The sequence below is a fragment of the Cannabis sativa genome, chromosome 9 (genome assembly GCF_029168945.1).
Source record: "Cannabis sativa cultivar Pink pepper isolate KNU-18-1 chromosome 9, ASM2916894v1, whole genome shotgun sequence".
NCBI lineage: Eukaryota > Viridiplantae > Streptophyta > Magnoliopsida > Rosales > Cannabaceae > Cannabis > Cannabis sativa.
Window position 1 is genome coordinate 31,965,834 of NC_083609.1, and position 72,089 is coordinate 32,037,922.

The 72,089-nt window shown below is 33.1% G+C and overlaps 1 protein-coding gene and 1 non-coding gene across 4 annotated transcripts; both read right to left on the bottom strand.

Moving 5' to 3' along the window:
• Nucleotides 1-2,252: 2,252 nt before the first annotated feature.
• On the bottom strand, nt 2,253-12,406 carry LOC115723161 (protein tesmin/TSO1-like CXC 2). 3 transcript variants are annotated; one of them, XM_061103701.1, is made up of 12 exons: nt 11,980-12,406; nt 10,999-11,875; nt 7,541-7,622; nt 6,483-6,548; nt 4,790-4,866; nt 3,495-3,791; nt 3,365-3,421; nt 3,108-3,216; nt 2,935-3,018; nt 2,784-2,853; nt 2,632-2,683; nt 2,253-2,541 (listed from the first exon to the last, which is right to left on the bottom strand). In XM_061103701.1, exons 2-12 carry the CDS (start codon nt 11,025-11,027, stop codon nt 2,481-2,483), a joined length of 984 nt encoding a protein of 327 aa, XP_060959684.1. In that variant the 5' UTR covers nt 11,028-11,875; nt 11,980-12,406; the 3' UTR covers nt 2,253-2,480. The 3 variants fall into 3 exon arrangements, with proteins under 3 accessions (XP_060959684.1, XP_060959682.1, XP_060959683.1); XM_061103699.1 differs by having other exon boundaries at nt 10,999-11,880; XM_061103700.1 differs by having other exon boundaries at nt 10,999-12,406.
• A 24,958-nt stretch (nt 12,407-37,364) lies between these two features.
• Nucleotides 37,365-37,471, bottom strand: LOC115724315 (small nucleolar RNA R71). The gene has a single exon (XR_004013112.1). It is a non-coding gene; the product is annotated as a small nucleolar RNA R71 (small nucleolar RNA).
• Between the last annotated feature and the right edge of the window lie 34,618 nt (nt 37,472-72,089).

The window sequence follows — 72,089 nt, forward strand, 5'->3', positions numbered from 1 at the left end:
GAGAAATATTGAAGAAATGGGGCTAAAATACAATTTCAAAAAGAAAATCTGATGAGCCTTTATGCAAATCCCACTCTCGGTCAAAGTCAACAGCCCATCTGGACCGTCCGTTTACCAATCGTGCGGCTGAGGATGGCGAGTGTGACTCACCCCAGACAGGCGCAAGTGAAGCCTGCAGAGTGGTCCCCAGCATTAGCTCCCTCTTCTCCTTCCTTCCACGTGGGTCCCAGCCATCAGCTCCCCTCCAACCGCGGCCTGCCACGCGTCTCTCTGGCCCCAGCCCGTCAGCGCCCCACCAACAGCAACACGCCATGTGGCACCTGCAGAAGAAAAAAAAGGAAAAAAAAACTGAGTTGTTAATTGGTTTTTCTCTCAGCCAAATTCCCCATTAAAAAAGCCAAAATTCTTATTTTCTCTCCCACATTTTACACACAAATGCCTATTTTATCTTCCCAAGTTATTACATATAAATAAACATTCCTAATTTATTTTTACCCTATCTTTTCACTATTTTTCCATCCAAACAAACATTTATTTTTTCCAATACTCTTACACATACTCTATTTATCCCTTCTCTTCCCAACACTAATTAAATTAATCAATTTATTTATTTTATTTTGATTAATTTAATTCTCCAATTTTGCCTATAAATATGGTGTTGGAAGACCATTTCAAAACACATCTCTTCACCCCCTAAACACCTCTTCAACCCAAAACACTTCTCCATTCCACACTCTTCATTTTTACCATTTTCTTTCTACCATTTTTACACTTTGAAGAGCATGTCAAGTATGTTTATCTTTTGTAATTTTATCTAGTTATGAGCTTCTAATCTTTTTTTCAAGATTATTAAGATGATGATGAAGCAAAATGTAACTAGATAGTGTTTATGTTTGTATGTTGATTTCCCATTTGTGCTATAAAGTTCATGGATTTTTCTATCAAAAATATGTCTTCATCTTCAATATCATGTATTTTTGATTGTTAAAGCATATTTCCACTTAGTTCTTCATTATGCAAAAATATAATACTCTTTGATTAAATGTCTTTCATTAAATTGTTTACATCTAATTCTTAGAATATAAGTGTTATATTTTGCTTAAACATAGTTTCTTTGATTTTGTGTAGTTTCATTAAATTGTAACACATTTAATGCTTAGAAATTATACATTTTATAAGTGAAGAAAAATCCTACCTTTTTGAAAATAACTTGTACTTAAATGAAAAATATATTTTGGAAAATATGGTGAGATTTATTTCAACTATATCTAAAACTTGGGAATCAATATACTTATAAATATTATTGAACTTGCATTTTGTGGATTCTAATATCTTAATAATCTTATTTTACACATCTTATTTGAAAATTATTTTCATACTCACTCATCTTTAATCTTAAGTATTTTAGTTACTTGTCTTTTATTTTATGTTGCAAAACCAAAATCCTATCAAATATTTGGAGCTAGGTTAGAATATTCTTATTTTGTTTGAAATAGTTTCTTTTGATGTTAGTCAACTCCCATGGGTTCGACCTTGCACTTACATGAATACTATATTCCGAAACGATTCGTGCACTTGCGAGTATAAATATTAAAACACTCACTTTTGAGGACAACAGTAAGAAAGAGCTAATCAAGGAAGGAGATCTTGAGGGCTAAAGACCATACTTTCATGGTCAATTGAAAGTGTTGAGTGTTGAAGAGCCTATTGTCTAGAATGATTCTTGTTGTTTTGTACAATTAATTGGTGTTAGTAACACATTGATTCATATTGGAGAAGTTTCTTGAGAGAGAACTAGAGTAAAACTCAATTCAAAAGGATAATTGCCTTGAATTTATCTGTTTAATTTTTTGGTTTGCATTTATTTTGATTTCGGTCCAAAACTCATTCTGTTTCTATGTGTTTGATCATTTAACTAGTTTGAGTATGTATACTAAAAAAATTGCTAAGAGTATGTGCTTTAATTTAAAGTATAACATTTTAATTTATGCTCACTTTTTCTATTACTTTCTTTTTGCATATTTTAATACATGTAAAAATTTGTTATGGTAATAACTAATAAGATGTATAGGGTGCTGGTGTAAACATTGATTTGTGTAACACAATTTTTTGATTTATCAAAAAAAAAATAACTAATAAGATAAAATAAATAAAAAATTATATCCATTTAAAAATATATATATGTACTTTAAAAAATTATAAAAAATAAAAAATATCTAAAATAAAACCCACTCCCACACAAAAGTAAATTAAAGAAAGTAAAAAAAAAAAGGGCAAAAATACCATCACTAACCGTGAGGACTTAAAATTATTAAAAAATTCAAAATTCAAAAACTAATTTACTAAAAATAAAGTTTAGGAACTAAAACATAGTTTAGGAACCGCACAACAAATAAATCTAAACTAACAATCGATTACTTTATAAATAATCACTTGCAGCTGTTTAGAGTTGAGCCTATAGTGGATCAAGAGTTCCATCTTCAAGAATCGTTTATTGATGATGAAGATATAATGTTATCAAGTGGTTGTTGGATTGGAAATCTGTGAAATAGAAGAGCTTGAATTAGAAAGCATTCAAATTATATATTACACAAAATAATTCATAATTACAAAAGTGTTGATATATTGTACCTAAAGTGCATATTTGGTTCTGACCCTTGTAATTCTCCTTCTTTTGTTGCTCCTAATTAATCATGATAAATTATAGATCTTGAGACTGGACTAATAATAAAAATATCCAAAATGATAAAATAAAAAAAAGAATAAAATATGTCAAGGCATACCTTTTCTTTGACCAAATATGTTTTGGCAGGCGATGCATTTGCATGTCTCAACAGAACATCCAATCTTGTTCTTCATTAGTAAGTAATACATAAGCTAATTAGATTTTATCATATAATTAATAATTGATTGTAATGCACATATAATAGCTACCTTCAAACATATACAATATTCTTTAGAGCAGCCTGTTTTACAATTACAGCCTCCTCTACGTTTAGTTGATGCTTTTAGTAGGCTCTGCACAAAGAATATACTTTAAGTTTTATAGAAACTTATTACATGATTTCATAAGCTCAGTAATAGTTGTCTTAAAGAAAATTTCTAACCATCTTTCGTGCCACCTCAACCTTCTCTGAAAAAGCAACTTTATTAAAACAATTCTCACAATTGCAAGGGTCCAAACAGTACTGACCAGTAGCAAAACAAACACAGTACCTGCATAAAAAGAAATTAAAATTAATTGTGTATTAAAAAGTTGTTATTAGCAGTAAATATACAAAATAGAAATTTTATCATTATTTAAAATTCAAGAGATATATTTATATCATATGAATTCTAAATAATACTTAACAAATTAACTTACTGATTCAAACATTCAGTTTTCTTGCAGTTACAACGTTTGCATGAGTTGAATTTTTGCCTGAAAATATCCAAAACTTTAGGTAAGAAAAGTTACGCTAATCATAATTAATTTATAGAACATATATACATGCCTTTTAAGTCGAGGTTCGAAATTCATTTCTTTTCGTGTAGATTCAACCTCATATGTCTGTTGTGAAATAGGTAGGCCATAACTCTCCTTCTCTGAGTGGTGATATTGATTTTGTGATGATAGAATATTTTGTTCATCTATCTTTGTAATGCCATCACCAAAAGAGTAATTATAACTAATTTCTCCCCAAACATTTAAACTATTGTTATTGAAATCTAGCCCATTTAGAGAAGTACTTGACTCTCCAAAATTCAAAATTTCAGACCATTCAGCATTTGATTGATCTAACAATCCTTTCCTGATGAAAAACAAAATTTACATTAAAGCAAAATTATATGTTAATCAATATATAATACAAATCAAAAGAATCCATCTATAAAAAAAAAACTGAAAGAATAGAAAATTATAATTAATACACACTAAACTATTTTAGAATAGTATAAAGTGTTATAAAGTGTTTAAAAGATGTGTTATAAAGTGTTTAAAAGATGTTGATGTTATTTGGGGTGGGATAACATATATGGAATGAAATGGAAATAAGTTCCATTCATATAACAATGTGGTAGCTTTAACTATTTTATATGTATAAAGATTTATATTTTATGTACGCAGTACTAATTAAATATCATTGAAAGCTTATTATTAGCAATAAAGTATTTAGTATAGTATTAATTAATTGGAAACAAAGAGTATGAGAGAGAAGAAAATGTGCTTTCTTCTAACACGACAATAAAGATTAGGGAATTGTTAAAGTTTAAAGGTACTATTACGTTATTATTACAAATAAATATAATCTAATAATTATTAACTTATTATTTTGAGAAATACTAAAACACACTATGTATCTAACAACAATTATTAATATTGGGTCTCACTTATATTTTAAATTGATTATAAAAAACCATTAATCATTTATAAGACGACACTTTATGGTGCTGCTGCTAGGTAGCATAGCACTTGATATCAGCACTCTATTATTTATTATAAACCTTTTGAAAATACTTCTCTTTCCATAAATATATTTATTAATTTTTTATTGAAAATTTTTTAAAACAAAATTAACTCTTTTTAATACATACGTTGAAGAAAAAAAAATATTCATGCTTAGTTGATACTATGTATACAACATATTTTAATATAAAAAAAAAACATCACTCGTGTGTAGATTTTTGTTTAGTTATTTTTTTTTTAATGTTGTTTAGTTAATTTAATATAAGTATTATTAATTAAAGTCAACTAACAATATACAACACATAGATCAAACATATTAAGTAAGAAAGTTAGTACATGCAAAACCTTTCAAGGGAAAAGTCACTTCCAGGGCCGATTGATTTACTTGTTGTAGGGAGTCCAAAATTTTGCAACGCTAGATCCTGAAACTCGTAATTAGCAGTATGATCCTATCAATCATTGGAGTTTATTTACGTTATCATGTATATACATATGTCCATATTTTATGGTGAGAAAATAGAAATTAATGTAATTATCATAACAAATTTATCAAACTCCTGCTTTAATATATAATAAAATATATTATGAATAAGTTTTATGAACAAATATTTCTACACAATAGTAAAAGATGAAATAAAAATTAAAGTTTAATAATAATAATAAAAAAAATACATATAGCGAAATATATATTATAAAAGGAAAAAAAAAAAAACAGAACAATACATAAATATAAATATTGACAAAAATTTATGTCTCTGTTAAAAACTTAATCTTATTATTTATATTTTAGAGAATTTATTAAACTAACAATCTAAAATAATAAAATTTACAAAATAATTTCCTCAATGTGACTATGATAGTTGTGTAATGTAAATTTATGATCGTTTTCTGGTCGTAAAGTGTAATTTTTTGTTATTTTACTAATAATATTTTTTTTTTATATAAAATTATTTTGCTAATAAAAATTTTCACAAAGACTATTTTTACAAGAACAGTCTTATATATTTATTCTTATACTATGGTATTGTGGATTTGTGTTAACAAATTTATTTATTTTTATTAATTAAGTATATAAAATAAGGTTAGCCATACAATAATCTAATAAATTAGTTATTAGGTTTAACCATTAATAATGATACAATTTAATTTTTTAATCACATAATACTTGTGTATTTTTTTTCTTCTCCAAATATAAAAGAACCAGTGTAAAATATAATTAAAAAGAATATAAGAACAAATTTTATTGTTTAAAATAACATATAAAAAAATAATACATAATTTTATTTCAGCTTAAAAAAGAAGTCAGCCATAATATAAATTCATATTTTTCTTTCTCATATAAAATATATATATTATATACATATATATAGATATGTGGAGGAGGTTCCAATGGTTACATTTTTATTGTAACCATCATGGTTATATTTTTTTTAGCCATTGGATCAGTATTAAATGGTTGTAATTAATTTGAAAATTAAATAAAAATAAATAAAAAATGACATGTATCATGATATTAATCTGTTAATTTATTTCCTTTTCAAACTTTAATTAAAATTAATTATATTTTAAAATTAAATTAAGTATAATTATTAATTAATTTTTTGTAATTTATTATTAAATAAAGATCTTTTAGCAATTTATTTTCTTTACACTTAAATTATTTTAATTTTTATAAGAAAACTCTTGATAATTTAAAATTATACACATATAATTTCATAATTAAAATTTTATTATACTTATAATTTTAATTTAAAATTATTACACTTAATTATTTAATTTTCTTATTTAAATATTTAAAAAGTGAAAAATAAAAGGGAAATCATTTTTTTTTAATGGTTAAAAAAAGTCTTTTTAAATATTAATTTAATTACTTAAAATATAGTTAATTATAATTAATTAATTCTAAAAATAAAATTTTTACCTATTGGTAACTAAAAAAATGTAACCATATGATTACAATAAAAATGTAACTATTGAATAGTCACCATATATATATATATATATATATATCACAATAAGATAAAAATTAAAAATTGACCTGAGAGGAGAAATAGTGGATAGAAGAAGATGGAGTGTCCACAGTAATTTCTCGTGCCTTATACGCCTGCATTATAAAATTATTTTGCTAATAAAAAATTTGATAAAAGTTATTTTTTACAAACCACTTTTACATTTATTTTTATTTAATAAGTATATAAAATAAGATTAGTCATACAATATTCTAATAAATTAGTTATTAGTTTTAACCATTATACAATTTAATTTTTTTTATCACATAGTCATATACAAATTTTATTGTTTAAAATAATATATATAAAAAAAAATCATATTTTTCTTTCTAATATAAAATATATAGTACAATAAGATAAAAATAAAAATTAAAAATTGACCTGAGAGGAGAAATAGTGAATAGAAGAAGATGGAGTGTCCACAGTAATTTCTCGTGCCTTATACGCCTGCATTATAAAATTATTTTGCTAATAAAAAATTTGATAAAAGTTATTTTCTTACTAAACACTTTTACATTTATTTTTATTTAATAAGTATATAAAATAAGATTAGTCATACAATATTCTAATAAATTAGTTATTAGTTTTAACCATTATACAATTTAATTTTTTTTATCACATAGTCATATACAAATTTTATTGTTTAAAATAATATATATAAAAAAAAATCATATTTTTCTTTCTAATATAAAATATATAGTACAATAAGATAAAAATAAAAATTAAAAATTGACCTGAGAGGAGAAATAGTGAATAGAAGAAGATGGAGTGTCCACAGTAATTTCTCGTGCCTTATACGCCTGCATTATAAAATTATTTTGCTAATAAAAAATTTGATAAAAGTTATTTTCTTACTAAACACTTTTACATTTATTTTTATTTAATAAGTATATAAAATAAGATTAGTCATACAATATTCTAATAAATTAGTTATTAGTTTTAACCATTATACAATTTAATTTTTTTTTATCACATAGTCATATACAAATTTTATTGTTTAAAATAATATATATAAAAAAAATCATATTTTTCTTTCTAATATAAAATATATAGTACAATAAGATAAAAATAAAAATTAAAAATTGACCTGAGAGGGGAAAGGATGGATGGAAGAAGATGGAGTATTCATAGTAATTTCCGGTGCCTCATGCGCCTGCATTACTCCGTATCTATTTTTAGAATTAGATTAATTAATAGTTATAGATATGTTTTGTTAAATAAAATTTATTTACTCATATAAGACATGGTGCTGAATTGTAAGTGCAACTTAAAGGAATTTAATATTAGTTATTATTATCTTAAAATATATGTAAAGAACGAGATGTATACATACATATTATTTGAAATGGAAAAGTATGAAATAATTATGTCTAATGTAACTAGTAACAACTCGTGCTTCGTGATAGATATTTAAAAAAAATTAAATTATACAAATAAAATAAAATATAATAAATTAAATTGTATCAAATTTTACTAATTTTTTATATAATTTATTTTTTTATAATTTGCGAAGTTAGGTGTAAAAACAAGTTGACTAACTCGTATTTACAAAATCCTATTTTATTATGAAAACTTGACATAATCCGTAGTATAGCCTATATTTTGAGAGGAGAAGTTCAAGAATACTCATTTTTTTTTTATACTTTAATTAAATTTACCTCTAAATAAAATTTAATTCAAATATACCTCTTTTTATGAGTATTGTACCCAAAATATCCTCACACACCTATATAATTAAGACATAATTTCAAACATAATAGATTTTTATATTTGTAGATATACGTGTAAGTTTGTAGAAAAGTCGAGCAAAATTTTAATTAGATAAGAATGAAAACTTTCGTGAAATAATAAGAGTAAAATTAGTAAAATGATTTAAAAAATGTAAATATAAGATATTTTAAAAGAGAGTAAAACTTAAAGGCATAAAATTAGAAGAAGTATATAATGTAATTTTCTCTATTTTGAAAGTGAAGCTTAACAGAGCCCATAAATACCAATTATTTGTGTGGCTCCATGCCCAACTCAATTTATATATATGAGAAGTTAAAATTTGTACTTTGTTCTTATTTTTTTAAATTTTCGAAGTGTAAATAGCAATATGGCTGTAATTTTATTTAAATAATTTGAAATTTTAGAAAAACAATTATATATTTTTAGAATAAATTTTTAAAAATAGAATATACATAATAAACTACTAATTAAAAAAGATATATTTAATTTGTGTTTTGTTTCTAATTATATTTGAGAAATATATATATGTTTATACTAATGACAGATCTATATGAATATCATTTAACCAATATATTATTATATATTCATATGCTGATTTGTGAGGTTATTAATGCTCAAATATTGGTAGATCATATAAGAAAATAGATTCTCTATTAGTTAAACATAAAAAATCACTAACTAAAAATAAGTTACCAAATAAATCTGTAACAATTTTATTAAAAAAAAATGAACAATCTAAAAAAGTAAAAGATAATATAATATAATGTGATATTAAAAACCAGGTATTCTTAAAAATTATATATTAAACAAAAATGATTTAATAATTTAAAAATTCATTTAATGATTGTTTATTCAAAATTTCAAAAATAACATTAATTAACAAAATGGTTTAAAAGGTGAGTACTTGTTATTATTGATATATAATAATAGTTATTAGATTTAATAGGATTTAGATAGTAGACTGAGATAAAGACATTATGTGAAGATATCATACTAAAAGCAGAAAATAAATAAATGTGTTTGAAAAAAGAAAAAAAAAAAACTAAAAATGTTCCAATCAATATGTGATTATTAGACCATAGTTAATATTATGTGATGGCATTCAAAATTTCTGTTATCTTGAAAAGAGTAAGGTGGGAAGAGTTGTATTATATTTTAGACATATTTGTGGCAAAACTTCCAAAACATTTTAATTAACATTTTAAATTGTTACCCATCTTAAAAGATCCTCTTGTTTCTAGTTTATTCCAGCTGTCTGTTAAATGCCAATAAGGATTTAAGTGACGTCATATAATATTTGTCCACATATTTGCTGACATGTTAAAAAAATAGCATGACATGTGTTTAAAAAATAAAAAATATATTTGAAGTGATAAATAATAATGTTATAATTAATTAGTAAAAAAAATTTCAAATAAATCAAAGTAAAATAAAATTAACAACTCTCATAAAAATTACTTAAAAAATTATTTTAAAAACTCAAACAATAAATTTAAAAAAAAAAATAATATACGAGTAAATTTCCTTGTTTTTATTATTCTTCCCCTAAAAAAATCAAAAATAAAAATAAGTGAGACTTGATAAAATATTTTCTTTTTTTAAAATAAAAAGTTAAAATATGAATCTAGAACTGAGGTTGAGAGAGTTTACCATGGAGAATGATAGTTTGAGAGAGATCTGAGGAGAAAAAAAAATGAGAGAGACAGAGTGTGAAACAGATCTGAGGCAGAGTGAGAAACTGGTTGAGAAAATATATATCTGAGACAAGTTTTTTTTTCTGGGTTTCGTTTCTGGGCCAGAGAGGCCAGAGAGATTGGTGGGTATTATTGGAAGGAGATATTGTTTCATTTTAAAGTTTTGATTGGATATTAATCTGCATGCTGAGCTAATTTTTTGGGTTTTTCTTTTTTCTAGTTTGAATGTGATATATTAAGTTGATGATGGAAGTGTTTCAAAAAAAAAAAAAAAGTTGATGATGGAAGGATTTTGCTGAGACATATATTGAGATCTGAGTTTTTGTTTGTAAATTGTAATTTTATGAGATCTAATTTCTTTGTTTGATTGTGAGTTTGACAATTTTGTTTATGAGTATGTGAGTGCTGTGAAAGAGTTTGGAATAGATTTTAATTCAAAACTGAAGAAGAATGGATTGTTTAGGTTTCTTAATTATGGATGGAGAAAGACGAAGGGAGAATTACCAATTGTGGGTGGTTTAATTATGATTTTTTATTTAATTAATTATTTAAATTTAATTAAATATCTAGGTTGTTATTAAATATCTGAATAAATTTGGATAAATTTTCATAGATATAGAGATAGATATTATAATTTCTTATTTTAATTGAACAATCATATATATACACAAAAAAAAGAAAGCAAATAATGATTACATTTAATTAAAAGTGAAGCTGATAATTAATGTATATGCCAACTTCTTATAAAGTATTTAACCACATGATATCTTTCAAATAAATTGTAACAATATTAAATGAACTACGATGAACTACAATATTATAATCTTCAAAGAGAAAGAGAGAGAGTCAAATAATTAAATACATAAAACAACATATGTATTTTCTATAACACTGAATACTACACTTACTTTTTTCGGAAGCAATTGAAAAGAGTGGAAAACAAATTTTTACAGAAAACTTTCTCCCTATTAACATCAAAAGATCTTGATAATTATCATTTAGGACTAAAGTAATGGCTAAATATATAGAATAATATATGGGTGAGATTTATGCTTATATGTTATATCTAGTGTTAAATTTAGTAAACAATAAAAAAAAAATAAAAAACAAATAGCTTTACCTGTATTTGTTGTTGTTGTTGTACTCCATATGTGGGCATGCGCAGTGAAGTAACTCCAACTCTATATGATTTCTTGAAGGTGATAATCGAGTTATCGGGTATTATATTAAGTTAATAATATATAAAGAATGGGTGGATTGATTATGTTGTTTGAGATAGAATTAGGTATTTAAGTTTTTTTATTAATGAAAATTAGAATAAAAAAGAAAGAAAATTGGAGAAAATAAATAAGTTTTAAGGGATATATAATATAGTATAGATATATAGATTTAATTAAGACTGATAGATATTTTCCTAATTATATTTAAATTTAAATAATAATAAACTATTTAATTAGAGCCAATATCAAATAGATTAAAAAAATTTAAAATTAATTAATTAGTTAAAAAAATAAAAGTATTTACTATTTAATTAGAGCCAATATCAAATAACCCAATTAGCGGAATAATAAGCTGGTGCAGGCCCTATGTTTCGCCTTCCCCGCATTATTTTCAGATTGATTATGAGAAGCAGATTTTGTTGCTGCTTGTTTTATCATAGTGGAGGTTGAAAAAGGTTGGAGAATGTTGGAGTAAACCTCCATTATAGAGCTGACAAGTGGAACAAATCAATCAAATGTGAACAAAATTTCATTACCCAACAAAAAACAAACTAAACCCAAAATAGAAAAATTAAACGAACAAATAGGAGAAACAATAGGAGAAGGATACGGAGCTTGTAAGCGCGCTTGGTAGTCATGACTACCAAAACAATGGAAAACCCCACTTCAGATAATCGTGTGAATAAAACCCTAATGGGATCGGCAAAAATCTCAAAGGCAGCACCAAAGTATTTCCCAAATTTTCAAATCCAATCCGGCAATGACTGCCTCATTCTCCTTCCCTCCATGAAAACAGACATGGATGAATAAAGATTTCTTTCTAGTGTCAGATTAGATCAGAGAGAAAGTGGGAAGATCAAATAAAGAGTTGGAAAGCGAACCTTAAAGCTACATTTGTTGGAATGAAAGTAGTTTTAAGAGATGGGTAAGTTTGGTTCAAATTCAACCTGCTTTGCTTTAGATTTCTCTCTCTCTCTCTCCGAACTTCCGAAGGCCTTGTTCTTGTTCTTCTTCTTCCTCCATTATTTATTTTTTTATTTTGTTTTTGTTTAAATTCAAATGTTGTAGAGACTACAGAGAAGAGAGACAAACGACGTGCAGAAGCAAGTATCTCTATACTACTATACCAAATAGCAATCCAAACAATGAACTGGAAGATTTTTTTTACCATGGAAAAATGTATACAAATAAAGAAAAATATTTTCCTTTATTTTCTTTTTTATTTTAAGGGTAAATGGCGTCAAAATCCTTAAAATTTTCAATTTAGTTTCACTTAATCCCAAAACTTAAATTTGGGCTGTAAAATCTCCAATAGTAATTTACCCTTTCCGTCTATTTTGTGTTGGACTGAACACAGTGTACACGTGGCATAATTTTATTGGTTCACGTAAAAAATTATTTTAAAAAAATTAAAAAATAATTATAAATAAAAAAAATAATTTTTTTCACCAAGACTTCATTCTCGACCGGGACTTCTTCGAGGCAGAAAATTCCATCTTTTTTGCGGTTCTGGAGATCGGGGATTTTTTTTTCTTTCTTTTTTTCCTTTCTTTAATTTTCTTTTTCTTTCTTTTTCTTTCTTTTCTTTCTTTTTCTTCTTCAGTGCGACTCTCTCTCTCTCTCTCTCTCTCTCTCTCTCTCTCTCTCTCTCTCTCTCTCTCTCTCTCTCTCTAATATGCAAAAGCAACATCTGCCCAGACTACCGCCCACTTCCTCCGCCCAGACCACCACATCTACCCACCACCACCAAAGCCACATCTACACACCACAACCATCATTGAAACCTCTTTTTTCAGATTCAAACAAAACCCCACATCTCATATCCAAACACATCAAAGAGACCTAAATACCTACCGAAATTCGGGTCCTGATTCCATAAAAACAAACAAACACAAATTAAATCCACAAGAAAAAAAACTTCAGATTAAAGAGAAAAAAAATCGCAAGGGTGTGAGAGAGAGAGCTTACTGAACACGAGGCTCGTGAGATCTGAGATGTGGGGTTTTGTCGATCTCTTCCTTGGTGTCAGGCGGGGCTCGTGAGGGTGGAGAACTGCCGGGGTGGCTGCCCAAGGGTTTTGAAAACCCTAGATTGAAAATCCAAGAGAGACAGAGAGAGGAGATCGAGAGAGAGAGTGATAGAGCGAGAGAGATAAAGCGAGAGAAGTTTTAGACGAAAAGAAAAAGAAAGAAAAAGAAAAAAAAAAAAGAAAGAAAAAGAAAAAGAAAGGAAAAAAAAGAAAGAAAAAAAGAAGGAGAAAAAAAAGAAAAATTATTTTTTTATTTATAATATTTTTTAATTTTAAATTAATTTTATTTTAATTTTTAAATTTTTTTAAATAAATTTTTACGTGAACCAATAAAATTGTGCCACGTGTACACTGTGTCTAGTCCAACATGGCACTTAACACCTAAAATGGACGGAAAGGGTAAATTGCTAACAGAATACGAGTATTGGGGATTTTACCACTCAAATTTGAGTTTTTGGAGTTAGGTGAAACCAAAATGAAAATTTTGGGGGTTTTACCGCCATTTACCCTATATTATATATATGATATAATATATGCTTAGTCACAGGTGCATTGCATCTAATTATATTAGAATATAATATAGCTTAATTTTGTTACCACACAGTGATTTTGCTTTAATCTTCAATGTTTGATTTTTATTTTAATAAAAATAATAATTTTATTCTAAAATATTTTGTTATAATATAATTTATGTTTATTCTTATAGTTACAGTTAATTTAGATTTATATGCTAATTTTAAGTGTGTTGGGTCTCACAATTAATATATTTATATAATATAATTGCACATGTGTGATTCGAAGATATTTTTATAAATATATATAAATTTATATATATATATACGTAATATTTTCGCATAAAAGAATAATGAATTTTATCTTAAAAATATAAAAGTAATATTAAAAATTAATTTTACAGAAACATCACTTGTTTCTTCAAAAAAATTACGTGAAAATTATCAGCCAAAAAATATAGAATCTAGTTGTATGCAGATTCAAAACGAACAATGAGTCCAAAGTACAACCAATTCACCATTCAAAGTACTGAACCAATGGAAGATTAAGATAAAGTTCCACTATGTTTTATTTTTGTTAGGTTAATTCCCCATATAAGTCAACCTGTAACAGATAATAAGGTCAAAACAGTTAGTTAAAATCTTAACTAACCTATCCATATGCAATCCAACATCAAGACAGCTGTTCGTTATTCCTAACTAACTTCTTCAACTATTACAACACCTATAAATAGAAGGACTAAAATCAGAGAACACTTACAGCTTCATATTTTTTCTTCAGAAATCTAGAGAAACAAGATGAAAGGTCCAGATCTAGAAAGATAGAGTTCCTCTTGTGTGTAGACAGAAAGAAACCAGAAAGAAAATTAGAGAGAAAGAGAGAAAGTGAGAGGATCGGTTCGATCCTGAGAGAAGAAAAGAAAGAGAAAGTTTGAGAGAGAGAGATTGTACATACCTGGTTTGCAGAATTGTGAGTTACCAGACAACCCATGTGTCTTGGAGCTCAGAAACAGATGTAATTACTAATCTTGATAGTGGATTGTGACTGTTCTTCTCTGAAGCAGCTCACCAAGGACGTAGCCCCAATTCTGGTGGTGAACCTTGTAAAATCTCCTTGTGTTTGCTCTCTCTTACCTTAATCTCTTTACTTATTTATTGTTTCGTTTGTTGTTGTTCATATTCTCTCTGAAACCAGTTGAAGATCATAACTGGTTTTCTTCTCTCTGTTTCTTCCTTCAATCACTCTTGTATTGAATTTTTGCCCTAATTTGTTTGTCCTTCGAAGCCCTGTTCAGACAAACAAACAATTGGTAAAGTAAAATCAATTATAAGAGAAATAAAGTAAATAGAATACGTGTCATTTTGTATGCTCGTTTTTCAGTAAAAGAAAAGGTCAAAAGTGACCTTGAATATTAATGTGTGTGTGTGAGTTTCTGTAGGATAAATCAGTAAATTTTCTACAGTGGTATCAGAGCTGGTTTCAACAGCAAGAAAGACTCACAAGAAGGGAGAAGAAGGTGATCAAGATTGCAGGAAGTTGGTCCTTGAAGGAGAATCTTGATCAAGAAGGAGTTTGAATGTTCAAACTGTGCTTTTTTTTCCCTTAACAAAAAGTTGTTATCTTTTTCTGAAATTAACTAACATGAGCAATATTAAAGTTGACATTGACAAGTTTGATGGATCTGGAGACTATAGGATTTGGAGAAGAAAGATCAGGTCATTACTAGCACAACAGAAGCTGCTTAGAGTGCTAAATGATCCCATTGAACGGCCTGATGGAACTACTAAAGTTCAGCAAGAAAAGTTGCTTGAGATAGCAACTGGAATCATCATTTTCAATCTATCTGATGCAATTATCAGACAGGTTGACAATGAAGAAACCCCTGCTAAAATCTGGAAAAAGTTAGAGGAACAATTTCAGAAGAAATCCCTAACCAATAAGATCTATTTGAAGGAGAGGATCTTTCAATTCAAGATGTCACACTCGAAGACTCTTGAAGAGAACCTAGATGAATTCTTGAGACTACACATTGAACTAGCCAACTGTGGTGAAATGAAGCCCTTAGTGATGAAAACCAGGCAATTATAATTCTTAATTCTCTACCAGAATCCTATAGAGAAGTTAAGAATGCAATAAAATATGGAAGGACAGAGATTACTTTGGAGGAAGTCATATCTGCCTTGAAGTCTAAGGATCTTGAAATGAAAACAGAGAAGCACAATGGTTCTCATGGTGAATTAAACCTAAGTAGGGGAAGATCTGTACACAAGAAACCATGGCACAAAAAGGGGAGGAGTTCAAGTAGGGATTCCAACAGAGATCATCACTCTGGAAAACCCAAGTTCCAACCAAGAAGTCCTAAGGATCCCAATGGATGCTATCATTGTGGAAAACCTGGCCATCTTAGGAGAGATTGCTATTTTTGGAAGAAAAGCAACAAGTACAAATCTGATGGAAATGACAATAACTCACGAAAATCAGACAGTTACAAGCATAGGGAACATCAAGAAGCTAATTACAGTGATGGCTATGATAGTGGAGAAGTATATGTGGCTGCTACTAATCTTAAGGATGATTGGATCCTAGATTCTGGCTGCACTTTTCATATGACAAACAACAGGGAATTATTATCTGGTTATAGGGATGTCAAAGGAGGAAAAGTCATATTAGGGAATAATCGAACATGTGGAATTGAAGGCATAGTGACAGTGAGCTTCAAGATGTTTGATGCTGTGGTCAGATCACTTAGAGGTATAAGGTATGTTCCTAACCTAGCTAGAAATTTAATTTCACTAAGTGTGCTTGATGACTTGCAGATTGAAAGTAAATCAAAGATGGACAAATAAAGCTATGCAAAGGATCTATGGTGACTATGAAAGGAGTGAAGGAAGATGGTCTCTATTACCTATGTGGGGAGCCTATAATAAGCTGCAACAATGTTGTTCCAGCACCTAAAGATGACAAAGCTACTTTATGGCATAGGAGGCTAGGTCACATCAGTGAAAAGGGGCTGCAAATAGTCAATAATCAGAAACTACTTGGCAAAGATAAGGTATCTAAGGTAGATTTCTGTGAACATTGTATTTTAGGAAAGCACCACAGATTAAAGTTCAATACTGGTACCCATAAATCAAAACATATTATGGAATATATACATTCTGATTTATGGGGACAAGAGAAAGTTAATACTCATGGTGGCTGCTGTTATTTCCCATCTATTGTTGATGATTTTTCCAGGAAAGTTTGGGTCTATTTGCTTAAAAATAAGAATGATGCTTTTCAAAAATTTGTGCATTGGAAAACCCTAATGGAAAATCAAACTGATAGGAAGATTAAGGTGTTGAGAATTGATAATGGCCTAGAATTTTGTAATGACTTGTTTAATCATTACTGCAAGGAACATGGTATCATGAGACACAAGTCTGTTAGGCACACACCCCAACAGAATGGAGTGGCAGAAACGATGAATAGAACTTTGCTAAATAAGTCTAGGTGCCTATTGTTTAGTGCAGGTTTGTCTCAAGGTTTTTAGGGTGAGGCAGTTGTTACTGCTGCCTATTTGATAAATAGGTGCCCTTCTAGTGCAATAAACTTAAAGACAGCTGAGGAAGTTTGGTCTGGAAAACCACTAGACTTGTCTAATCTTAGAGTCTTTGGGTGTGCAGCATATGCACACCAAAGTATTGGGAAATTAGAACCAAGGGAAATTAAAGGAGTTTTTCTAGGCTACCCTGAGGGAGTTAAAGGCTATAGGATTTGGTTAAGAGATCAAGGGGGTTTGAAAACTATTACAAGTAGGGATGTAATTTTTAAAGAGAATATTTTTCCTGTTTATCTAACAAAACTCCTAGTGCAGATATTTTAACTAACCCTGTAGGCATGTCAGACTTTGAGTTACAACCCAACATTCAGGAAAATCCTGATGAAGAACCTGATGTGAATCAGGTGGAACAAGTTCAGACAGAGGCAGAACCTGTCCAACCAGTTCAGGTGGAACCTGAACCAAATCAGGCAGTTTAAGATGCACCAGAACAGGCTGAGGAGCAAGGGGATCAAGATCCAAGGGAGTATCAACTTACAAGAGATAGAAGCAAGAGAGTTTCTAAGCCTACTCAGAGATTCAGTTTCAATGCATGGAATGAAGTTCTGGCCTATGCTTTTCTAAGTGCTATGGAGATATCTACCACTGAACCTAATTCTTATGAAGAAGCTATGCAAGATAAGAATTCTGGAAAGTGGTCAAAGGCAATGGATGATGAAATGGGTTCTCTAAGGAAGAACAGAACTTGGAAAGTGGTTAAAAGACCTGATGGGAAGAATGTTATTGCATGTAAATGGTTGTTCAAACACAAAGAAGGGAACAAACCAGGTGAACCTACAAGATACAAGGCAAGGCTAGTGGCTAAGGGTTTTAGCCAAAAGGAAGGAATAGACTATACAGAGATTTTTTCCCCTGTAGTGAAGTATAAAACAATAAGAATAATGCTGGCTATGGCTACACAATTTGACTTAGAAGTGGAGCAAATGGATGTGACCACTGCTTTCTTAAATGGAGAGTTAGAAGAAGACATATATATGGAGCAGCCTAAAGGGTACATTAAGAAAGGAGAAGAACACTTAGTGTGTAAGCTAGAGAAGTCTCTCTATGGGCTTAAGCAATCACCAATGCAATGGAATAAAAGGTTTGATACTTTCATGACAAAACAGGGTTACTTAAGAAGCTACTATGATCACTGTTTGTACTATAAAGGGGCAGATGTTTATACAACCATATATATACTTCTATATGTAGATGATATGCTAATCATAAGCAAGGAAATGGCGAAGGTAGAAAACTTAAAGAACTTACTAAAGGCAGAATTTGAAATGAAGGACCTAGGAGAGGCCACTAAGATACTTGGGATAAATATTAAAAGGGATAGGCAGAAAGGAAAACCGGTTCTAAATCAGGAAGACTACATACACAAGCTCATTAAGAGATTTTCTATGGAAGATGCCAAGATAACAAAGCAAACTATAACCTATCAGCATTAATTGGCTAAAGCACAATGCCCAACAGAACCAAAGCATATAGAAGAAATGAAAGAAGTGTTGGGTTTTGTGCCCTAAATAAAACCCATTTCAATATAATCAGATTTACTTATTAATAAAGATCAGAAATAACATTTATGTTGCATGGTTCACATGATTTATTTCGTGATTATATATATATGATGTATAAATTCTATTAAGTCCAGAACATATGTATTTGTTAATGATTATAGTGTTGTCAGCACAGTGGAATATAATCTTGATTATATGTTCGAAAGTTTATTCCCTGATTTTTCAGTTCACTGGATTTAGACTGGCATGATAATCAGCGATAGGTATTCTTACACCTTGGATAAGTGGTATGTCCTTTCCAGGGCATTGGCAAAGTTTACTAGTATCGGATGTATGGAGCATACATCGGAAGGGACCGATATTGAACTTTGATTAGATATGTTAAAATTTACCGTAATATCTATTCAATTCAATATCACCTGTTGATCCAAGATCAAATAATCTTAATCCTGATTTGGTTAGGTTCGATCTCAAGAGTATTATACATGTTCTTTGATTTGTTAGTTAAGCCTATTTTCTGGTCAGGGTGATACGTACATTTTGGGAACATGATAGTATAATTGAGTGGGAGCGCTAACATAAATATGAAGTCTATAACTTCTATAGGAATTTAGAAGTGAAACGATGATATCCTTCGAGCTTTGCTAAACAGAGATAAATGGTAGAGATCTCATTTCACTTCGCTGAAATATCATTTATACGGAGCTAAGTGTTTTAAGGATAAAATACATTGAAGGTGTAACGGTAATTTAGTCCCTATTCAATGTAGATCATCTATTAGAGGGTCATTGATCAAATTAGGATTATAACAATGGATAATTAATAGCGTATCTATATCGTGGAACATATAGAGCGCTCTATATGACTGAGAGTGCAATTCCAAGTTCTAAGTGTGGATTCAATAAGGAATTAATAAGTTAGGGAATTTACTTGGTAAATTCGGTTCGGCTTACTGGAAGCTCGGTTATATAGGCCCATGGTCCCCATACTAGTTGAGACCATACTGCTTGTAAGACTCAGTTAATTGATTTTAATTAATCAATTATAATTCTAAAGTTAGACTATGTCTAGTTTATGAATTTTCACTAAGCAAGGGCAAAATTGTGAAGAAAAGAGATTCTAGGTTTTATTTGTTAATTAAGAGACTTTATATGTCTAATTAATAAATATATTAAATGAAAATATTATTTAATAATTAATTTTTAGTTATTAAATAAGAATTGGCATTTAAATGGTTGAATTGGAAAATTGGCATTTTTGAGAAAATGAGATGCAGAAATGATAAAACAGCAAAATTGCATAAGTGAGGCCCAATATCCAAAGCCCATGGCCGGCCACACTTAATGGCTTTGATCATTTATTTTTTCATTATTTTAATGCCAAATAATTCTAACCTAAACCTAGATGGTTACCTATAAATAGATAGTGATGGCTCACATTCACACTTAACTTTGTCAGATGAAAGTTGAGCCTCCTATTCTATACTATAGCCGCCACCCTCTTCTTCTCTTTTCTTCTCTTCATTTTCGAACCTTGAGTGAATGAGTGAGTGCCCACACACATCAAGTGGTATCTCAATCATACCGTGGAAGATTGTGAAGAATCCAATCAACAAGAAAGCGAATCAGCATCAAAGGAAGGAGAGAAAGAGATTCAGGTTCAGATCTTGGTGATGCTCTGCTACAGAAAGGAATCAAGGGCTAGAGATCTGAACGGAAGGAGTCATTATATTCCGCTGCAACCAATGTAAGGTTTTCTTAAACCCTTATGTGTTTATTTCATTGTTTTAGAATTCATAATAGGATTTTAATGAAACATACATGGTAGTAAATCTAGATCCTAGTAAAATATTTCCACAAGAAGTGCCCTATTGAAATGCTGTTGGATCTGTTATGTATTTGATGGTGTGAACTAGACCTGATCTAGCACACACTATGAGTATCCTAAGCAAATATATGGCAAACCCTAGGAAAGAGCATTGGCAAGTAATGAAATGGGCTATGAGGTACATAGCAGGCACTACTAAGGTAGGATTGGTGTATAGAAGACTTAATTCTAAGCTCTTAATTGATGAATATAGTGATGTTGATATATGCTGGTGACAGAGACAGTAGAAGGTCAACTACAGCATACTATTTTACAATAGGAGGTTACTGCATAAGTTGGAAAGTTCAACTCCAACCAGTTGTTGCATTGTCAACAACTGAATCAGAGTATATTGCTGTTACAGAAGCAATAAAGGAAGCATTGTGGCTTCAAGGTCTCCTAGAAGAAATTACTAAGGTTAAGCAGGTTCCCACAGTCTAATCAGATAGTCAAAGCTGTATATACTTGTGTAAAAACCCAGTTTTTCACGACAGAACTAAACATATTGAGATCAAGTATCACTTTATCAAGGATAAAGTGACCCAAGAGCTAGTTTCAGTTTAGAAGATACCTACAGAAGAAAACCCAGTAGACATGGGAACCAAAATTGTCACCCTTCACAAATTCAAACTTTGCATGAATTTGTTAGGGGTAGACACAGGATGATAACCTAAAGGAGACTTGAGCTAGGACCCTCAGAGAAGAACTAACTATTACAGATTAACTTATATGAGGAATCAGGTGGAATTTGTTGGGTTAATTCCCCGTATAAGTCAACCTGTAACAGTTAATAAGGTCAAAACAGTTAGTTAAAATACTCACTAACCTATCCATATGCAATCCAACATCAAGACAGTTGTTAGTTATTCCTAACTAACTTCTTCAACTATTACAACACCTATAAATAGAAGGACTAAAATCAGAGAACACTTACAGCTTCATATTTTTTCTTCAGAAATCCAGAGAAACAAGATGAAAGGTCCAGATCTAGAAAGAGAGAGTTCCTCTCGTGTGTAGACAGAAAGAAACCAGAAAGAAAATTAGAGAGAAAGAGAGAAAGTGACTGTTCGATCCTGAGAGAAGAAAAGAAAGAGAAAGTTTGAGAGAGAGAGAGAGAGAGAGAGAGAGATTGTACATACCTGGTTTGCAGAATTGTGAGTTACCAAGAAACGCATGTGTATTAGAGCTCAGAAACTGATGTAATTACTGATCTTGATAATGGATTGTGGCTATTCTTCTCGTAAGCAGCTCACTGTTCAGACAAACAAACAATTGGTAAAATCAAATCAATGATAAGAGAAATAAAGTGTCATTTTGTATGCTCATTTTTCAGTAAAAGAAAAGGTCAAAAGTGACCTTGAATATTAATGTGTGTGTGTGAGTTTGTGTAGGATAAATCAGTAAATTTCCTACAATTTATTTTTCATAAGTATTCTATATTAAGATTTTATTTAATAATTCTTTTCTTCTATTTTAAGATGACACTTTTTGTTTATTTTTTACTAAATAATGTTTTCAATTCATAATCGTTGATTGACTCTTATAGTGAATTTCGTCCATTATTTTGATTGGGCTCGTGATTAGGCTTGCATTGACTAATTTGAGTCTTGGATGTGCACGTTCCCTCTTCTGAAAACACGGATAACACCAACCTAACCAAATGTTGGAAATTATTTTACTAGGATCTTAGATCTACTCACAAGTATATTGATTAACATCCTAAATATGAACTTCTAAAACGATTATGAAATAAACACATATAAAGTATGAGAAACCTTACATTGGGTGCAGTGGAATATTATGTCTCCTTCCGTTCAGATCTCTAACCCTTGTATCCTTTCTGTCGCAGAGTATTATCAAGATCTGAACCTGGATCTCTTTCTCTCCTTCTTTAGTGCTGAAACTCCTTCTTGTTGAATATCTTTCTTCACGATCTTCCTCATTATGATTGAGGTATCACTTGTTGTGTGTGGGCACTACTCTATCACTAAGAGGTTCGAAATTCAAGAGAGAAGAAGAGAGTATAGGTGGCGGCTAGGTTAGAGAGAGAAGGCTCAGGTTTTCTCTGAAGGAAATCAGAAGTAAAAGTGTAATTTTCCTGAAGCCTTCACTATCTATTTATAGCATTCCACTAGGGTTAGGCTTGAATTATTTGGCATTAAAATAATGAAAATATCAGATGAAAAACCCTATAAAAGTGCCCGGCCATGGCTATGTGGATTTGGGCCTCACTTTTTGTAATTTTACAGTTTTATCATTTCTACATCTCATTTTCTCAAAAACCCCAATTTTCAAATTCAACCATTTAAATGCCAATTCAAACTATTTAATAACTATAAATAATTATTAAATAATATTGCCATTTATCATATTTATTAATTGAACCATACAAAGTATCATAATTAACAAATATGCCCTAAAAACTCTTTCTTTACAATTTCGCCCTTACTTAGTGAAAAATTCACAAATAGACATAGTCTAATTTGAGAATTATAATTGATTAATCAAAACCATTTAAATGAGTCTTACAAGTAATATTATCTCAACTAGTGGGGGGACCATGGGTCTATATCACCGAGCTTCCAATAAGCAGATCAAGAATTTATAACCTAAATTCACTGACTTAGTAATTCTTCGTTGAATCCACGCATAGAACTTAGAATTGCACTCTCAGTATATAGAATGCTCTATATGTTCCACCATATAGACACATCATTAGTTATCCATTGTTATAATCCTAATTTGATCAATGATCCTTTATATGAATGATCTACACTGTAAAGGGATTAGATTACCGTTACACCCTACAATGTATTTTATCCTTAAAACACTTAACCCCGTATAAATGATATTTCAGCTTATGTGAAATGAGTACTCCACCATTTATTATCGTTTGGTCAAGCTCGAAGGAGATCATCTTTTACTTACTATTCGCCAGATAGAAGCTATAGATTCCATGTTTATGTTAGCGCTCCCACTCAATTGCACTACCGTGTTCCCAAAATGTACGTATCACCCTGACCCAAAAGTAGGCTTAACTAACAAATCAAAAGAACACGAATAACACTCTTGAGATTGAGCCTGATCATAACAGGATTAAGATCATTTGATCTAGCATCAACTAGGCGATATTGACTTGAATAGATATTACAGTAAGTTTAATAAATCTAAGTCAAAGTTCAATGTCGGTCCCTTTCGATGCATACTCCATGCACCCAACCTGAGCTTTACTTTAACCAATGCTCTGGAAAGAACATATCATTTCTCCAAAAGCAAGTAAACTCTGTTGTAGATTATCATATCAATAAAACCCTATGTCTGATAAATCTAGGAATCTTTATTCACATAGTCATGTTTACTTTCCAATGTGTTGACAACACAATAAACATGATCAAGTATGTGAAAAGGGTTTCAGATGAATTTATAAATCAAATAGACAAGCAATTGATAAGATGAACCAAAACATACACAAATGAATGAAATATACTTCTGTTTCTTTATTGATATTGAATAAAATGGATTACATTGAAATGGAGTTTTATTTAGGGCATAAACCCAACAAACTCCCACTTGCACTAATATAAAACTAATCAGTACATATCAATTAATCCTAAATTCTGATGGTGCTTTTCAAATGCAGTCACGACCAAGACTTTGGTGAATGGATCAGCTAACTTGTCTTCTGTGTCCACTTTCTCAACTAGTACATCCCCTCTTGCCACATATTCTCTGATGATGTGATACTTCCTTTCTATGTGTTTGCTTCTCTTGTGGCTTCGAGGTTCCTTACTATTGGCTATTGCTCCATTATTATCACAAAGTAGGACTAGAGGCTTTTCCATTCCAGGCACGACACCGATACTGGTGAAGAACTTTCTTAGCCAGACAAGCTCTTTAGCAGCTTCTGCTGCAGCTATGTATTCTGCTTCCATCGTCGAGTCCGATATCGCGGTTCGTTTAGAACTTCTCCAAACCACTGCTCCACCCCCAAGAGTAAACACCATCCCAGATGTAGATTTCCTATCTTCATGACATGCCTGGAAATCTAAATCAGTATAGCCTATGGGATTTAAAGCACCACCCTTGTAGACTAATACAAGATTCCTTGTACTCTTTAAGTATTTCAGAATATACTTAACTGCATTCCAATGTTCCTGTCCTGGATTAGACTGATACCTGCTCACGATTCCAATTGCATAGCAGATGTCAGGTCTAGTGCATAACATTGCATACATTAGACTTCCAACTGCAGAAGCATAGGGAACTTTCGCCATGTCCTCTATCTCTTGAGGATCAGTAGGAGACTATTCTTTAGATAGACGAATACCATATCTAGAAGGCATGTTCGCCCCATTGGTGTTGTTCATGGAGAATCTCTCTAAAACTTTGTCAATATAGGTTGTTTAAGAGAGAGCAAGAGATCTGTTCTTCCAGTTTCTGATAATCTGAATACCAAGAACATAGGTTGCCTCACCCAAATCTTTCATATCGAATTGAGTGTTAAGCCATTCCTTGATGCGAGTCATTTTCTTGATATTGTTTTCAATAATCAAAATGTCGTCAACATAAAGGACCAGGAATACTACTACTTGGTCTTCCTTGAGTTGGTAAACACAAGGTTCGTCTTCATTCTGAAGAAAGCCGTAGGTCTTGATGATTTCATCAAACCTTTTATTCCATGAGCGAGAAGCTTGCTTAAGTCCATAGATAGACTTATTTAATTTGCAAATTTTCTTTTCCTGCCCCGGAAGAACATAGCCTTCTGGTTGCTCCATATAGATGGTTTCTTCAAGTACCCCATTAAGGAAGGTAGTCTTGACATCCATTTGCCAGATTTCATAATCGAAAGCAGCAGCTATGGAGAGAAGAATTCGGATGGATTTGATCATGGCAACAGGACTAAAAGTTTCCTCATAGTCCACACCTTCTCTTTGGGTATAACCCTTGGCTACAAGTATAGCTTTAAAAGTTTCGACTTCGCCTCTAGCTCCTCTTTTCTTCTTGTAAACCCACTTACATCTGATTGGATGATAGTCATCAGGTGCGTCTACATATTCCCAGACTTTGTTCTTTTTCATGGAATCCATTTCTGAATCCATGCCGGCTGACCATCGTTTCCGTTGCGGACTAGCCATTGCCTGTTTATAGGTCAATGGGTCGTCATCAATACCGTCACCAACGACCATATTAATTTCACCATCCAAGCCATAACGAGCTGGTTTTGTTGAAACCCTCCCACAACGACGAGGAGCGGTGATCTTCTAAACAGGAACTTTAGCAATAGTTTTTTCAGTTGGTTCAACTGAGGGAGTGGGATTCTCCTCTTCTCGAGTTGAAGAGGACGAAACATTGGAAGGACTTATATCTGAAAGCATTTCCTCCAACACTACTTTACTTTGTGATTTGAAATTCTTAATATAGTCATCTTCCAGGAAAGTGGCATTTGTGGAAACAAACACTTTATCATCCTTGCGACTATAAAATAGTCCACCCCAAGTCTCTTTAGAATTTTCGACAAACATGCAAACTTCAGTTCGTGACTCAAGTTTGCTGTCTTTCTTTCTTAAGACATGAGTAGGGCACCCCCAGATTCTGTAATGGCGTAAACTAGGTGTACGACCATTTCATAGTTCTAAAGGTGTCTTAGGGATTGATTTAGATGGAACAACGTTTAGAATGTCGGTTGCCATCTGAATTGCATATCCCCAGAAGGACGTAGGTAGAGTTGAATAACTAAGCATGGACCTAACCATTTCCAAAAGCGTGCGATTCCGTCTTTCTGCAACTCCATTTTGCTGTGGAGTGCTAGGGGCGGTTAATTGGGATTCAATTCCAAGTTCAATTAAATGATCTTTAAACTGCATATCCATATATTCTCCACCCCTATCAATTCGCAAGATTTTTAATGTTTTACCTAATTGGTTTTGAGCCAATGCGTGAAATTCCTGAAACTTTTCAAATGTTTCAGATTTCTTATGCATAAGGTAAATATGTCCATATCTAGAGTAATCGTCAATGAAAGTGACAAAGTACTCATAACCACCTCGGGCTTTTACATTCAAAGGTCCGCAAACATCTGAATGCACTAACCCTAGGGGTTGTTTGGCATGCTCTCCCTTTGCAGAGAAAGAACGTTTGGTCATCTTTCCTTCTAGGCAAGACTCGCAAACAAGTAATTCACCTAAGACGACATTTTTCAATGGACCGTCTTTGGTTAGCCTATTTAGTCTGTCATAGCCTATGTGACCCAAACGTAAATGCCATAGATATGTTTCATTATCATCATCGATCTTTTGCTTTTTGTGGTTTCTAGGTTTAGCTACTTTAAAAAGTTCGTTATGTAGGGCAAATGGTGTTTCTGGTCTAAGAACATAAAGCCCCTGTTCCATGGATGCAACACAAATATGAATGTCATTTCGAGAAATGGTGGAACCAGAACTCGAAAAATCTAATTTGTATTGTTGCAATTGTAAGCATGAAACAGAAACCAAGTTTCTACTGAAATTTGGAATGTATAAGACATTGTCTAATTCCAAAATTCTGTTTTGAAACTTGAGTTTGGCTTTTCCTCTAGCTCTAACCGAAACCATTTCGCCATTACCAACCTTAAGTTTCAACTCTCCGGATTTCAAATAATTCCAATTCTTAAGCAATTACAATGAACAACTTACATGGTTTGTAGACCCAGAATCAAGAATCCAAATGGATTTATCATTCTCTAAAACACATGATTCGAAGACTAAAGCATCACTGCTTATTCGTTTGTGAATTGTTGTTCTTGCTGGTTCATATTGTTGTGAAGTATAACTTGAGGAAGTGGAATCACTTTCTCTTATCTTCTCAACTAAGCTTGAAGTAGTAGGATTTATGGAGTTATGAACTATTTGCTCTTCAGAGTGAACAATTCCCAGCTTACCTGCTTTCTGCAATTTTATGTTCATCAGGAGCATATGGGAAGTATTACTCTGACAAGGAGTTTATAACTTCAAGTTCATTTGCTAAGATATTAACTAGGAGTGGAAAGGGATGAGGGTTATTGGCACTACAATACATCAATAAAACAGAAGTAAGGTTTTGGTTCAAATTCATACACACGTTCAGAAAATAACAAATAATCACATATGTTATAAAAATACTAAATCTAACATAGTTTATTTTCCAAGGTTTCCAACATAATGAAATACAGTGTCCCGGTAGGCGAGAGTCAAAGATAACATTAGTTGAATAGAGTAGTCAGCTCATCTAAAATAAAACCATTTTAGCAACCTTTTATTCGATCAAAATGAGAATCCAACGTTGTCCCGGTAGGCGAGAGTCAAGGTTATTCTCATTTTATGAGCTTCCACCATTGTTTCATATTTTATGAGTTTATCTCTAAGTAGTCACCGTAGGGGAGAGTCTAATAGAGACGAAAACTAATAAAACACTTATCAAATGAGATCTTACGGTGTTAAAAGTTTTCAACGAATAACCATCCATAGGGGGACGAAGTCTAGCGTCTCGAGGTTATATTGAAAAAATTTAACTTTTGTAAGACCAACAATGGAGATCGAATATCTTTTGGTTAAAGCTCATTATTTTAAAAAAAATATATATGTATTTTATTTAATCATCAGTTCCATATTTTAATAATGAAAAATTACAAATTAAAGTTGGTTTAAATAAAAAATCAACTTTAATTAAATTTCAATTATTATTTAAATTCGAAAAATAAATTCGAAAATAATGGAACAAATTTGAAAATATCTTGTTTAAGTTATTTAGAAGAATCTAAAAAATTAACTTAAATATTTTTCAAATAAGATTTAATTAAAAAACAAAATTAAGTTGTAACCACTTAATTTGAAAAATATTCCATTTTAAGTTATTATTTGAAAAAATATCAACTTAAAAAATATCTTAAGAATCTTAATAACCAATTCCTAAAATTCCTCAACTTAATTTTGAAATTTGAAATTCAAAAGATATTCTGATTTAAGTTGATTAGTTAGAGATAACTAATTTTCAACTTAAATAGGAATATTTAATGAAAAATTTAAATTAAGCTTCAGAAAGAATCTAGTTGGTTATAATTCTATATTTAATTAAATACGAGAAAATACATATAGTTTAGCTTAGAATATAATTCATTAAACTATGTTTTTCTTAAATTAATTCCAAAATAAATGAAATTAATTATGTTGCTAATCAATTTTATTAGGTTAAACTAATTAAATTAACCTAGTACAGTTATCCAAATAAGGCAAATGGGCCTTCACAATTGGGGTAGTTCATGTGAGGGGGGGCTGGGTTCAGTATGTCGTACCTACTACTATGGCTCCCAATTCTCACACAAGGCCCAAAAGAGAGGAATTTAACCTTAAAATGAATAACTGTTATTAATTGAATAGGCCCAAAAACTAAATGGGCCTAAATAAAATCTATCAAAAACTATGATATTTTATTTAGCAACAACAACCTATATGCATCTATAAAAAAATTAAACATATAGGCTCACACAGGCACACATTTGGATGGATCCTATCATGTTGCTAGGTCATACACAGATGAAAGAAGATTGTAAAATTTACCTGTTACAAATTATTTACTTGACCTATCGTCAATTGAACCATGGGTTAAAATCAGATCATTGGATCTGTCAACAAGTTAACCATGGCAATTTAGATCAAGCAATAATAGGTTTTATAAAACTTACAAACAAGCTAAAACACATACTCCTGCAACAAGATGAATTGGATAGTTGGATGTAGGAATTATTTAATTTTAAATAATTACTTTCGAAAATATTTAAATAATAAAAAAATATTTTGGTTTAAAAAAAATAATAATAAAAAACAATTTAAAATTAAACCTACAATTTTTGAAAAATTAGGTTTCAACTAACCTAAATATCATTTCAAAAATAATTGCTAACTACCTTTTAAATTTTTAAAGTTCCTTTTAAATTTTTAAAGTTATTTTATAAATTAAATATAAAATAAAAAAATATTTTTTGTAGATTTTATAATTTAATTTAAATAACAAAATTTAAAAAATTAGCAAAATATCTTACTTCTATTTAAAATTACATGATTATAGTAATCTTATTTTAAATTTAAATAAGGTCAAATATTTTAAAAAAAAATTAATTTTAAAATATTTAATATCTGACCTTTAAATTTAAAAAATAAGATAAAATAATCAAATTTAAAAATAAGATATAAAATCAAGCAAAAAGATAGATATTTACTTGTTTTCAAATTCAAGTTACACTAATATCTAAAATTAAATTTAAAAAAATTCAAATTAATTTATTTCTGATATTAGATTTGAAAATTGAAAAGTAAAAAGAAAAATACAAAACTACACAAAAAATCGGAAGTTAATTCCATGAAATAGCATGAAAAATCGAAGAAAAACGAAAAAATTGCAAGTGGTACAGGCGTGACCGACGTCCCTCGGCGCAGGAGGCTGCACGCAGCCTCATCCGCGCGCGCATGGGACGATTTCAGACAGCCAATCTTGTCTGACCGAGGTAGCTCGGTCGAGCTGGATGTCTGCGCGCGTGTTGTCGAGGGTATCACCCTCATCCGCGCGCGTGAATGGTTGCACGACCCTGATATTTTTCCAATCTTCAAAAAATCATAACTAATTCAAATTAAATCGAAATTGAGTTCTGTAAAAAAGTAAATTGCTTAAGTTTTTCCATACTATCCAATAAAAATAATTCCAGAAATAGATATTCAATTTGTTTTCACAAAAATTCAACAAACATCAATCAATCATCAAACAACACTCAAAACAACATGATACCATCCAAAACACAAACAAATCGTTTTAAGTCAAAATTTCTTGCCAGTAAATCAATTACCATGGCTCTGAGGCCAGTTGTTGGAAACTATTTTACCAGGATCTTAGATCTACTCACAAGTATGTTGATTAACATCCTAAATATGAACTTCTAAAACGATTATGAAATAAAAACATATAAAGTATGAGAAACCTTACATTGGGTGCAGCAGAATATTATGTCTCCTTCCGTTCTAATCTCTAACCCTTGTATCCTTTCTGTCGCAGAGTATTATCAAGATCTGAATCTGGATCTCTTTCTCTCCTTCTTTAGTGCTGAAACTCCTTCTTGTTGAATATCTTTCTTCACGATCTTCCTCACTATGATTGAGGTATCACTTGCTGTGTGTGGACACTACTCTATCACTAAGAGGTTCGAAATTCAAGAGAGAAGAAGAGAGTATAGGTGGCGGCTAGGTTAGAGAGAGAAGGCTCAGGTTTTCTCTGAAGGAAATCAGAAGTAAAAGTGTAATTATCCTGAAGCCTTCACTATCTATTTATAGCATTCCACTAGGGTTAGGTTTGAATTATTTGGCATTAAAATAATGAAAATATGAGATGAAAAACCCTATAAAAGTGCCCGGCCATGGCTATGTGGATTTGGGCCTCACTTTTTGCAATTTTACAGTTTTATCATTTCTGCATCTCATTTTCTCAAAAATGGCAATTTTCAAATTCAACCATTTAAAGGCCAATTCTAACTATTTAATAACTATAAATAATTATTAAATAATATTGTCATTTATCATATTTATTAATTGAACCATACAAAGTATCATAATTAACAAATATGCCCTAAAAACTCTTTCTTTACCATTTCGCCCTTACTTAGTGTAAAATTCACAAATAGACATAGTCTAATTTGAGAATTATAATTGATAAATAAAAACCAATTAAATGAGTCTTACAAGTAATATTATCTCAACTAGTGGGGTGACCATGGGTCTATATAACCGAGCTTTCAATAAGCAGATCAAGAATTTATAACCTAAATTCACTGACTTATTAATTCTTCGTTGAATCCACGCATAGAAGTTAGAATTGCACTCTCAGTATATAGAATGCTCTATATGTTCCACCATATAGACACATCATTAGTTATCCATTGTTACAATCCTAATTTGATCAATGATCCTCTATATGCACTGTAAAGGGATTAGATTACCGTTACACCCTACAATGTATTTTATCCTTAAAACACTTAACCCCGTATAAATGATATTTCAGCTTATGTGAAATGAGTACTCCACCATTTATTTTTCGTTTGGTCAAGCTCGAAGGAGATCATCTTTTACTTACTATTCGCCAGATAGAAGCTATAGATTCCATGTTTATGTTAGCGCTCCCACTCAATTGCACTACCGTGTTCCCAAAATGTACGTATCACCCTGACCCAAAAGTAGGCTTAACTAACAAATCAAAAGAACACGAATAATACTCTTGAGATTGAGCCTGATCATAACAGGATTAAGATCATTTGATCTAGCATCAACTAGGCGATATTGACTTGAATAGATATTACGGTAAGTTTAATAAATCTAAGTCAAAGTTCAATATCGGTCCCTTCCGATGCATACTCTATGCACCCAACCTGAGCTTTACTTTAACCAATGCTCTGGAAAGAACATATCATTTCTCCAAATGCAAGTAAACTCTGTTGTAGATTATCATATCAGTAAAACCCTATGTCTGATAAATCTAGGAATCTTTATTCACATAGTCATGTTTACTTTCCAATGTGTTGACAACACAATAAACAGGATCAAGTATGTGAAAAGGGTTTCAGATGAATTTATAAATCAAATAGACAAGGAATTGATAAGATGAACCAAAACATACACAAATGAATGAAAAATACTTCTGTTTCTTTATTGATGTTGAATAAAATGGATTACATTGAAATGGAGTTTTATTTAGGGCATAAAACCCAACACCAAAAACATCCAAAACATACCACATAACATTGAGTCAGGATGGCCAAACAGACTCACAAAACGCCATTTGACCCCATCACAGGAGTAACCAAGACATCAATATGGTTTATCCCAAACCCAAGTAAATCCACTCTAGCATTAGAGGATCAAAAGGGATACATCCCTCCACCACGTCCAACCCGCTCAACAACCAGCTTGCCAACAAAACCAAACTTGACCTGAAGAGAATTAAGATGATGACGTAGCTAAGAGTCTCTAAAAGGAAAAGTAAATTTGGACGATGATCTTTTATAAGAGTGCTTAATTCCTAGAATTTTCTTTCTTTATGCACTCCACAAACATTCCAAGCCAACACATTCATAATGATCGGCAGTCCTGCTTTTCATATGTATATCACCGATCAATCAAGGGTCTTACCGTCACCAACATTCTTTCCATCTACAGATAACAAATTAGACCTTATCATAGTACACACCTTTATCTCCCAAAGATCATTTCGTGGATGTTCCGATACGCTAATTAAAGAACAAGAGCTTTTATCATACGACACCTCAATCTTTGACAAATTTTTTACAGTCCAACATTTACGAATCTTGCCTACCTAAAGACGACCCTTTAATTGTGTTAACCACATTACCAGATTGTCAACCCAACTAATTCAAGATAGATGTTGGAAGAACATACATCACCCAAAGACTTGCATGGAGCCATGCAAAAAGAGTTGCCCTTCGATGACAACGAACCAAAAGGAAGAGAAAAGTAAAGAGTCCTTTTATCATGCACATAGTTTGCACATGGCTCATTCCTGTGACACTTTTAAGTGATTCAGTTACTTTCATAAAGCATTGACAATAGATAAAAATTCTTTATTAAAATCCTTTCCAATCAACTTACTCAATTCTTTTTCGATTTTCTATAATTGGTATACAATTAATATTAAAGTCCCCACGCATTTTGCTTTTTCCTTTTCCACCTAAATGATCCGCACAAAATCTAGCATTGATGGCACGTTTCTCATCCGATTTGAACACCATGCCAGACGAACGAGAACCACCGTCTTTGTAAACGAACACAAAGAGTTATCATACTTAGTCCCACGAGACCCTAACTCCCGTTGACGAGCCAACTTCTAAGCCACCACCTTCCTCAATAGTGATAGCTTTAATACATTTTTTTTTCAAAACCACTTGCTGGCCACACTCACGTAATGGGTATCCCAAGATCCCTCAATTAACATACATATCCAGCAGTCGGTCATACGGAATCGTCATTAACAAATCTGCTTCCCCATTGATGAGAGTTTCCTTTGTTAAGAAATGAAGTGGTAACTAGTGACAAGTTACCAATTCCATTTAGTAGCTTTTATCCAAGTCAGCTTCTGACAGGTCATTATTGAGAAATTACCTACAATTCCAGAATTATAGGAGGCATCTTTTTTGTTTTACCTTTTTAGGGAATATTCTCTTTTATTGTAACGCATTGTAATCAGTTAATGAGGTGTACCTCTTCTAGAATATTCTTGTATTTCATTATATAAGTTAATGAAATTGTCAAGGATCTTGGAGCTGAATTTTCTTATTACCTATTTTGTGTAAATCTTCACTTGGTATCAAAGCCCTTTTCGGCTATGTCGACTGGTGAACAAACTCCTCGTGGTGTTGCTTAGAGAGACTGTTTAGCTCCAATGGCTAGCAATCAACAAGCCTCTGCTCAAATTGTAGCAAGCTTCACTCAGGGACAATCATCTGGTGTAGTTATCCCTTAGTTTGGGAGTACATTGATAACTCTAGGAATTAGAGTTATTTTCACATTTTTTTTTAACTAAAATTGGCTTAGCTCTTAAGTTTTTAATTAATTTAGTAAGTTTTTAATTATTTTTGAATTTATTAGCTTTATTGTAATTTTATATGTTTTTCTGTATTTTTATAATTATTTTATTATAATATGTTATGTGGTATTTATTTTTAATTTTATTTTAGTTTTCTAATTAATTTTATGAATTTTTAGGTGTATTTGGTGGAAAAAGTATGGATTAATTTGAAGAACATGTGAAGAATTTGGGGTCAAAATGAAATTTTCAAAGCAAAATCAAATCAGCCCTTTGCAAGGCCCACTCTCGGTTAGAGATTTGACCCAATCAGAGCCACCCAAAAGCAGATATGAGGGCTCCCATCTGCGCGTGCTCCTCAATCCCGACCAGAAGAAAGTGGCGCCTGCCACACTTGCTTGATCCAGCATTTCACCGGGTCCCACAAGTCAACGTCTAACCAACCTCAGCTCCCCACGCATGCACCCAGGCAGCTTCAGCTTCACCCCGCACGCATGTGTCCCTGCTCAAGAAGAAATTGAAAAGTCAGCAAATGCATTTTTCTTGAGCCCAAATTACACTTAAATATCCATTTTATCTCCCAATTTATTTCACCTAAATAAACATTCCTAATTTATTTTTATCCCATCTTTTCACTATTTTTCCATCCAAACAAATATTTATTTTTTCCAATACTCTTACACATACTCTATTTATCCCTTCTCTTTTCAACACTAATTAAATTAATCAATTTATTTATTTTGATTAATTTAATCCTCCAATTTTGCCTATAAATATGGTGTTGGAAGACCATTTCAAAACACACATCTTCACTACCAAAACACCTCTTCATCTCAAACACCTTTCACTCTCCATTCCACACTCTTCATTTTTACCATTTTCTTTCTACCATTTTTACATTTTGAAGAGCATGTCAAGTATGTTTATCTTTTGTAATTTTTATTTCAATCTAGTTATGAGCTTCTAGTCTTTTTTCAAGATTATTAAGATGATGATGAAGCAAAATGTTAGTAGATGGTGTTTATTTTTGTATGTTGATTTTCCATTTGTGCTATAAAGTTCATGGATTTTTGTATGATGATGAAGCAAAAATATGTCTTTTCATCTTCAATATCATGTATTTTTGATTGTTAGAGCATGTTACACTTGGTTCTTCATTATGCAAAAATATGATATTCTTTGATTAAATGTCTTCCATTAAATTGTTTACATCTAATTCTTAGAACATAAGTATCATATTTTGCCTAAACATAGTTTCTTTGATTTTTTGTAGTTCCATTTGTAACACATTTAATGCTTAAAAATTATACATTTTATAAGTGAAGAAAAATCTTACCTTTTTGAAAATAACTTGTACTGAAATGGAAAATATATTTTAGAAAATATAGTGTGATTTATTTCAACTATATCTAAAACTTGGGAATCAATATACTTAGAAATACTATTGAACTTGCATTTTGTGGATTCTAATATCTTAATAATCTTATTTTACACATTTCATTTAAAAATCATTTTCATACTCACTCATCTTTACTCTTAAGTCTTTTTAGTTACTTCTCTTTTATTTTATTTTTCTAAATCAAAATCTCATCAAATATTTGGAACTAGGTTAGAATATCCTTGCTTTGTTTAAAAAAGTTTCTTTTGATGTTAGTCAACTCCCATGGGTTCGACCTTGCACTTACATGAACAATATATTCTGAAACGATTCGTTCACTTGCGAGTATAAATATTAAAACACTCACTTCTGAGGACAATAAATTTTTGGCGCCGTTGCCGGGGAGTTACTAGAAAGAAACGATCTTTTTACAAGGTAAGTAATATTCTTCTACTAGTTATTTTTTTTTTTATTATTCTCACTTTCATCTAAAAATAAAATAATAAAAAAATCGAAAATAAGAGAAAGTTATACATATCTATACATACATATATATTGTTATATATTATACTATATATATAAATATTTATTGGTAGTTGATGGCATTTTGTGCCTCCTACACTCTTGTTAGTTGAGTGCATTTTGCCTCCTAACCTTTTTTTTTTTCTTTTGGTAGTTGAGTGCATTTTGTGCCTCCTACATACTTGATAGTTGAGTGCATTTTTGCTTCCTATTATACCTCCTCTAGTGATGGCATTAGTGCCTCCTAGCTTTTCTTTTTGTTTATCATTTTAGTTGATGGTATCTTGTGCCTCCTAAAATCTTATTATTATTATTACTACTACTACTATTATTGTTATGGTTAGTTGATGGCATCTTGTGCCTCCTAACTTTAACATAAGTATCTATCATTATTATTGTCATTTTCTTTATTATTGTATTTAGTTAGTGTAATTTTATTTACTTTGCTTAAAAAAAATACTTGAAAAAAAAAATAAAACAAATCTTGTTATTTCAACATAAGCAATTTTTGCTTAAAGAAAATTTGGCAAAGTTCCCATCCACACTTAATAATTATCCCCGGGGAGTTGTTATTAAGTCGTGAGTAAGTGGAATCAAATAGGTCTGGAAACAAGTTAAACTAAAAAAAATTGAAAAAAATTAAAAATTAAAAAAAAATCATAATCTCTTCGTGTTATAAGTATGCTCTGTGGTTGCGGTTTATAACTGATCTTCCACATCAGAAATTTGTCTTCTTGAGATTATTGTGTGTTATTTGTGTTTCTTTGTGAAATTTGTGACATTGCATGCATCATTGGCAACGTGATTCTAAAAATCGTTTGGTAAAAAGAGTAGTAACTTTAGGTAAAATTGAAAGTGTTTTTGAGAATTTAAGCATAGTGGAACAAGAACCTAATATTGCGCAAGAAAAAACGCTACTTGAATATTTTTCACCTATTTCATCTAATGCTCCATCATGCATTGTTTTGCCTACTACTAATGCCACTCATTTTGAACTTAAACCATCCATCATTCAATTGTTGCCTTCTTTTTATGGTTTAGAAAGAGAAGATCCTTACATGCATGTAAAAGATTTCTTAGATATTTGCTCAACTTTTCATTTTCGAAATTTTTTGGATGAATCAGTCAAACTTAGGTTGTTTCCTTTTTCTTTAAAAGATAAAGCCAAAGCTTGGTTAAATTCACTTCCAACCGGAACCATAACAACTTGGGATCAATTTTTTAATAAATTTCTTTCCAAATTTTTCCCCATGTCCAAAATTGATAATTTAAGAAGAGAAATCTCCAAATTTTATAAAAAAGATAATGAAGAATTTTATGAATGTTGGGAAAGATTTAAAGATTTATTATTAAAATGTCCCCACCATAGTTTTGAAAAATGGAGACTTGTAAAATATTTTTATGATGGTTTAACCCCTTCAAACCGACAAATGATTCAATCTATGCATACCGGAAATTTTTTGAAATTGCAAGGGTAAGAGGCTTGCGAAGCTCTTGAAGAATTGTCTGTTAATTCACAATAATGGAATTATTCTGAGCCTAGGTCTAGAGCAAATAATTCACCTAAAAGAGGAGGAAAATATGAAATTAAAGAAGAAACTGATTTGAGAACATCTTCTGAAAAATTAGCAAGAAAAGTAGAATCCTTAGTCATAAGTCAAACTATGAATTCTCAAGTTCAACCTAAAAAAGATGTTTGTGCTAGTACTTGTCATAATGATCAATCATGTCCTTCTTTTCTTGAAGCATTTTTTGAAGAGGCTAATGCATTACATGTATGTGGTAAACCAAATAATAGCCCATTTTCTAACACATACAATCCTAATTGGAGAAACCATCCCAATTTTTCACGGAGACAAAACCAACCACAAATGAACCAAGGGAACCAATTCAACATGCCAAATCTCAATCATGCCCAACCAAGTCAACCTTACCCTCCACAAAGAAAGCCTTCCTTAGAAGACACTTTACAGAAATTCATGCAATTCACCCAACAAATTATGCAAAATTAGTCTCAATCCATTGCCAAACTAGAGACACAATTGGGTCAACTTGCCGATGCCGTAACTGAGAGAGAAAAAGGGAGATTTCCTAGCCAACCCGTCCCAAATCCTAAAGGCCAATATGAAGTAGGATTTCCTAGTCATAAAGAAGAAGCCAAGTCTGTTTCAACACTTAGGTCCGGAAAATAAATTGTCAAACCCGATTACATACCTCAAGGTGAAAAAGACCAAAGCCAACCTTAAAGTTCCAACATAAATGACTTGTCAAAAGATAATGATCAAATTATTCCTTCCATTCAAAAGCTCCTTTTCCGCAAAGATTACTCCCACTCAAAAAAGGCAACCAATATAGTGACATCTTAGAAGTGTTCAAACAAGTAAGTATCAACATCCCATTCTTAGATGCCATTAAACAAATTCTTGCCTACTCCAAATTCTTGAAAGATCTTTGCACTGTTAAAAGAAACACTAATGTTCCAAAAAAAAGCATTTTTAACAGAACAAGTTAGCTCCATAATTCAATATAAAAGCCTTGTGAAATATAAAGATCTTGGTTGTCCAACAATTTCATGCATTATTGGTGATCATTTTATTAACAAAGCTTTACTTGATTTAGGAGCTAGTGTGAATTTATTGCCTTGATCTGCTTATAAGAAACTTGGTCTGGGAGAATGAAAATCAACTTCTATAACACTTCAATTAGTTGATCGTTCTGGAAAATTCCTAGAGGTATTACAGAAGATGTTTTAATTAAACTGGATAAATTCTATTTTCCTGTTGATTTCATTGTTCTTGATACTCAACCTGTTGAAAATGCTCATGCTCAAATACCCATCATTTTAGGTAGACCATTTTTAGCTACATCTAATGCAATTATCACCTGTCGTAATGGTGTATTGAAATTATCTTTTGGAAACATGACTGTTGAATTGAATGTTTTTAATGTTGCTAAATCTGTTGAGTGTGAGGAAATACATGAAGTAAACATGATTAACACGGAAAATATTTTTGAAATGGACATGAACGAATCTTTTAAAACTTATGCAAAAATATTTGGAATGTGCTTAAATATTGATTATTTTATTCATGATGTCAATTTTTTGCTTGAGTCTACCCCACTAATGGATACTGAAAAATGGAAAGCCAAAATTGAACCATGTATTCCATTAGAGCATGTTGAGTCAACTTTTGAACCACCAAAGTTAGATCTCACACTTTGCCTGACACTTTGAAATATGCCTTTCTAGGAGAGTCTAACACCTATCCTTTTATCATTGCATCTGATTTAGATGAAAAACAAGAAGCAAAGTTGTTAGATATCCTTAGAAAACATAAAAAGGCCATAGGTTGGACCATGGGAGACATTAAGGGAATTAGCCCAACTGTGTGCATGCATAGAATACATTTAGAAAAAAATGCTAAGTCGTCCCGAGAAATTCAAAGAAGATTAAATCCAAACATAAAAGAGGTAGTAAGAGATGATGTAATTAAAATTTTAGATGTAGGGATCTTTTACCCTATTTCTGACAGTCCATGGGTTAGTCTAGTTCAAGTTGATCCAAAAAAGTCTGGGATCACTTTTGTTAAAAATGAACAAAATGAGTTAATCCCTACTAGAGTACAAACTGGGTGGAGAGTGTGTATATACTATAGAAAGTTGAATAATGTCACTAGGAAAGACCACTTCCCATTACCCTTCATTGACCAAATGCTTGAAAGGTTAGCTGGCCATGCTTATTATTGCTTTCTTGATGGGTATTCGGGATATAACCAAATCCCCATTGCCCCTGAACATCAAGAAAAGACTACCTTTACTTGCCCTTTTGGAACTTGCATATCGTCGCATGCCTTTTGGTCTTTGTAATGCTCGTGCAACCTTTCAAAGATGTATGATTGCAATATTTTCTGATATGATTGAAAGAAATCTTGGAGTGTTTATGGATGATTTTTCTGTATTTGGGAATTCTTTTGATGATTGTTTGTACCCTCTTTCTCTTGTTTTAATTCGTTGCAAAGAAAAGAATTTAGTTCTCAATTGGGAAAAATGTCATTTCATGGTTAAAAAGAGAATTGTCTTAGGTCATGTGATTTCATCTCCAAGAATAGAATTTGATAAGCAAAAGTAGATCTTATTTCAAAACTTCCTCCACCTAAGACAGTAAAAGAAATTAGATCATTCTTAGGCCATGCGGGTTTTGATAGAAGATTCATAAAAGACTTAAGCAAAATTTCACGCCCTTTATGTCATTTACTTGGAAAAGAAAATGCTTTTGCCTTTGATAATGATTGCCATGTTGCCTTTGAAAAATTGAAATCCCTTTTAACTAGTGCACCCATTATTCGCCCTCCCGATTGGAATGTTCCTTTTGAAATAATGTGTGATGCTTCTGATTATGCAATTGGTGCTATTTTAGGACAACGAATTAACAAGTTACCTCATGTAATATACTATGCTAGCAAAACTTTAAATGAAGCTCAATTGAATTATACTACAACTGAAAAAGAATTGCTTGCTGTTGTGTTTGCATTAGAGAAGTTTAGGTCTTATTTGTTAGGATCTAAAATAATTGTCTATTCTGATCATGCTGCATTGAAATATCTCTTGTCAAAAAAAGATGCTAAATCTCGTTTAATTCGTTGGAGCTTACTTTTACAAGAATTTGATTTAGAGATACGTGATAAAAAAGGTTCTGAAAATGTTGTAGCTGATCATTTGTCTAGAATTTTTGTTGAAACTAATCATGATTCCACCACTATCATTGAAACTTTTTCTGATGAACAACTCATGCATGTATCTTCTTTTCCTTGGTATGCTGATATTGTCAATTATTTGGTCACTGGTGAAATTCCTTCTCATTGGTCTAAACAAGATAAATCTAAATTTTATGCTGAAGTGAAAAATTTCATGTGGGATGATCCTTATTTGTTTAAATATTGCCCTGATCAACTAATAAGGAGAGGCATTCCAAACTGTGATCAATCTAAAATCATATCTTTTTGTCATAATCATGCATGTGATGGACATTTTAGTGGTAAGAAAACTGCTTTAATAATTTTACAATGTGGATTTTATTGGCCTACTGTTTTTCATGACACTTATATGTATTGTAAATCTTGTGAACGTTGTCAAAAATTAGGAAGTGTAACTAGAAGAAATATGATGCCTTTGAATCCTATTCTTATTGTTGAAATATTTGATGTTTGGGGCATTGATTTTATGGGTCCATTTCCTAACTCTTTTGGTAATTTGTATATTCTTGTTGGTGTTAATTATGTGTCTAAATGGGTAGAAGCTATTTCATGTCACACTAATGACCATAAAGTTGTGCTTAAGTTTTTGAAAGAAAATATTTTCTCACGATTTGGTTCACCACATGCTATCATTAGTGATAATTGTACACACTTTTGTAATAGGCCTTTTGCACATTTAATAAAACAATATGGCATTACACATAAAATCACTACACCTTATCACCCACAAACTAATGGCCAAGTTGAAATATCAAATAGGGAGATTAAGCACATCTTAGAGAAAACTGTCAACCCCACTAGGAAAGATTGGTCCCTAAGACTCATTGATGCATTATGGGCATATCGTACTGCTTACGAAACGCCCATTGGAATGTCTCCCTATAGACTTGTTTATGGGAAGGCATGCACCTTGCCCGTTGAGTTAGAACATAGAGCCTGTTGGGCTATTAAGCAACTAAACTTTATCTTAGACAAAGCGGGTGAGAAAAGAAAGCTTCAATTGAATGACTTAGAAGAGCTTAGGAATGATGCATATGACTATTCGAAAAAGTATAAGGACCGAATGAAATTTTACCATGACAAAAACATTTTGAGAAAACATTTTTCTCCCAGTCCAAAAGTTCTTTTATACAATTCTCGTTTGCATCTCTTTCCAGGAAAGTTAGGCTCTAGGTGGGTAGGTCCATACATTATTCGCACTGTTTTTCCACATGGCGCAATTGAAATTGAAAGTCCTAATAATGTGGAAGTGGATGAAATCCTCCTTGAGGATCCAATTTCCCATGATCCTTAATTGCTCTCATCAATTCTTGGTAATGTGTGTTTTTCTTTGTGTTTTAGATTAACTTTTTCTTTTGATTTTTGTTTCCTTTTTGTTGCACTCTTGACATTGCTCCAAGATGAAGTATGACTGTAATATCCCGGAAAATAAATAATATTTAAATAGATATATTTTATTAAATATGTAATTATTTTGGTAACGAAGTAAGATTATGATCTTGCTTACGGTAATTATTGAGAATTTACTCAATAAAATAAATAGCGTAATTTATTAATTACGGAGATTATATTGGGATATGTGAGTACCGAGGATATCAATTTCGAAATAAAATATTTTTTTTGGGCCCGGCAATTGTGGAAATTTAGCGATGTGGTCAGAAATGTCACGACGTTAAGAATTATTTTGGGAATATTCCGGACTAGGTTAGAAATTTTAGAATGTCAGTTTAATGAAATTAGCAAAATTACAAAAATACCCTAGGTTATTTTGAAGTTTATTTTTTTCATTGGGGGTAAATTAGTCTTTTTGCTTTTAGGTTTTAGTGTCCCTTTTATTTGTGGGCTGATAAGATAAGAAAAAAAAAGAAATGAAATGAAATGAAAATGAAATGAAATGAAATGCATGAAACCTTATTTAAAAGGAATAGCTTCCAAGGCAAGAAACTAAGTTTCTTCTTCTTCTCCCCTTCGTGTGAACCAAGACCAGCTAGCAAGAGGATTGAAAGTTAACCATTTCACTTGAATTGAAGCAGCTTGTAGAACCTAAGTCCAACCTAGAAGCAATCAAGGTAAGTTCTCAACAATTTTTGGATTGAAAATCCTAGTTTTGAGTTAGTTTTGAAGTAGGGTTTTACTTCTTTGTTGCTGTAGGACTTAAACTAGGTTTGGGGTGTGTTTAAGGTAGGCTTTTGAGCATGTTGGGAGTGGTTTTAAGTGGTCGCCATGGCTGCTTGAATTGGTTTTGGTTTGTTGAAACCAAAGTTGAGTTTTCTTCACTTTGAAGTGTGATTTTGAGAAAATTGATATATTGCAATAAATTGGTTGTTGGGTTATGTCATGTTTACTATATTATACTGCTTTGGAAGGTTTGAGCAGGTTTGATTGGTTTTTTTTTGGTGAAAAACCAGAAAATTTCATGGCTGCCAGGAAAAAAGGGTAGGTCGTTTTTCTGACACCCAGAAAAACGGCCGACCGTTTTTCACAGTAGGGCAAATTTTAGGTTTTTCTCCTCAAGATCGATCTGATTCGGAGTGTCTTTCCGAGTGAAATTCATGGTGTTTTAGAGATGGTTAAGCTAGTTTGATCCGGGGGAAACTAGGGTGTGTTCGATTGTGAGAATTGGAGTCGATTATTAGAAATTTGATTAAGGTTTTTATTGAGTTTTGGTTGTTTTGACATAGGACCGGGATTGCCTAGCTTATTTTCCACTCAAGTCGGCCCGTACGCTTGAGTTCTGAACTAAGGTAAGAAAAGTATTAAATACTGCATAAGGTTAATATTATGATTGTTACAATATCAATTAAGATTGAAATCTTGGTATATGTTGTTGTGATTTAGTCTTAATCGAGGTTAACGTTATGTATTGGTTGTGACTCGATTATGATCGAGGGAAATAATAGGAAACGATTATCATTGTTGAGACTCGATTATAATCGAGGGTAATGATATGAACCGATTATTATCGTTGTGACTCGATTATGATCGAGTAAAAGATACGGTCATTACCGTTATGAGTAATTACTCCTGAAACCGCGGATAGGTTTCTTACTTATCGTTTGCTGTATCGGGAAACGATAGTGACATAAGTAGCTCGTGGTTAACGAGTGGTAAGGGTACTTTATAAAGTACCAGTATTGTGTGATTACGAAGTTGTGAAATGACTTAAGCATGTTATTATGTGATGATTTGTAACTGGATATATGTTTGTTATAATGTGAATGAATGGATTTTTATATTGCTTAAGAAATTAGTTTCTTTTCTTGCAAAATCTTAGTGACTCACGAAATGTAAGAATTCGTGCTTATAGAGATGTAAGATTAGAGTGCTTTATGAAGCACTGAGATTATGGAATTATGGTAATGCGTGAATTAGAGTGCTTTATGAAGCACTGAGATTATGGAATTATGGTAATGCGTGAATGAGAGTGCTTTATGAAGCACTGAGATTATGGAGTTATGGTAATGTGTGAATTAGAGTGTTTTATGAAGCACTGAAGGTGAGTATTTATAATGATAAATGTTTAGGAGGTTGTATGAAACACAGAGATTGTTCATTATAAATAAATATGAATATACTTGATTACGTAATAAGTGTTATGCGCCTTGAATATGTATGACCTATTGGTATATATATTTCATTGTAATGAAATTTGCTGGTACTTTCTATGGTTTTATATAGTAGCTTTTCTTACTGAGTCATTGTGACTCACGGGTGCTTCGTGGTGCAGGTAAGGAAGTTAGAAGCTGTGTTCGGCCATGAGTCAGAGGTCTCCCAGCAATGTACATATCAGCCGTGGCGTCTTGGCTTCTGGGAAGCAGGATCGAATTCCAATCTATGTTTGGAAATGTAATCTATTGTAAAAAGATTTTTTTTATATAAACAGGGGATCCCTATATTGCAATAGTATTTAAAATGGAAGTCTTTATTTTGAATTTAATTAAAGATTTAAATTAAACGACACTTTTCCAAAATTTATAGATTAGTGATAATAAGTTTATAAAAGCACACGTGGCGTCCCTGAGGGTCAGGGCGTTACAATGACCATTCTAAATGTAACACCCTAAATAGCATAGGCGTGTTTACGTGATTTTAAACGTACTGTGCAGCTCATTGCTAATAAACGCGGTTCATGGAAATCGTGATTAATTAAAATTTTGCTTATTTAATTAAATACTTATAACATTTCATACAAAATACTTTGGGATCCCATTTACAAAATACTTTACAAAAAGTTTACTTTTCATTACAAAATACTTGTCGCCCAACGACTAACTACAGAAGCCCTGATGTCCCGAAGATCGTACGCTCCAGGCCTAACCGCCCCGACATGTACAATCTTCATCGGCTCGTCCTCACGGTTCCTCAGCTTTGGCCTTGCCCTTACCTACACATAAACATAGCACTGTGAGTCGACAGACTCAGTAAGAAAAGCATAAATCATAAAACATACATAAATCCCGGATTATGATCAGACGCCCATACCCCTGACCACAACCCTAATCCCCGTGTCCCACACGGTACTGAGTCTCGAACGTTCGTACAATGATACTTTTGACAGAGTAACAGCCTATACTCGGTATGCTAGTCATACTCTAGCCGCTAGTCTTACTCTAGCCTTACCGATGTGTTACAGTATCAGCCTATACTCGGTACGCTAGTCATACTCTAGCTGCTAGTCATACTCTAGCCTTACCGATGTGATACAGTCAAACAGTACAGTACCATCAACCATAATATCAGCCTATACTCGGTACGCTAGTCATACTCTAGACTTACCGATGTCATACTGTCGGATGGTACGAAGCCAACATACATATCTAATGTAATCTAACAGGCTTCCTAACATGCAAGCTAAACATGTAAATACATATTCATACTGTTATACTAATCTTACCTCGATTCCGAATTCAGGTGTGTCGGTCAACCTGAGTGGAACGAACTCCTCGGCGAATTACAGGTTCCTAAACCATAATAATCACAACACTGATAAGTGACACGCTAAATCACTTCCTGGGGACTTAAACTAGAAACTAAAAGTTTCCCTATCGATAATAAGCATGGAAATACCCTAAACAACACAAAAATGGGAAGAACTAGGGTTCCCAATTTTTCCCCAATCGGCAGACCGGTTCTACAACTGGAATTCCGGTTCTGGGAGGAACCCAGAACACCAACCGGAATTCCGGTTCCTACAGGCCAAACTGAACCGAAATTCCGGTTCAGTGCAGGAAATCTTAAAAAAATTCATATCTCAACCAAAACAACGCCAAACCATATCAAACTTTCCAGACCTGCTCTATACATCCCAAAGAACATATCTAAAGCAAGAAAACAAAGCTTCATGCACAAATACAAAAAATGCCCTTAAAGCTCCAAGCTTTGAGTTCAAAACTCAAGCTTGGTTAAACCCCATTCACATGCATCAAAACCTGCTTGAATCTACTCAAATATACATAAACATGCCTCTGAAAACAACAACAACCAAGTACCACAAGCACAACAAGCTATTTCAACATTTGACCATTGAAAATCAAGATTTTGAGTCTAAAGCTTTACACATGGTTAAATGCCACCAACTAATAACAAAACAGCTTAGATCACCTTAAATAAACATATTTAAACTACAGAAAATAACAATAAACATGCATAGTAGCTACCAACATTAAAATCACCAAGCATGCACTTTTTTCTTCGAAATTCAATAACACATCAAGAAGGTTACTAGAACTTGTACCTTAGCTTGAATAACACTTAGAATTGCTGAAAAATATTTTAATTGCAAAGAAAAATCCCAGCCTTAGCCGCCCCAAGTCAAACCGAAAGAGAGAGAGAGAGAGAGAGAGAGAGAGAGAGAGAGAGAGAGAGAGAGAGAGAGAGAGAGAGAGAGAGAGAGCTTGAGAGAAAACTTCCTTATTTTCCAAATTTTCTAATTTTTGAATAAATGATAAAAATTGCATAATCTATTCTTTATTTCAGCCAAAATAACATTACATAAATCCCATTATCACCAAATAATAAGTCCACAAAAGGACAAAGGCCTATGGCGCAAAATGACTATTTTGCCCCTCCCACACTAAAAGGGTTAAAAAGCACTTAAGGGTATTTTGGGAAAATTCTAAATTCCCCACTAATCCCGACATTCCCAATGTCTAAATAAACCGCGCCGCTATACAAAAATACTAAATTGTGATTCTACTGAGCCATACACCGCGTTCCATGTTGTCGGGCACCGATAATGCAAAATTATGAAATTTCACTATATGAAATAAAATGCATTCAGAATTCAAATATAACAACATAGATAATTATTTAAATATCTATAAATAATTTTCATAATTAAACCTTAAATATCTGCTAATTTCCAAATTAAACTAAGCGGTCTTTACAACTATTCCCCCCTTAAAAGGATTTCGTCCCGGAAATCTAACCTGCACTACTCTGGATATTGAGCTCTCATGTTTGATTCTAGCTCCCAGGTGGCTTCCTCCACCTTGCACTTTCTCCAGAGTACCTTGACCAAAGCTATGGTCTTATTCCGAAGGACTTTATCCTTCCTATCAAGGATCTGAATTGGCTCCTCCTCATATGACATGTCTGGCTGAAGTTCAAGGTCCTCATAACTAAGTATATGAGTAGGATCTGAAACGTATTTTCTCAACATAAAGACATGGAATACGTTGTGAACCGTTGAAAGAGCTGGAGGCAACGCTAACCGATATGCCACTTGACCAACCTTCTCGATAATCTCAAAAGGTCCTGTAAACCTAGGGCATAACTTGCCTCGTTTCCCGAAACGTTTGATCCCCTTCATTTGAGATACTCGTAAAAACACATGGTCCCCTACTTGGAACTCAACATCCCTACGTTTCGGATCTGCATAACTCTTTTGTCTACTCTGAGAGGCAAGCATTCTAGCTTTAATTTTCTTAAATGCCTCATTGGTCCGCTGCACTGACTTTGGACCAAGGTATTTCTTTTCTCCTGTTTCATCCCAATGAATGGGAGACCTACACTTCCTACCGTATAACAACTCATAGGGATCCATCCCTATCATACTCTGATAACTGTTGTTTTATGAAAATTCTATCAACGGTAGATATTTACTCAAAGAGCCTTCAAAATCCATAACACAGGCTTGTAACATGTCCTCCAATATCTGAATCGTCCTTCGGACTACCCATCTGTCTGAGGATGGAATGTTATACTGAACTTTAGTTTTGTACCATTGCCCGTTGCAAACTTTGCCAGAACTTGGAGGTGAACTTCGGGTCTCTATCCGAAACTATAGACTTTGGTACCCCGTGAAGTCTTACTATTTCTTTAACATACAATTCTGCTAGTTGATCCACTGAATAAGTTGTTTTAACCGGCAGAAAATGAGCAGACTTCGTGAATCGATCCACCACAACTCAGATGGAATCGAACAAACCCGTGGTTCTAGGTCCCAACCACAAAATCCATCGTGATGTCCTCCCACATCCATTCAAGTAGGGTTAAGGGTTGTAACAACCCTGCTGGTCTCTGATGTTCACCCTTAATCTGCTGACAGGTTAGGTATCTCGATACAAATTCTACCAAATTCTTCTTCATACCACTCCACCAGAAGTAAGGTTTAAGATCTTGATACATCTTGGTGGTGCTGGGATGTAGGGAATAAGGGGTAGAATGAGCCTCTTCGAAGATTTCATTTCTGAGTTCCACACTATCTGGAACACAAACCCTAGACTTAAACAATAGCATCCCGTTGTCTGACATCGAAAAATCCCTGGCTTGACCAGCTGAAACCTCTTCTCTGATTTTCACTAACTCTGGATCAGTCATCTGAGCGACTTTAATTCTTTCTAACAGATCAGACTGCAGCGTCAAGTTGTGAAGCTTGCCTACCACAAACTCAATGCTAGATCTGGCCATGTCCTCTGCTAACTGAGGTGAGATCTGAATCATGCTAGCTATCTGCCCGGGACCTTTCCTGGTCAAGGCATCGGCCACAACATTGGCCTTCCAGGGGTGATAAAGAATCTCACAATCGTAATCCTTTACTAACTCCAACCAACGCCTCTGTCTCATATTCAAATCTTTCTAAGTAAAGAAGTATTTGAGACTTTTGTGGTCGGTATAAATTTCACACATTTCTCCATAAAGGTAATGTCACCAGATCTTCAAAGCAAATACTACTGCGGCCAATTCTAAATCATGAGTCGGGTATCGCTGTTCATAATCTTTCAACTGACGGGAGGCATAAGCGATAACTCGGTCGGCTTGCATCAGCACGCATCCAAGACCTTGTTTGGATGGATGACAATAAACCACGAACTTTTCCTTGTCTAAAGCCAAAGCTAGCACTGGGGTTGTAATCAACCTCTGTTTCAGCTCCTGAAAGCTAGCGTCACATTTGTCTGACCATATAAACCGCTAATTCTTTTTAGTAAGCTCGGTTAAGGGTGTTGAAATTTTAGAGAACCCTTCTATGAACCGACGATAATAACCAGCTAGACCTAAGAAACTTCTAATCTCTGTCACTGTTTTCGGTCTAGGCCAATCCCTGACAGATTCTATTTTTCCTGGATCCACCTTGATCCCATCCTTACTAACAATGTGCCCTAAGAAAGACACATGAGATAGCCAAAATTCACATTTCTTGAATTTGGCATATAGCTTGTGTTCCCGAAGCCATTGCAGAACCATTTGCAGATGTATCTCATGCTTCTCTTCTGATTGAGAGTACACAAGGATGTCGTCGATAAACACAATTACACAAATATCGAGGAAATCCTTGAATACCCTATTCATCAAGTCCATAAATGTCGCAGGAGCATTGGTTAGTCCAAACGACATAACCAAGAATTCATAATGTCCATACCTAGTACGAAAGGCTGTCTTCGGAATGTCCTCCTCTCGGATTCTCAATTGATGATAGCCTGATCGGAGATCAATCTTGGAGAAAACCGTCTTCCCCTGGAGTTGGTCGAAAAGATCATCAATCCTAGGTAATGGATATTTATTCTTAACTGTTAGCTTGTTTAACTCCCGATAGTTGATGCACATTCTCATAAACCCATCTTTCTTCTTGACAAATAACACCGGAGCTCCCCAGGGTGACACACTAAGCCGAATAAACCCTATGTCAAGTAACCCTTGAAGCTGAATTTTCAATTCCTTAAGCTCAGCTAGAGCCATTCTATAAGGAGCCTTAGAAACCGATTCCACTCCGGGTGCTAAATCTATCACAAAGTCAATTTCCCACTGAGGTGGTAAACCCAGAAGTTCTTCGGGAAAAACATCCAAAAATTCCCGAACCACTTTGATATCCTCTAGCCGAATAGTGTCTGGACGAGTGGTGTCCACCACCACGGCCAGAAACCCTAGACAACCACCACACAATAACACCCTAGCTGACAGGGCCGAAATCACCGGGATCCGAGATCCCTGAACAGATTTGAAAAAAACAAACGGTTCCTCACCTTCTGGTTGGAAGATTACCATTTTCTTCTTACAGTCAATACTGGCTGAGTACTTGGATAGAAAATCTATTCCCAGTATGATATCAAAATCTACTAAACTCATCTCTATTAGGTCAGCACTTAACTCCCTATCATCAATTCTGATCGGCATAGACCTAATCCATCTTTTGGAGATAACTAACTCTCCGCCAGGTAATAAGGTTCCAAACCCTGATACATATCTATCATGCGGTCTATCTAATTTACTAAAAATTCTGGCTGCCACATAAGAATGTGTGGCCCCAAAATCAAACAATACGGAATAAAAAGAGTTGTTAACTGAGAGCTGACCTGTCACCACTGAAGGGCTGGTGTAATACCAGGAAGACTTTGCTGGTGATTTGGTGCCTACCGATTTTACCAGAAAATAGAAGTATGTTCGAGGACTGAATGCTACAATCAGTCGAGACTTGAAAATTACCACATCCCATGACACTCTGTATAAGAGAGTGGTAGACTTGGCCTTAATTGCTGAAGAGGCCGAGCAGCAAGTGATGAAAGAGCAGGCTGCAAAGGATGCCACCATGGCATCAAACCCTCCTGCTGGTGGTAATGTCAGTAAGGGGATTGACAGTAGCAACCCTGAGCACAAGCGGAAGGCTAAGGCTTCCGGAGCTTCAGGAGGAAATAAAAAGTTTTGGGGAAACAGAGGTGGCTGTCAAGGTCGCGGGTCCTCATTCCGGTCATACCCCGAGTGCCCTAAATGTAAGAAGCATCATCGTGGTGAGTGTCGAGCCAAGGCATGTTTCCAGTGTGGCGTGGTGGGCCACTTTTCACTATAACTCAGGCAGATGCTGATGCTAGTCCGTCAGTTGTGACAGGTCAGTTATCTATTAATGGTTGTGCTTATACTGTGTTATTTGATTCGGGAGCTACTCATTCATATGTATTGAGTAGAGTGATAGAAAGTTTACACAAGCCATATGATATTTATGCTTCGGGGTTTGGAACCCTGTTACCCTCGACAGACCTGATAGTATCCACAAGGTGGATTCGGTCCTTGTCTTTTTGGATTGACGGTAGTGAGTTGACCGCCAATCTAATTGAACTGCAATTATCTAATTTTGACATAATCCTGGGAATGGATTTTCTGTCTAAATATGGAGCAATGATTGATTGTAAGCGGAAGATGGTGGTGTTTGAGCCCGATAGTGCTAACCCAGCAGTGTTCGTGGGTAAAGTTCAGGGGGCACGCATACCGAGAATATCGCTGTTGAAAGCTAAAGACCTGATGGGTAGAGGTTGTCTAGGGTTCATAGTTACTACAGTGGACACTAGCCAACCTGTGACATCAAGGCCTGAGAATACGAGATTGGTATGTGAGTTCCTTGATGTTTTTCCAGAAGATTTGCCAGGATTGCCACCTGTTCAGGAAATTGAATTTGTTATTGAACTGGCTCCGGGAGTGGATCCAGTATCTAAGGCACCATACCGAATGGCTCCAGCTGAGTTGAAGGAATTGAAGATACAATTGCAAGAGTTACTGAATCTGGGATTCATTAGACCGAGCTACTCACCTTGGGGTGCTCCGGTTTTGTTTGTGAAGAAGAAAGATGGAACCCTGTGAATGTGTATTGACTACCGAGAGTTGAACAAGCTTACCATTAAGAACAAGTATCCTTTACCTCGGATTGATGATTTGTTTGATCAATTGAAGGGGAAGACAATCTTTTCTAAGATCGATCTTCGCTCAAGTTATCATCAGCTGAGAATTCGAGAGGAAGATATCCCGAAAACTGCGTTCCGTACTCGGTATGGACACTATGAATTTCTTGTGATGTCTTTTGGACTCACTAATGCCCCGGCGGCATTCATGGATTTGATGAACCGAGTGTTTAAGGATTACCTGGATAGGTTCGTGATTGTGTTTATCGATGACATTTTGATGTACTCTGAGACAGAAAAAGATCATGAGTTGCATCTCAGAGTGGTTTTGCAAAGATTACGGGATCACAAGCTTTATGCTAAGTTCAAAAAGTGTGAATTTTGGTTATCCCGTGTCTCATTTCTGGGGCACATAGTGGATAAAGATGGGATCATGGTGGATCCGGCCAAAATTGAAGCTGTTTAGGATTGGCCAGCACCGAAGTCAGCTACAGAGGTCAGACATTTTCTTGGTTTGGCTGGTTATTATCGTCGATTCGTTGAGGGTTTCTCAAAGATTGTTGTACCCTTAACGGAGCTGACCCAAAAGAACAGAAGTTTGTTTGGACTGATCGGTGTGAGAAAAGTTTCCTGGAGTTAAAGCAACGCTTGATTACCGCTCCTGTACTAACTCTTCCTTTAGATAAGGAAAAGTTTGTGGTATATTGTGATGCCTCGAGACAGGGTCTCGGCTATGTGCTTATGCAAGCTGGGAGGGTAATAGCTTATGCTTCTCAGCAGTTAAAGGAGTACGAGCAGAGGTACCGTACTCACGATTTAGAACTCGCAACAGTGGTATTTGCGCTAAAGATTTGGCAGCATTACCTTTATGGCGAGAAATGCGAGATATACACTGATCATAAAAGTTTGAAATATTTCTTCACCCAGAAAGACTTGAATATGAGACAGAGGCGTTGGCTAGAATTGGTGAAGGATTATGATTGTGAGATCCTTTATCACCCTGGTAAAGCCAACGTAGTTGCTGATGCCCTGAGTAGAAAAGGTCAGAGTCAGTTGAATGCTATGAAGCAAATCTCCCAACAGCTGGCAAATGAAATGACTCGAGCTCAGATTGAGTTGGTTGTGGGGCAATTGGCTAATATTACCCTGCAATCCATTCTTTAGAGAGGATTAAAGAAGCACAAAAGCAAGATTCAGAATTGATAAAAACCCGAGCTAGGGTTTCGGCTGGGAAGGCTAGTGACTTCTCAGTAGATGAAACGGGAATGTTGAGATTTGGGAATCGAATTTGTGTGCCCATGGATGAGAACATCAAGAAAGAGATCAATGATGAGTCTTACACGACTCCTTATTCAGTTCATCCAGGGTCGACAAAGATGTACCAAGACCTGAAAGCCATGTTCTGGTGGCCGGGCATGAAGAATGACATCGCTGAATATGTTGCAAAGTGCCTTACGTGTCAGCAAGTGAAAGCTGAGCACCAGCGACCTGCAGGGTTGCTGCAACCACTGAAGATACCAGAATGGAAATGGGAAGATATAGCTATGGACTTCGTGGTAGGTATGCCTAGAACCACCGGACAATTTGACTCTGTGTGGGTCATAGTGGACAGGTTTACAAAGTCTGCTCACTTTTTACCTGTTCGGACGAATTTCTCCATTGACCAGTATGCTGAGTTATATGTCAGAGAAATTGTTCGTCTACATGGTGTCCCAAAGTCCATTGTGTCGGATAGAGATTTGAAGTTTAAATCGAGATTCTGGGAAAGTCTGCTTCGAGCTATGGGTACTCAGTTAAAGTTCAGCACAGCTTTTCATCCTCAGAGGGATGGACAATCCGAGAGGACCATTCAAATTTTGGAGGACATGCTTCGGGCATGTGTATTAGACTTTGAGGGATCATGGGTAAAGTACCTTCCCTTGATCGAGTTCTCTTATAATAACAGCTATCAGGTAACAATCGGGATAGCCCCTTATGAACTTTTATATGGAAGAAAATGTAGATCGCCCATTCACTAGGATGAAGTGGGTGAAAGAAAGTTCATGGGTCCCGAAGCTGTTCAGAAAATAAGTGAGGCAGTTGATAAGATTAGAGCGAGAATGCTCGCGGCTCAGAGTAGGAAGAAGAGTTATGCCGATCCAAAGCATCGAGATATTTATTTTCAGGTCAGGAACCTGGTATTTCTCCGAATATCTCTGATGAAAGGCATAAAACGCTTTGGGAAGAAAGGAAAGCTTAGCCCAAGGTTCATTGGACCTTTTGAAATCCTTGAGAGGATAGGGCAAGTAGCGTACAGGTTGGCTATGCCCCCAGCGCTGGCAGCTGTACATAATGTGTTCCATGTTTCAATGCTTCGGAAATATGTCTCAGACTCGTCCCATGTTCTGAGTTATGAAGCATTGGAACTCCAGCCGGACTTATCATACGAGGAGCAACCAGTGCAGATACTTAATAGAAGAGAGAAAGTCTTAAGAAGCAAGACTGTGGCACTGGTGAAAGTACTGTGGAGGAACAGTAAAGTAGAAGAGGCAACCTGGGAGCTCGAGACGGATATGCAATAGAAATATTCGGAGTTCTTCAAGTAAATTTCAGGACAAAATTTCTATAAGGAGGGGGAAATTGTAATACCCAGAATTAAGAAAAGGATTAGCAAAACCCTGATTAGATAATTATGAATAATTGAGGAATTATATTATTATATAATTCAGTATATGTGAATTAATATGATTTATTGATTAATTATATGTTAAGACCCCGTTGGTGAGCTAGGGGCATTTTCGTAATTATGACCCGAGAAGGGTAAAATGATGAAATTAATTTAATTACGTGCTTAATAGAACTATATTATTATAAAGTATGCATGTGTTGTCTTTTCAGGTGTGTTCTGACAGGTTGGCGTGGTATAGTCAGAACCGGGTATTTCGGGTCGAACCGGGTTCGGGCCCAAAATGCAAATTGGATTGAAATATTTGGCATTTTATTTGATAATGAGAAATCTGAAATTTTTTCGGAAATAAATGAGTAGGGAATGACTAGAATGCCCTTGTATGTGTGAATAGGTGAAAATTGGCCCTAGGGGCATTTTGGTCTTTTGACCTTTAATGATATGCTTTGATAAAAATGGATTTTTAAGGAAATAGAAAATTGATTTTCTGGTTTCTACTCCCTGTTACCCGTCCCTCTCTCTCTATCTCTCTAAACCTATTTTTTTTTCAACTTTGATTTTGGAAAGAAATTGCTTGAATATGAGCTTCAAGTTTGTGGGTTTTTGAGCTTGGAATTGAAGGGAGTTCTACCTATATTAGAGGTAGTTTTACAGCTTTTAATTTTGATTGTTGTTGCTGAATTTGTTGGTTGAGAAGCATGTTTTCTAAGTTTTAATGCTCTTGATTGCATGAGTGTTAATCTTGATAAGTTTGAGTATCAATTTCATGATCTTGTGGTGATTTCTATTGTTGATATTTAGATGAAATTCTAGGGTGCTTCTAATGATTGAATTTGGTCTTTAGTTGTTAATTATGCTGCTGGAAAATCTTTGGGGTTGAAGGATTTAAAGCTCAAGTTCATGAGCTTGAACTTTGTTGGTTTAAATGCATGATTTTGAATTGATTGTGTAATTTGAATTTTGAGAGTTGTTGTTGTTGTTGTTAGCTCTCTATTGTGATGATTTTTATCTATAAGAAGTTAATTTTGGGTATGGTATGATTGAGGTTCGAATTTATGGAAAAATTGGCATGTTTAGGCCTTAAAAATGGAGTTTTTGGGTGTTCTGAACCCAGTCGTCGCGATGGGGTTTTTGGCCGTCGCGACTGGGTTTGGCAGTGAGAAAATATGTTTTTCCCGATTTTGTTTTGGCCATAACTTTTGACTCGGGACTCCGTTTGGGACGTTCTTTATATCGATGGAAATCTCGTTCCGAGCTCTATGTGATTATTTGGATTTGAAATGCCATGAATTTATTTGATGAATGTGAAATCAGAGGTTAGCCCTATTTGTAAAAATCCCGGATTGTGTGTGACTAGGATTACCGGTACATGGTCAGAAGTACCCGGGGATTTGGAATCTCTGTCTTTGCGGGACAACATGTAAGACCATAGTTTGCACGTAGAGTATGCGCAGTGGCACTTATGTTGAATATGATATATGTCAGTAATTGTAACCGGGATTAGGGTTATTACCCTAATATGAGCGGTTAATAGCCTATGGTTATTACCCTAGTGATATAAGTTGAGTAAATGCTATGCCATGCTAAGTATATAATTATATTGAGATTTAGGGATTATACCTCAAGGCATAATCAGGTTGGACTCGGTACTCATAACCGAGATGAACCACTTCTAAGGCCTTAATGTATTTAGACGTGTGAGAGCAACACGTGGGTCTACGTTATGTAGATTTAAATAGATGTGTGAGCGCAACACATAGGCCTACGCCACGTAGACATAAATGGGCATGTTGGTGTAATAATCAGGTCTGTGTCATGCAGTTTTATGTGAATGGCATATCTATTAAATAGTATGATGAGCATATTATATTTGATATGATTTATACTGTCTTGCTGGGCTTGGCTCACGGGTGCTCTACTGTGCAGGAAAGGGTAAGTCAGTGGCTGATCAACCATGAGTTTCAGGAGCAGGGCGAAGAATGTACATGTTCATGCCACTTCAGACCAAGCGGGTTATGGGTCTAACAGTGTTGACTTTTGTATTCTGTTTTGCCGCTTAGGTCGGCTAGTAAGAAAGAACTTGTAATAAGTTTGTAAATATTTTTGGGATCCCAACTATTTTGAAAAGTTTAAATATATTACAAGTTTATTTTCAGTCTGTTTAATATAAAAGTTTAAATTCTGCGCTATTTTAATTAGTAATCCCGATTAGGGGATTAGGGTTTCATAAGTAATTTTGGGTAGCGTGCCTAATTATTTAGGGCGTTACAGCTGGCCTCTGCATCAGCCTGAGTAATGGTGAACACCCTAGCTGGAGTGGGTCTCGCCGAAGCCTTTGGTGATTCTACTCTAAGTTGAGGGCAATCCCTCATGTAGTGTCCTGGCATGCCACACTGGAAGCACCCCTGCCCTCTACACTCACCCAGATGGTGCCTTTTACAACTGGGGCACTCTGGGTAGGTATATCGGGTCTCAGAACTACCCTGACGATGGCCTCGACCCTGGTCCCCCGGAACCTCTTGTTCTGACCCCAGCCACCGGTTGCAGTGGATGCTTTCCTTTTCTAGTCCATGGCCAAACCACTACCTCCCCTGCTAAAGCCTGATGCAGGAGGGGTAGGAGCCTTGCCACCCACTGGAGTCCTAACTGACTCAGTCATACATCCAACTGCACCCTAAGCTCGCAGTGCTTTTTCCACCATTTTCAGCATAGGTGGTCTTGTCGTCAGTAGTAATCATCAGATCATGACGAAGCTTCGCATTAAGTCCATCCAGATACTTTTCCTTTTTACTGAAATCGGTTGGCACAATTCCCGAGGCCAACCTCGCCAACCGATCAAACTCCGTTGTGTACTTAGTGACACTCATGTTCTCTTTCTAGGTCAGGTGAGTAAATTCTTTTCTCCTGTCACTTCTAACGGCCTCATTATAGTACTTCTCATTGAAAAGTTCCTCGAACTTTTCCCAGGTCATCGTGGTGACATCGTGTATCATAGACACCATGTCCCACCATACCAAAGCGTCCTCTTGAAACTGAAATGTGGCACACACCACTCTATCATTCCCGGTGACGCCTATGAAATTCAATATCTTGGTGATCACAGTTAGCCATTGCTCGGCTTTCATGACGTCCAGACCTCCAAAAAAACCGGAGGTGCCTGCTTGCAGAACCTTTCATACAGAGGTTCAATTCTATTGGCCGCTAACACTGGTTCGGCCTGGACAACAGGGGCAAGTGCCACTGGAACTTCTGGAACAGGCACTGCAGGAGCACCCTGCTGTCTCAATCGCTGGATCTCATTATCTTGTTCCTCAATTCTGGCTTGCATTTCTGCAAACCTATTTTCCCAATTCTGGGCTTCTTGAGTAGCTTGGGTAGCCTGTGGCGGGTTAGCATCACCCCGACCACGAGCCCTGCCCCTGGGACCTCTACCTCGGCCTCTAGCATATGGGGGAAACTGAGCTCCATGACCTTCATTTGATCCGACCGAATTGCCTTGACTCCTGATATTTTGCCTGGCGTCCATCTAGTCTGAACAGCCTGCGTAACCAAGAGTTGGCATATCAGATCATGATCAATGAGAGCTTACTAATGCCGCTTAATTTGAAAATTAAAAACATGCGCCTATTCTACTATCAGGCTACTTGTTGGAAATTATTTACCAGGATCTTAGATCTACTCACAAGTATGTTGATTAACACCCTAAATATGAACTTTCTAAAACGATGAAATAAACACATATAAAGTTTAGGAAACCTTACATTGGGTGCAGCGGAATATAATGACTCCTTCCGTTCAGATATCTAGCCCTTGATTCCTTTCTGTAGCAGAGCATTATCAATATCTGAACCTGGATCTCTTTCTCTAAATCTTTGGTGCTGAAACTCCCTTCTTGCTGAAAGTCTTTCTTCACGATCTTCCTCACTATGATCGAGGTATCACTTGCTGTGTGTGGGCACTACTCTCACACTAAGAATTTCGAAATCTCAATGAGGAAGAGAGAGAGAGTGGGTTCGACCAAAGATAGGGAGAGAGAAGGCTCAGTTTTTTCTGAATTAGAAGTGTAATTTTCCTAAAGCCTTCACTATCTATTTATAGCATTCCACTAGGGTTAGGTTTGAATTATTTTTCATTAAAATAATTAAAATATCAGTTTAAAAATTTAAACCAAGTGGTCGGCCATGTACAGTAATGGGTCGTACTTGGATTTTGCAGTTTTCTCAATTTTGCATCTAATTTTCTCAAAAATGCCAATTTTCAAATTCAACCATTTAAATGCCAATTCTAACTATTTAATAACTATAAATAATTATTAAATAATATTATCATTTATCATATTTATTAATTGAACCATACATAGTATCATAATTAACAAATATGCCCCTAAAACTATTTCTTTACAATTTCGCCCTTACTTAGTGAAAAATTCACAAATAGACATAGTCTAATTTGAGAATTATAATTGATTAATCAAAACCAATTATATGAGTCTTACAAGCAATATTATCTCAACTAGTGCGGGGACCATTGGTCTATATAACCGAGCTTCCAATAAGTAGATCAAGAATTTATTACTGAAATTCACTAACTTATTAATTCTTCGTTGAATCCACGCATAGAACTTAGAATTGCACTCTCAGTTATATAGATTGCTCTATATGTTCCACCATATAGACACATCATTAGTTATCCATTGTTATAATCCTAATGTGATCCATGATCCTCTATATGAATGATCTATACTGTAAAGGGATTAGATTACCGTTACACCCTACAATGTATTTTATCCTTAAAACACTTGACCCCGTATAAATGATATTTCAGCTTATGTGAAATGAGTACTCCACCATTTATGTTCGTTTGGTCAAGCTCGAAGGAGATCATCCTTTGCTTACTATTCGCAAGATAGAAGCTATAGATTCCATGTTTATGCTAGCGCTCCCACTCAATTGCACTACCGTGTTCCCAAAATGTACGTATCACCCTGACCTAAAAGTAGGCTTAACTAACAAATCAAAGAACACGAATAGCCTTTCAAGATTGAGCCTAATACAAACAGGATTAAGAACATTTGATCTAGGATCAACTAGGCGATATTGACTTGAATAGATATTACGATAAGTTTAATAAATCTAAGTCAAAGTTCAATATCGGTCCCTTCCGATGCATACTCCATGCATCCAACCTGAGCTTTACTTTAACCAATGCTCTGTAAAGAACATAGCACTTCTCTAAATGCAAGTAACTCTGTTGTAGATTATCATATCAGTAAAACCCTATGTCTGATAAATATAGGAAACTTTATTCACATAGTCATGTTTACTTTCCAATGTGTTGACGGCACAATAAACATGATCAAGTATGTGAAAAGGGTTTCAGATGAATTCATACATTATGTACATATAATATGAAATAAATCATGTGAACCATGCAACATTAAATGTTATTTCTGATCTATATTAATAAGTAAATATGATTATATTGAAATGAGTTTTATTCAGGGCATAAAACCCAACAAACTCCCACTTGCACTAAAACAAAAAGTGCGTTTCAAATAATCTCAACACCTTGATATACAAATCAAGTGTAGTAGTAGTAAACTCCTCGTAATAGGATCTGAAAGGTTGAATTAACCACAACCTTTCCTCCACCATTACTCTTCCTTAATCACAAAATCATTGATAATGTGAAATTCCTCTCTATATGTCTACTCTCTTGGGATACTGGATTCTATACCATTGGCAACTACTTTTGGTTATTCAGGAAGTAACACAAGTAGTTAAGGCAATTTGGAATGGTGCCAAAAATGTATAGAACTTTCCTTAGACTGAATAAGTACCTTTCCTGCAACTTTAACATTCAGTCCCTTCCTGGTAGACCTAGAGACTTCAGATAGATTTTTACATTTTTCCAAAATCACTATTCCACCCCCAGAGTAATCACCATCTTATCAGAAAGATTTTCTAGCACAAAGGCAAATTTCGAAATCTGATATGGTGTAGTCTAAGAGTTTTAAATACACTCTTATAGACTAACCTATAGTTCCTCTTCTCAATCTTAAAATTTACTTGATTTTCTTCCAATGTTCTTCTCCTGGATTAATCTGATACCTACTCATTACTCCCACTCAACAGCAAGTGTCTGGTCTAAGGCATACAAAAGCATATCTAAGACCTCTCACTGTTGATTTAAGAAATTCTTTCATGGTTTTATCTTTTCTGGAATAGTTGAGACTTTTCCTTAGATAAATAAAATCTATGCCTAAGAAGTTGTGAAGCTTCTATAGATTTCCATTAGAAAGAAAATGCTTCATCATCTTAAAGTAAGTTGCTTGCATTAGAGTAAGCAATTACCAGGTATACCACAAGCCATAGGTTTAGATAAACTCAAACCTATAATACTAGGAACAGGAAGTTTTGTTAAGTCCATTGAATAGACTTATAAACGAAAATTTCCTTTTATGTCCTTGTAATAGAAAACTTTAGGTTATTCCATGTGAATGGATTAAACCATAGTTCTATTGGCTTTTCTTCTTAGTTTCTTATCTTGACAATCCATTACTTGTTTAAACTTGCAATGGATTTTAATCACTAGTGTCTCCCAAGTCATAATAATGTGAGTTCCTAGAAACTCTCCCACTACGACAAGGTACCGTGAATTATGTCTAAGAAAACTAAATGGTATTAACCTCTTCGGTTGTGACAAGACAATAGAGGTAGTGGGATCATCATATGTCAAATAAGATGATAGAACACTTTTAGAATCAAGAATTAAATATCTCCTTTATTTGCTACTTTATTTTCAGACTTAGTCATTATCTTAGAAAAGTAGTATTTGTTTGAACAAACACTTTCTTATCTATTGATTATGGGATGGTCCACCCCTAATCACTTAGAATAGCTAACAAACCATGGTTAATAGTTCTAGCTTTTCTTAAGATTTTGATTAGGTCATCCATGAATCTAGTAATGATTTACATTAAGTATACAACCATTACATCATTCTGAAATTGTATTACCATAGAAGGAATTAGGCAACGACTAGTAACTAATCATCAGTATGCAACTTGAAATTTCTGGGGAGGTAAGTTTGGATATAATTCAAAAATCAATTTAATGATCTTTGAACTGCATATCTACTAACTATTTCTCCACCCCTATCAGTTCGCAAGATTTTTAACCACTTACCTTAATGGATTTAACCATTGCTAGAAATTTAAGAAAATTTTCAAACATTTCAAATTTCTTTGCATAAGGTATAATCTAGAGTTATCGTTTTAAGAATGCAACAAAAAACTCATATTCACCCCTGAATGTACATCCATCTGCGAATGAGATGAACTACTTTCAGTGGATATAGGCATATTAACTCTTTGTAGAGATTGATCTTGTCAAATCCACTATGAACAAGATACAAGTGCCATAGATTAAAAAAAATGTGGTAATGTCTTTTGATGACATAGGTTTAGTTACATCAAAGAGTTCTTAGAATACTGCAAGTGGATCCTGGTCACAGAATACCTAACTCATATTCCATACAATTTGAATCCATTAATGGAAGATGGATATTAAACACGTGAAAGTGTAACTGTATTGTATTCTGTAATTTAGAAATATAAGAAAATTTCTGTTTGGATTCTAAAATTAAAGTCAAAGACTTAATTTATACAAAATATAATGAGTAATTCTTTCTTGGACCACCACTACTAATTTAATTCTAAGTCTGATTTGCCCATACAAGCAGGAGATTTCTAAGATTGAGGATTTATATCAATTCGGAATAGAATTTCGGGATTATAATCATATGCGTCATTTAATTTCTTAAGAGAAAATATAGAATGACATGAAATGATTTATAGACCATTCATCCAATGATATGTTTTGAAGCTAATTCGAAATGAATAAGCTAAGAGGAATTAGGATAATTTCGTTGTTAAATAAGAATCCAACGATGCTTCGATTAGCGAATGTCAAAGTAATCTTATTTATACAATCTTCTTGTTTCATATTGTAAAAATACTAGTCTAAGGTGTCATCAATTGATGAACAGCTAGATGTTGCATATACAATATTTATCTTTCGAGATCTAACACTATTATGTATGTCTAATGGTGAAAATCTATTAGGGATTTATCTCATTAGATAAACAAGCCAAGTTAGACCAACAATGAAGATTCGAAATTAAACTACAACTTAATAACAGAAAATAACATGGTTCAATATAAATTCATACACAATTTAGAAATTATAAACATATAACAAGTAGGAATGACAAGTGAAAATACTAAAACTTACAATCCTAAGTAATTTCTAAAGTTTTTCAACAAACTGATACAGTGTCTCGTTTAGGAGAGAGTCAAAGCATCATCCATTGAATAGAGTTGTCAGCTCATCTAAAATGATAACCATTCTAGCAACCTTTTATTCGATCAAGATTGGAATTCAGCGTTGTCCCGTTTAGGCGAGAGTCAAGGCAATTCTATCTTATGAGCTTCCACCATTGTTTCATAATTTGCAAGTCAAGTATGGTCGCCACCATTAGGGTGATATATACTATACAAAACACTTACAAACTACTTATCATTCGAGATTAAACGGTGCGAAATTGCTAATGAACGTTCCTCCATTAGGGAGAATTACTCACTAAAACAAACGCGGTGTAAAACCCACAATGGAGATCGAATATCTTAATAATAAAGCTCATTATTTAAAGAGAGTTGTATTTTCTTTGATTTTCTTTATTAATCTATTTATTTTAAATATATATTTATTTAATTAAAATTTCCAATTTAGAATGAAAATTATAAATATAAATTTTAATTTAATATTTATAAATTTTACTTAGATGGATATGAAAATAACATGAATTATTTCCATCTTAGTAATAATTTCACATAAATATTTAGAAAAATATTCAATTTAACTTGTTACAAAAATAATTTAAATTAATTTACAACTCAAATTTTATTTTTTATAAATATATATTGCATTTCGAAAAATTAAAGTATTTAAGAATACAATCTTCGAAAAATGCATGTTAAAATAAAAAATAAATCCTGGAAAAGTTATTCTAATTTAATGTTGGCCCAAAATTAATTAATAAAATTAATTTACAACAAAAAATATAATTTTCCTATTTAATTAAATATATATAAGAAAAATTTCAAATATTTAAGTATGATGATGAAAATGAACTTAAATATTAATTTTCTATTTAATTAAATACACTAGAAAAATACTTCAAGCAAAAATATCATCTATCTAGATTTTCCTTTGACTAATTAATTCAATTTCTAATAATATACTTTAATTCAATTTATTTTAAATTAATCAATAAATGAAAAAATCATTGATTTAAGTTGATCCAAGAATTAATTAAAATAAATAATTAATTTACAACTTAATCTATTTTTCAAGATAGATGCGAAATCATCTTACATTATGAAATGCAATTTCGAAAATTGATTAATAAAATAAAGAAAAAATATATTTTACTTTATTATTTTAATTAATCATTAAATGAAAAAATCATTGATTTAAGTTGGTCCAAAATTAATATAAATAATTTACAACTTTAATCTATTTTTTAAATAAAATTCGAAATTCCAGCATTTAAGAAATGCAATTTCGAAATTTGGTTAATAAAATAAAGAAAAACTATATTTCGAAAATTATTTAAATTTAGTTGAAAAATAAATTTCAACTAAAAATAATTTTCTATTTAATTAAGTGTCATGAAAAAGAAATATTTAAGTATCATGATGAAAATCAACTTAGATATTTAATTTTCAAATTAATTAAATGTATTAAATTCAAGAAATAAATAATTAAGTGTAGAGAAGGCTTAATTATTAATCTCTAGTTTAATACTAGGAAAAAATATACTTAAAATAAATTGTACCAAAATTAATTATTTAAATAATTAATTTCACAATGTATAATATTTTTCTATTTCTAATATTAGAAATAATAAGTAGTCTAGAAATAACTATCTAGAAAATATCTTATTTGACTAAGTATCTTTTTCACAAAATTTGAAAAAATATCTAATTTAAGTTGTATTAGAAAAAATCTAGAACTTAAATATTTTCAAATTTAAATTTAATTAAATATCAAAAATTAAGTTGTAACCACTTAATTCGAAAATATTCCATTTTAAGTTAATATTCGAAAAGATATTAACTTAAAAAATATCTAAAATATTCCATTTTAAGTTAATATTCGAAAATAAATTAACTTAAAAAATATCTAAAGAATCTTAATAACCAATGCCTAAAATTCCTCAACTTAATTTTGAAATTTTAAATCCAAAAGATATTCAGATTTAAGTTGATTAGTTAGAGATAACTAAATATCAACTTAAATAGGAATATTTAATGAAAAATTTAAATTAAACTTCAGAAAGAATCTAGATGGTTATAATTCAATATTTAATTAAATACAAGAAAATACACATAGTTTAGCTTAGAATAAAATTCTTTAAACTATGATTTTCTTAAATTAATTTCAAAATAAATGAAATTAATTATGTTGCTAATCAATTTTATTAGGTTAAACTAGTTTAACTAACCTAGTACAGTTGTTCAAATCAGGCAAATGGGCCTTCACAATTGGGGTGGTTCATGTGAGGGGGTGTTGGGTTCAGTATGTCGTACCCACTTCTATGGCTCCCAACTCTCACACAAGGCCCAAAAGAGAGGAATTTAACCTTAGTAAGAACAACTGTTATTAATTGAATAGGCCCAAAAACTAAATGGGCCTAAATAAATTCTATCAAGAACTATGATAATTTATTTTAGCAACAACAACCTATATGCATCTATAATAAAATTAAACACATAGGCTCACACAGGCACACTTTGGATGGGTCCTATCATGTTGCTAGGTAATACACACATGAAAGAAGATTGTAAATATACCTGTTACAAATTATTATCTTGACCAAGGGAGCCATCAGATCATTAGATCTGGCAAAAGGTAACCATGGCTATTTGCAATCAAGTAATAATAGGTTTTGAAAACTTACACACAAGCTAAAACACATACTCCTGCAACAAGGTTAGCTGGATAGTTGGATGTAGGATTTATTTAATTTTAAATTAAATTATTAATTTCGAAATAATTAATTACACAAAAAATAATTTTCGAAAATTTAAAAAAAATTTGAAAAATTCGAAAATTTAAAAAAATTTAAATTTAAAATTAAACCTACAATTTTGAAAAATTAGGTTTCAACCAACCTAAATATCATTTCAAAATTTGCTAACTACTTTTAAAAATTAAATGTTATTTTATAAATAAAAATTAAATAAAAAAATTAAAAAAAGATAAATGAATATCTTTTTCAGATTTTAAATGTAATTTAAATAAATAAAATAACAAAATTTAAAAGTTAGCAAAATATCTTACATCTTTTTAAAATTACATGATTATAGTTATCTTATTTTAAATTTAAATAAGGTCAAATTATTTAAAAAAGATTTAATATAAAATATTTAAAATCTGACCTTCAATTTAAAAATAAGATAAGATATAATCAAATTTAAAAATAAGATAGATTATTAAGCAAATAAGATAGATACTAACTATTTTTAAATTCAAATTACACTAATATCTTGAATTAAATTTAAAAAATATTAAATTAATTCATAATGATAATTAGAATTGAATTAGGAATAGTAATAGTATAAATACAGAACTACACAAAAAATCGGAAGTTAATTCCATGAAAAAGCATGAAAAAACGAAGAAAAACGAAAAAATTGTGAGCTGTGCGGACAGTTTTTGCGATCGTAGAAAAATTTCAGCACAACTTCGATTTTTTCGAATCTTCAAAAAATCATAACTAATTCAAATTAATCGAAATTGAGTTCTGTAAAAAAGTAACTTGCTTAATTTTTCCATACTATCCAATAAAAATAATTTCAGAAACAGATATTCAATTATTTTTCACGAAAATTCACAAACACCAATCAATCATCAAATAACACTCAATACAACATGATACCATCCAAAAAACAAACAAACAATCGTTTTAAAGTCCAAATTTCTTGCAAGTAAATCAATTACCATGGCTCTGAGGCTAGTTGTTAGAAATTATTTTACCAGGATCTTAGATCTACTCACAAGTATGTTGATTAACACCCTAAATATGAACTTTCTAAAACGATGAAATAAACACCTATAAAGTTTAGGAAACCTTACATTGGGTGCAGCGGAATATAATGACTCCTTCCGTTCAAATATCTAGCCCTTGATTCCTTTCTGTAGCAGAGCATTATCAATATCTGAACCTGGATCTCTTTCTCTGAATCTTTGGTGCTAAAACTCCCTTCTTGCTGAAAGTCTTTCTTCACGATCTTCCTGACTATGATTGAGGTATCACTTGCTGTGTGTGGGCACTACTCTCACACTAAGAATTTCGAAATCTCAATGAGGAAGAGAGAGAGAGTGGATTTGGCCAAAGATAGGGAGAGAGAAGGCTCAGTTTTTTCTGAATCAGAAGTGTAATTTTCTTGAAGCTTTCACTATCTATTTATAGCATTCCACTAGGGTTAGGTTTGAATTATTTGGCATTAAAATAATGAAAATATCAGTTTAAAAATTTAAACCAAGTGGCCGGCCATGTACAGTAATGGGCCTTACTTGGATTTTGCAGTTTTCTCAATTCTGCATCTGATTTTCTCAAAAACGCCAATTTTCAAATTCAACCATTTAAATGCCAATTCTAACTATTTAATAACTATAAATAATATTGTCATTTATCATATTTATTAATTGAACCATACATAGTATCATAATTAACAAATATGCCCCTAAAACTCTTTCTTTACAATTTCGTCCTTACTTAGTGAAAAATTCACAAATAGACATAGTCTAATTTGAGAATTATAATTGATTAATCAAAACCAATTATATGAGTCTTACAAGCAATATTATCTCAACTAGTGCGGGGACCATGGGTTTATATAACCGAGCTTCCAATAAGTAGATCAAGAATTTATTACTAAAATTAACTAACTTATTAATTCTTCGTTGAATGCACGCATAGAACTTAGAATTGCACTCTCAGTTATATAGAATGCTCTATATGTTCCACCATATAAACACATCATTAGTTATCCATTGTTATAATCCTAATGTGATCAATGATCCTCTATATGAATGATCTACACTGTAAAGGGATTAGATTACCGTTACACCCTACAATGTATTTTATCCTTAAAACACTTGACCCCGTATAAATGAAATTTCAGCTTATGTGAAATGAGTACTCCACCATTTATGTTCGTTTGGTCAAGCTCGAAGGAGATCATCCTTTGTTTACTATTCGTCAGATACAAGCTATAGATTCCATGTTTATGCTAGCGCTCCCACTCAATTGCACTACCGTGTTCCCAAAATGTACGTATCACCCTGACCTAAAAGTAGGCTTAACTAACAAATCAAAGAACACGAATAGCCTTTCAAGATTGAGCCTAATCATAACAGGATTAAGAACATTTGATCTAAGATCAACAAGGCGATATTGACTTGAATAGATATTACGGTAAGTTTAATAAATCTAAGTCAAAGTTCAATATCGGTCCCTTCCGATGCATACTCCATGCATCCAACCTGAGCTTTACTTTAACCAATGCTCTGGAAAGAACATAGCACTTCTCCAAATGCAATTAAACTCTATTGTGGATTATCATATCAGTAAAACCCTATGTATGATAAATCTAGGAAACTTTATTCACATAGTCATGTTTACTTTCCAATGTGTTGATGGCACAATAAACATGATGAAGTATGTGAAAAGGGTTTCAGATGAATTCATACATTATGTACATATAATCATGAAATAAATCATGTGAACCATGCAACATTAAATGTTATTTCTGATCTATATTAATAAGTAAATATGATTATATTGAAATGAGTTTTATTTAGGGCATAAAACCCAACACTACTAACATGCTTCCTAACAAGCTTTTCTTAAATCATACTATTTTAAATAAACTACTAAAGTAATAAAAGCTTACTGAACCGTAGAACGAGCTAACTCTTGATGATGATTGTACATGTCATGATGATCTTCGGAAGACAACCTGGCGGCTCTGATACCAAATTGTAACACCCTAACTAGCATAGGCGTGTTTACGTGATTTTAAACGTACTGTGCAGCTCGTTGCTAATCAACGAGGTTTATGGAAATCGTGATTAATTAAAATTTTGCTTATTTAATTAAATACTTATAACATTTCATACAAAATACTTTGGGATCCCATTTACAAAATACTTTACAAAAAGTTTACTGTTCATTACAAAATACTTGTCGCCCAGCGACTAACTACAGAAGCCCTGATGTCCCGAGGATCGTACGCTCCAGGCTTAACCGCCCCGACATGTACAATCTTCATCAGCTCGTCCTCACGGTTCCTCAGCTTTGGCCTTGCCCTTACCTACACATAAACATAGCATTATGAGTCGACAAACTCAGTAAGAAAAGCATAAATCATAAAACATACATAAATCTCGGGTTATGATCAGACGCCCATACCCCTGACCACAACCCTAATCCCCGTGTCCCACACGGTACTGAGTCTCGAACGTTCGTACGACGATACTTTTGACAGAGTAACAGCCTATACTCGGTACGCTAGTCATACTCTAGCCGCTAGTCATACTCTAGCCTTACCGATGTGATACAGTCAAACAGTACAGTACCATCGACCATAATATCAGCCTATACTCGGTACACTAGTCATACTCTAACCTTACCGATGTGATACTGTCGGATGGTACGAAGCCAACATACATATCTAATGTAATCTAACAGGCTTCCTAACATGCACGCTAAACATGTAAATACATATTCATACTATTATACTAATCTTACCTCGATTCCATATTATGGTGTGCCGGTCAACCTGACTGGAACGAACTGCTCGACGAATTACACGCTCCTAAACCATAATAATCACAACACTGATAAGTGACACGCTAAATCACTTCCCGGGGACTTAAACTAGAAACTAAAAGTTTCCCTATCGATAATTAGCATGGCAATACCCTAAACAACACAAAAATGGGAAGAACTAGGGTTCCCAATTTTTCCCCAACCAGCAGACCGGTTCTACAACCGAAATTCCGGTTCTGGGAGGAACCCAGAACACCAACCGGAATTCCGGTTCCTACAGGCCAAACTGAACTGGAATTGCGATTCAGTGCAGGAAATCTTAAAAGAAATCATATCTCAACCAAAGCAACCCCAAACCCATATCAAACTTTCCAGACCTGCTCTATACATCCCAAAGAACATATCCAAAGCAAGAAATCAAAGCTTCATGCACAAATACAAAAAATGTCGTTAAAGCTCCAAGCTTTGAGTTCAAAACTCAAGCTTGGTTAAACCCCATTCACATGCATCAAAACCTGCTTGAATCTACTCAAATATATATAAACAAGCCTCTGAAAACAACAGCAATTAAATACCACAAGCACAGCAAGCTATTTCAACATTTCACCATTGAAAATCAAGATTTTGAGTCTAAAGCTTTACACATGGTTAAATCCCACCAACTAACAACAAAACCAGCTTAGATCACCTTAAATAAACATATTTAAACTACAGAAAATAACAATAAACATGCACAGTTGCTACCAACATTAAAATCACCAAGCATGCAGTTATTTTTCTTCAAAATTCAAGAACACATCAAGAAGGTTACTAGAACTTGTACCTTAGCTTGAATAACACTTAGAATTGCTGAAAAATACTTGAATTGCAAAGAAAAATCCCCGCCCTAGCAGCCCCAAGCCAAACCGAAAGAGAGAGAGAGAGAGAGAGAGAGAGAGAGAGAGAGAGAGAGAGAGAGAGAGAGAGAGAGAGAGAGAGAGAGAGAGAGAGAGCTTGAGAGAAAACTTCCTTATTTTCCAAATTTTCCAATTTTTGAATAAATGATAAAAATTGCATAATCTATTCTTTATTTCAGCCAAAATAACATTACATAAATCCCATTATCACCAAATAATAAGTCCACAAAAGGACAAAGGCCTATGGCGCAAAATGACTATTGTAAAGCCCGCTTAGTTAATTTGGAAATTATCAGTTGTTTATGTTTAATTACGAAATTATTTATAGCTATTTAAATAATTTATTACTGTTATTTATGGAATTCAGAAATGCATGGTTATGTTATTCAGTAGTTGCATATTTTGCATTTCCGGTGTCCGGTATTTTGGAACTCGGCGTTTGGCTCAGTAGAAATCACAACTTAGTATGTTAGTAATTTGGGGACGGGTTTTAGACATTGGGAATGTCGGGAATGGCCGGGAATTTAGAATGTCCCAAAAAAAAAATACCCCTTTTGTATGATTTATGTGGTTTTATGGTGGAGGGGCAAAATGGTCTTTTTGCCCGATTAGTATTTTTGTCTTTTGTGATTTTGTGAAATGGAAAATAAGTGCTTATTTGATTAATTGTTGGCTGAAATAAGTATATGTAAATGGCTTTATTCACTTATTTATTTTTACAAAACATTACACTTAGAGAAAATTTACAAAAAACTTTCAAACACTCTCTCTCAAGCCTCTCTCTCTTTCGGCCCTCTTTGAGCAGCAAGGAGGAGGAGTTTTCCTTGGTGATTCAAGCCCTTTTTGTGTTGATTTTATGATCCATAGTTACTTGTAAGTGGTTCTCAACTATTCTTTTTGTTCTTGATGTTTTTGAGGTGAAAATGGTAGGTTGCATGTTAGTTTGTAAAGCTGTATGTTGCTGTGTTTAATTGTTGTTTCCTGTAGCTTAATTAGGTTTTATATGGATGGATTATATAGGTTTTAATGCATGCTAGTGGTGTTGTTTAAAGCTTTGAATTTCCTATGCAAATATGTGATTTTTGAATGAAATGGTTCTATTTGTTCATTGTGAAGTTGCTGGATGTTCTCTATAGTTTTCAGAGGTGATTATATGCTAGTTTAAGTAGATTTAAGCTAGTGGAATGCATGTTTAGGTGGATTTGCTCAAGCTTGAGTTTGGAACTCAAAGCTTGAGCTCCAATGGTGATTTTTGTATATGTGTTTCTTCGGGTGGTTTTGAGGCCTTAGATTTGTTCTTTGGGGTGTTTAGAGCGTGTCCGGAAAGTTTGGTACCAATTGGGGTTGAATTGGTCAAGTTATGAAAATTTTAGTTGGCTGCCTTCGCGAGGAACGGAATTCCGGTTGTACATCCGAATTCGGACGAGGGTTCTAAATTTTCCAACCGGAATCTCGGTTGGGCAACCTCTACGGTTGGGGAAAATTCAGGGACCCTAGTTTTCCTCGTTTTTATGTTTTTAGGGGTATTGCCATGCTTTTTATCGATAGGGAAACTTTTAGTTCCAAGTTTTAGTCCCCGGGAAGTGATTTAGCGTGTCACTTATAGCGTTGTGATTTTTATGGTTTAGGAGCCGCAATCCGCCGTAGCTCGGCTTCGGGTCATCGG

Excerpts from the sequence above, each read along its gene's own strand:
- LOC115723161 (XM_061103701.1), bottom strand. The coding sequence starts at position 11,027 with ATGGAGTACAACAACAACAACAAATACAG. Across the intron at positions 7,623-10,998 it reads AACAACAACAACAAATACAG|ATACGGAGTAATGCAGGCGC; the intron begins GTAAAGCTATTT and ends TTCTAAAAATAG. Across the intron at positions 3,422-3,494 it reads TTCGAACCTCGACTTAAAAG|GCAAAAATTCAACTCATGCA; the intron begins GCATGTATATAT and ends GGATATTTTCAG.